Source organism: Biomphalaria glabrata, chromosome 3 (genome assembly GCF_947242115.1).
Source record: "Biomphalaria glabrata chromosome 3, xgBioGlab47.1, whole genome shotgun sequence".
NCBI classification, from domain to species: Eukaryota; Metazoa; Mollusca; class Gastropoda; family Planorbidae; genus Biomphalaria; species Biomphalaria glabrata.
The window spans coordinates 8508959-8571015 of record NC_074713.1 but is presented as its reverse complement, the minus strand read 5'-3'; the positions used below and the strand labels follow the sequence as shown (position 1 = coordinate 8571015).

The 62057-nt window shown below is 35.6% G+C and overlaps 3 protein-coding genes and 1 long non-coding RNA gene across 7 annotated transcripts; 2 read left to right on the top strand and 2 right to left on the bottom strand.

Moving 5' to 3' along the window:
• Window positions 1–2626: 2626 nt before the first annotated feature.
• Window positions 2627–28869, bottom strand: LOC129925310 (uncharacterized). 3 transcript variants are annotated; one of them, XM_056024904.1, is made up of 4 exons: window positions 28688–28869; window positions 16630–16791; window positions 13978–14160; window positions 2627–2902 (listed from the first exon to the last, which is right to left on the bottom strand). In XM_056024904.1, the coding sequence occupies exons 1-4, from the start codon at window positions 28764–28766 to the stop codon at window positions 2715–2717; spliced, it is 612 nt and encodes a 203-aa protein (XP_055880879.1). In that variant the 5' UTR covers window positions 28767–28869; the 3' UTR covers window positions 2627–2714. The 3 variants fall into 3 exon arrangements, with proteins under 3 accessions (XP_055880879.1, XP_055880880.1, XP_055880881.1); XM_056024905.1 differs by having other exon boundaries at window positions 2627–2877; XM_056024906.1 differs by having other exon boundaries at window positions 14084–14160.
• Window positions 28870–30061: 1192 nt separating this feature from the next.
• On the top strand, window positions 30062–31126 carry LOC129925000 (uncharacterized). Its single transcript, XM_056022800.1, has one exon. The coding sequence runs from the start codon at window positions 30062–30064 to the stop codon at window positions 31124–31126; it is 1065 nt and encodes a 354-aa protein (XP_055878775.1).
• A 4787-nt stretch (window positions 31127–35913) lies between these two features.
• Window positions 35914–38645, top strand: LOC129924906 (uncharacterized). Its single transcript, XR_008776782.1, has 3 exons — window positions 35914–35970; window positions 37926–37991; window positions 38394–38645. It is a non-coding gene; the product is annotated as an uncharacterized LOC129924906 (long non-coding RNA).
• Window positions 38646–39264: 619 nt separating this feature from the next.
• LOC106078306 (uncharacterized) lies at window positions 39265–56447 on the bottom strand. Of its 2 annotated transcripts, XM_056022467.1 has the most exons (5): window positions 56293–56447; window positions 52819–52927; window positions 46099–46260; window positions 40901–41083; window positions 39265–39523 (listed from the first exon to the last, which is right to left on the bottom strand). In XM_056022467.1, the coding sequence occupies exons 2-5, from the start codon at window positions 52895–52897 to the stop codon at window positions 39336–39338; spliced, it is 612 nt and encodes a 203-aa protein (XP_055878442.1). In that variant the 5' UTR covers window positions 52898–52927; window positions 56293–56447; the 3' UTR covers window positions 39265–39335. The 2 variants fall into 2 exon arrangements, with proteins under 2 accessions (XP_055878442.1, XP_055878443.1); XM_056022468.1 differs by lacking the exons at window positions 46099–46260; window positions 56293–56447 and having other exon boundaries at window positions 52819–52984.
• Between the last annotated feature and the right edge of the window lie 5610 nt (window positions 56448–62057).

Here is a 62057-nt window from a genome sequence, read left to right as displayed (position 1 = left end):
GCCTGCTGAATTCCTAATGTATCAGACAAAATCAGCTTGTTACCTAGAAATGAACGATTTTCTGTCCCTAAGGAAGTCAAACAAGCATTCCAGGACCTAAAGGATGAGCTTGAGAAATCCGCTGTTTACACCATAGATCACAATCGCCAGCAAGCAGTTGAGACAGATGCTTCTGACATAGGTATAGCAGCTACACTTAACCAAGATGGCCTGCCTGTGGCCTTCTTTTCCCGGTGTTATTGTACGATTAGGAATTAATTATTTGTTTCAGAAATAGAGGGAAGGTTTTACCTAGCGACGGTGACGTGATATTTTAAAAAGTAAGAACGAAATAGAGGATTTGAATTAGAGATTGACCATAGACATATATACTATATCTAGACTGAACATGGAGACTTTTTAACACTACAAAAAATGTCGTGAAAAATGTTTTAAAAGTTGGATCAAGGCGTTGTTTTGTAAAGTAGTTAAAGGAAGTAATGTTGTTGTTTTTTTCAACCCTAACCTATGTAACATATAATTTAATTTTTAGATCTAGATCTAGTAATTGAACATCAAAAATAAGAGTACTCTCGTCTCATAATTATTATTTTGCAATTTTTAGATACATAATCTAGAAAGATCTGGGTAACCAATCTATTAAAATGTACATAAGATGATTTAAATCAACATGAATTATTTCCATCTAGGATTTTTTAAACATTATCTCAATGGAAACAAACAGGAAATGGCTTTGTTTCATATATTTGCCTGAATATCCGAGAAATGATTTTGCATTATTTCTAAACTTTGAAACTAAAGATCATTACTTTTCTAAGGCAGAAAAGATTGACTGGGGCGACTGGAGCCTGAAAAAAAGAGTTTATGTACATAAAAATCTATATATAGATTGGTCTGTGAATCGATCAGTCGCGGATAATTGAACTATTGCTTTTGGACCAGCTTTATAAGCATCTCGATATACCCAAAACATATGCACGAGTCCTCTTCGTAGATTTCTCCTCTGCTTTCAATACCATACAGCCACATCTAATGATAAACAAACTGAGTAAATTAAATGTAAGCCCTTACTTACAAGCATGGGTTCTAAACTTTTTAACCCAACGGCCCCAATATGTTAAAGTAAACAACACCAAATCGTCACCTCGAGTACTATGTACGGGTGGTCCACAAGGTTGTAGGTTGTGTACTTTCTCCTGTACTATACACTCTTTACACTAATGACATAAGAAGCATCTATGACTCCGTTAAACTCATTAAATTTGCTGATGATCCTGCCATTGTCGGTCTTATTTCAGGAGACGAAACTCAGTATCGAAGCTCGATAGAAGAGTTTACAAACTGGTGCACCGACAACTTTCTAGAACTGAATGTTACAAAAACTAAAGAACTTATAATAGATTTCAGAAAGAAAAAACAAACTATACGTGAACTGCAAATAAACACTACATCTATAGAACTAGTAAAGGCATATAAATATCTAGGCGTTATCATCAACAACAAGCTTTCATGTGAAGACCACCTTGAAACTCTAACAAAGAAAACAGCCCAGCGACTCTTTTTTCTATACAAACTCAATAGCTTTAAACTAAACAAGAAGATCCTTGAGACTTTTCACGGCGCAACTATACAAAACCTGCTAACATACGGAATAACTTGTTGGCAAGGCAACGTCTCATCTAAACTGTTGCGACGTCTAGAAAACATCATTAAAAAAGCATAAAAAATAACACTCACAACATTACCACATTTAAAGGAGCTTTTTGAACAAAAGTGCCTAAGAAAAGTCAAAAAAATCTTGGAAGATAACGGCCACCCGCTCAATCAAAACTACGTCAGGTCGTCGCGAAGTGGGGGACTGCTGTCAATCAAAACAAGAACGGAGCGGTACAAAAACTCGTTCGTACCTCACTCGGTCAGACTCTATCACCGCCACTCATTGATCAGGGAACATGAAATGCACCAAGATACCTGTGTGTAGTCGCTGAATGAACTCTTTAAGTTGTGTCTGTTGTATTTATGTGTATTTTTCTGCTGTGTTGTCTTTATATGAGAAAAGAGTCCTTGTAATCACAACAAATTTCCGTAAGGATCAATAAAGCAGTCTTAGTCTTAGTCTTAATAATTTATTTCTGGTTTCCAGTCTAGATATAATTTATGTCTATGAGATTGACTATTTACAAAATAATCAATTAGATATTAATTATAAGACATCAGTTAGGCTAGGTTCACATTTAACTTCACATTCACTTTCACCTATCCTTTGGTCTGCTGGGCCGCTGGGCACCACACAATATCTGTCAACCTTCTTTCTCCATTCTTCTCTATCTTCTCTATAGAATTTAATTCTGATGTTCTTTCTGAAAATATTAAAACCTGCCTTTTTACCTGCATGGGTGGAACACTTCGGGGGCCAATTTTGAGTTTGTGTTTCCACACAAACTATCTTTATAACTTTGTTTAGGATAGAGATTGTTCGTTTGGCTTGCATCAAGCCGTTTTAAAGTTAGGTTTCGGTTTAGGTTCGATCGTAAATGAGGTCCAGTCAAACTAAACATTAAATAAGAGCATGTACGAGTAACAAATATCTAATTAAAACGTTCGAGTGCATTAAAAAAACACTTGATTATCGTGAAACTGATTTTAATCTTTTTCAGGATTAAAACGCAAACATAAAAGGGTCTTTTTATTTTATTTTTGAAAGTTGAATTTTCTTAAAGATTGTCTCTTATATATTCCCACTGTTCACAGACAACACCGAAAGCACAAGTTGGTTCGTATAAACCAGGGTGAAGACAGTTGTCCATTGAAAGCAGCCTGTAACTAGGATGGTAAAGACCACAACCAGCTCCTTTTGAACGCATGTCAGCCAATTTACTGTAGAGAGGGTGATTCGGATAATCTGTTAAAAATATTGTTATTTATTTAAAAAATCAAGAACAACTTATTTTTATCACAAATTTCAGGAGGTTTAAACAAGAAAATTAATGTAATATAGGTTAGAAGAGCAATACCAAACATTCGTTGGAATTAATTTACCTTTTACAAAAACACCCGAAACAACCTATTATAGATACTAAATTTATTGCAATGCTTTTGACTTTTTTTTTGGCGATCCAAACGTTACCGACGGATTAAAACGCACAACAGTTATCAGCTTTTACCCTGACGGAGACACTAAAAAAATAATAAAATCTTAATTATTTAAAAATTTTTGAGGGCATTAATTCAAGTACTAGTCAGCTGCCGTCACGCTTACTGTACGAGCATTGCTGAATAAAAGAATTAATTAAAAAAAAATGTGTGTGATATTTACATACAAAATGCATACTTAGCCTTTTTAAACAAATATAAATGTTTAATTTTAATTTTAGCAGCTATTCGACCAGGAAAAAACACAGTTAACTAATACTTTTATTTGTTGTGAACATTTCTTGTACAACATATAAATATATTTGACTTAGTGATACTGAAAATACAAAAAAAAAAATCTTTCTTTATTAATATATTGTAATATATCTCCATGACACATATGCATTGTTTTAGAAATGGTGAATTTTTATGAAAAAATCGGTTGAATAATTAATTTTCAAAACAAAACGGTTTGCTTTTTTTTTTTTTAAAAAGTAACCGTTGTACCTAAACTTTGCAAGCCATAACGCATGGTTAGTTTTAGAGATCTGAGTGTAACAGACATTTTGCCCAAACCTAATAACGGCTTTTCCCCTCACGGGGGCCACTAAAAAAGGGAGAAACAGATTCTGCAGTGAAGGATAAGTTATGTTGTATAAAAATAAATGTCCGGCATGGAGTTCCATGCGTTATTTTTTTGCTTGAATGATCGAAATATTTTTCTAGATAAAACGTTACAATATCGAATTATCTTTAACTTTATGTTTCGACATTTAAGAAAAACTACTTCCTAATACCAAAGTATGGTTCGAAAATCTTTTCACAAGGCTTTGGTACATCTAATTTTCATATGATACCATCCCAAAAATTTAATCAACGGTATTAGAATTGTCTAGAATTCTCTTAGTAAAGATATGTATATATGTAGTGGAGTGGATACTTTTTCAGGCCACACCGGCCACCCCGATATCCACGTGACCCTTGCCCCTAGATGGCGCCTTGTGTCCGCGCGTAAAAAGGCAGAACAACGTAGGCATTGTCCATTCTACCGGCATCTCTTGTCACTGTAGTGTCTGTACGTTACTGGACCTACTTCGTCTCCACCCTCTGTTTGTGCCTGGTTCTACACCATGTGTTTACGTATGGCTGCAGGTCTTGCTGTGCCAAACCCACCACAGAAACTTGGTAGCACTAGTGGGGTCACGAAGGGAGACAACACTTTGGATCAGAAGACATTTAATGCATTTAATGGGAGAGAAGTGGGTCCCACTTGCAGTGGAGGAGAGCCGGAGGGCATGGAGCGTGTCCCTGTTGATCTGTTGACTCAACTACAAGCTGAACTTGAAGCATTAAAACTGGCCTGTCAACGTCCACACTTCATCATAGAACCTGCTAAGAAAATGAGACAGTTCAGTGGGGATGGCAGGAATAATGAGGTTTCAATTGAAGATTTCGTCAAAGAAATAAGAGATCTATGGGAGCTCCGGCCTTACCTCTCGCTTCAAGTGAAGACAACAACCATTCTTGCGAACATAAGTGGTCCAGCAAAGGTGGAGGTAGATCTTCAGCCACCTCAAATAAGAAGTAATCCAGAAGCTATGCTCAATGCACTTACATCTGCGTTTGAAGTAATCATACCGGTGCGAGAGGCAGAGATTACATTTCTGATGTCGCAGCAAAGAAGAAGTGAGTCACTGCTTGAATTTTCTCACCGACTATTTAAGGAATTCACAACGGCCATGACAAGAAAAAAGAGAAGGAATAGATTGCTTCAAGGAGGAAAGATTGAGGGACCAATATGCCTATGGAGTCAGAGATCCAGAACTTCGCAGAGAGCTGTTTAGGTTCATAGCGCAACATCCCCAGATAAATTTTCAAAGTCTACGAAACTATGCATTCAAGTTGGAGAACAAGAACAAAGATGCAGGCTGGGTAGACAATAAACAGATCTAGATAACATCAGATAAAAGTCACAACAATACACCTTAGATCTAGGTTAATGAGCCGGCTTATGCCAGCCGCCATCTTGTACATAAAAGTACAACAAAATTAAAAATAATATTATCTGCCAACTACGCTTCAGAAACTACCAAAAAAATCACTAATAAAAATAAACATACATAAGAATATAATATAATATCTACAAATAAAATAAAGAAATAAAGAAAAAATGTATATGTATTAATTCAAGATGGCTGCAGGTTAAGCCACCCCGGTTAATGAGTTTCCGGCACAGTCTAGAAAATGGCCAATGAAATTAGACAGAACTGGGGTGCGGCCCCAATCCATCCTAATCTAGATTATAACAATTAATCTAGAAATAATCAATATAAATCTAAGCTAATAAAATAAAAAGAAAAAGAAATAAAAACATTTTTCAACTTACAGGCGGTCCCAGCTGAAATTACACTACACACAATTAGCTCTACACCGGCACCACTGTCAGCACTGACCACTGGTCAAGACAAAAAAGAGCTCAACGTGGTTCCGGAGCTAGCTATAACTGGTCAGCGCGAACATATCGGAGAGCATGACGTCACGCTAATTATCTAAAACTAAACTGGACTACTGATTTCCCTAATTTGTACCTAGCCGTACGCTATAATAAAATCTAGAAAATTACTAAAGACACAGACTACACCACATTATATACCAAATTAAACAGCATAAAAAGAGAATCTTAAAAATTAAATCTTACAAAAAAATAAAAAGGAAGAAGAAAGATATTTCTATTCTAAACTCATACAGGGACCCTATACAGCTTCTAGACTTACACTTAGACTGAAATTAGAAAATAACTACTAACCTAACCTAAGCGCTAAAGACAAAAATACATAGAACTAATCAGGGACAAAGAAATGGAAACAATGCCAACAACTTTAAGGCTAGTTAACTATTTTTAAAACTACTTTTCCTCTACGAGTAAAACACAAATAACAGAAAAAGACTAAAACTAGCAGAAGTTATAAATAGCGGAAACTACAAACACACAGCACTGACCTATGCAAGAAGAAAAGACACTAAATTAAATTATTCTAGCCTGGCCTATATAAAGTAAACAGATCGAAATACAGATAAAAATAGATAACAAATAGACCTGGGGTCGCACGCTCACATAGTGTTTTCTTGAGTTAACGTGTCGTTTTTTCGGCTGATTTCTCTTATCAGCCGTTGTGACACAGTGGACCAAAATAATGCTAAGCTTATAAATATACAAAAATCGCATGTGAATATATACATGAACTTTTTATAGATGTCAGTATAGATCTATTTCTTGAATATATACTAGATTTAAGCCTATTATACTATATAAACCTATACGCTACCTTTGTGAACCTCACAAAGGTTTTCGACACGGACATCTGGGATGTTTTATTTAGGATTTTGCCAGGCTCGGATGCCAACCTACGTTCCTATCCATTTTCAAGCAGTTTCATGTGGGACAAAAAGGCCAGATTAGACACAATGGTGACCTGTCGATCATTTCCAAATAGAAAAGGGCGTTAATCAGGGCTGTGTACTTGCTCCTACTCTATTCGCTATCTTCTTTTTCGTAATGCTGGGTCAAATGAGGGGGTGATTGCACAGAGGCATCGACATCAGGTTTCGTTCGGACGGCAATGTGTTCAATCTTCAACGCCTACTATCCCATACAAAAACAAAAGAAATAGTCATAACGGAGCTTCTCTATGCCGATGATTGCGCCCTGCTAGCCAACAATGATCATGATCTCCAGATCGCGGTCAACGAATGCAGCCTCTTTATCTATAAACCTCAGGAAAGCAGATGTCATGTTCTAGAAGTGATTCAATAAAGCCTACACAGTTCAAAAGATCCCCGTAAATGGACGTCCCCTTAACGTTGTAGACTACTTCACATATCTAGGAAGCATAGTATTGAATGGCACCTCGCTTTCAAGGAAGTTGATAAGCGTCTGGCCATGGCCAGTAGTGCTTTTGGACGCCTCCAGGATTGAGTTGGCGTAATAGGTCGCTCCGCCTGTGTGTTTACCAAGCAGTGGTTCTCTAAACCTTCTATATGGATTCGAGAGATGGGTATTATGCAGAAAACAAAAAGACTACTTAAACGCTTTCACCAAAAATGCTTGAGCTCCATCATGGACATACGGTAGCATGACAGCACTAAAAACAGCGATGTCCTAGCGAACGCCGGTATGGACTGTATAGACTAGTATAGATGGACTTCTTATGGTCCGACAGTTACGCTGGGCTTGGCACTTATCTCGTATGGGGGACGAGCGTATACCAAAACCAGTCTTTTTTGGTGAGCTAAAAAGTGGTCGACGTAACAGAGGTGCCCAACGGAAACGCTTTAAAGACCAGCTTAGGCGCTTACTTGCCATAGCAGACATAGAAGAGAGCACCTAGTTGCATGCGGTCTCAGAACGAGACAGACAGCTAGAGGTCACTCACAAAGGCCGTGGGATGCAAATTTGAGATCAAAAGGAAATCTGCTACCGAGGACAGACGCAGACAGCGAAAAGAAAATCTTAATCGACCATAGGCGGACAATGCTTGCCCTTGTTGTCGGAAAATATGTAGATCACAGCTGGGGCTGCGTATCGACGGGAAATATTTCATTTCTCATTAATCTTTGGATTCGATGACAAACCTTATTATTATTATATTGGTATATTGGGTCTTGGCGTTGAAAAGTAGATCTATAAGTAGAATTATATTCAATATTGTATAGATAGTAGATCTACTGAGTCTGATATAGACTAGCTATAGAATTGTTCTAGATCTAGATGTAGATTCTATATAGCATAATCTAGATAGTAGATGTAGGCATATCATAATTAATAAACTTTAGTCAGAGCTAGATCAAGACTAGCGATAATCTAGTCTCAAGATAGAATCTAGATTTTTAAACTTAATTCGATCTGATATGTAGATCTAGATATAAAGTCTACTTAAAGACAATATAATTGATTCCGAAGATTAATGATGATTGCAGTGTTTACTATTTATTTGAATGTTTTACGAATCACATGTGCCCATGTGGTGATATGACTACGCCTACGGTATACGCAGAACCGTGAATGGCATGAAAGGTATACGCAGAACCTAATTAATTAACATAAATCTACTAATCTCATTTATAATATGTAGCTCTAGATCTATAAAATTACCAACGCATTCATACAGAAATTATGTATTGTATTAGATTTTAATATAAATATATTTCATTATACCAACCTAGAGATGAAATTTAGATTTATACGGCGTTAGCGAATAGTTTTACACAAGAAACGAACCTGGGTTTTCTAAATTCTGATATTAGGTGTGTAATAGTAAAACAGCACCAACCTAAATAAATCGTAAATAGAGCGCAAATACCTATATTTATTGTTGTATATATAAGTTTTTGGCATAGACTTATAAACTCTATACTAAGCTAGACTGGACATGGAGATTTGTGGTGAAATTTGTTTTTAAAAAGTTGGATCAAGGAGTTCTTTTGTAAAGTAGTTATAAGAAGTAAAGTTTTTTTTTTAACCATAACCTATGTAAAATATAATTTAATTTTTAGATCTAGATCTAGTAATTGAACATAAAAAATAACAATACTCTCGTCTCATAATTATTATTTTGCAATTTTTAGATACATAATCTAGAAAGATCTGGGTAATCAATATATTTAAATGCACATATGATGATTTAAATCAACATGAGTTATTTTGATCTCAATGGAAACAAACAGGAAATGGCTTTGATTCATATATTTGCGTGAATATCCAAGAAATGATTTTGTATTATTTCTAAACTTTGAAAACTAAAGATCATTACTTTTCTAAGACAGAAAATATTGATTGGGGCGACTCCCCTTAGAGCTGAAAAAAAGAGTTTACATACATAAAATATTTTTTAATATATATATATATATATATATATAGGTCTGTGACTTGATCAGTCGCGTTTAAGAATTTATTTCCGGTTTCCAGTTTAATATAATCATACACATAAATATATAGACTGACTGATAAAAGAGTTTTATGAAACGAAAATGTGTGACTGGCAATTTTGTGTATTTTATTATATTGCATTTATGAGTAGTATAAAAGTAAAGTATTCATACTTATTTAAGCCATAACCTATATAAGTATTACAATCTTTTCTCTATTTTTTAAAATCACTAAGCGAGCCTATAATTTAATCAAACCATAATGTTCATTTTTTGTTCAAAAACTGTTTTCATTTTAGCCTATTCGGACATTCTGCTGATGAAACACTTAATTTCACTAATTCAATGTTGAGGACTGAATCTTTTTTATGACATCGTACTTCTGTTTCATAAAAAAAGGCCATGGAGGCTACTTAAAATTAACAAGATTATAATAACAAGGTGACTAACACACAATTTATTAGGCATACTCTGGATGAGACAGTAGAATATGTCACCAACATCTGTTCAGACATTATTAGCAGAAGGGACATTGTGCTTTGAACCTTTGCTATCTAAGAATATAGGCTTATTTGTAGTATGTCTCTCACAATATTTTTTATTATTTTGTATTTTAGTGATTTGCAGGTATTCAAGTTTTATCTTAACAATTATTTAGTGCAAAAAATTTGTTAAATATTTTTTCGAGCTATAAGCAAATGTAATGCATTTTTTTAGAATATAATGTAACAGCTCTTCTTTATGGGACCTTCATATAAAATATTTTTCTAGCATAGTAAATGCATTTCCTCCATGACAATTAAGATTATTATTATTATTACTGGTATTATGAAATAAAAAGGAAAGAATCATATTAAGACATATTTATTTGGAAGCTCTTTAATATCATTCAATAAATGACATAATATACTGGAAGAAATGATAAAAGAGTGCAGTATATTTACTTCACAGATAGACCTTAAATTACAAAATAACTTTTTTTAAACAATATAATACAATGATTTCTAAATTTTAACGTTACATAGCATTATTGCCACTTGTACCTAAAAGTAATTTAACAATTATTTAATACAACAAACTTGACCACCATTTTATTAACTCACACTTCCACGCCTTTCTTAAGCATAAATTAACACTATCAACTATTCATAATGCTTTAGTCTTTATATTGAAATGTTCTCCCATAATGAAGAATAGGCAATTATTTTATTGTATGTCGCAAGGCTAGCAAGTGATAAGGCAGAAGAAAGTTGAATATCTTCCACCTGCAAATATGTTACATTTGAAGATATTTTAGCTATTCTATCTTGTACTGTTTTAGCGGATAGTGGCATATCTTTGACTTTTTTTTTTCAAGGTTTCTGTTTTGACATACCAACTGAAAATGGTTTGTCTTTTTGTGCAATTTCTATTGGTACCGCAAAGCTTGCCAGATTAGTATTACTTGTAGATTGCTTCTAACTTTGAGAAGATCATTGGCTTCTAACTCATTTACATGAAAGAACAAATTATACGTCACAGCCAAAGGACGTAGTGAAAATGCCATTTCGTCTTGCGTCGAAAGTGAATTAAAACCTACAAAGAAACACCCGACGACGGCGTCATTTGAGAGTTTCCGAAGACTGACGACGCGTGTAATGGAGGGGGGTGGGGGTATAAGGCTGAGAGATAGTATCGGTGCTTATTCTTCGTTAAACGATTCAGAACTATTCTGAAAAATGTTTCGATAAAATAAATAATATTTGCGTATGGAACTAAAGAGCCGCAGCTTCACATCCAAAGAGCCGCATGTGGCTCGAGCGCCGCACGTTGCCGAGCCCGGTGCTAGGCTACATAGTAAATGTTAACATTAACTTAGTTAAACATTAAAAATTAAACATAGACTAGATAATCACTAGATCTATATACTAGTAGCCTACTAAGTAGGCTATATATCTTTATCTAGTAATCTAGTAAATGATAGATCTAGCATTAGTATGCAGCAGTATGCCATCTAGTCTCTAGATTATAAATATTATAAATATAAAAAATAATCTAGATCTTGTTTGTAAAATGTTTTACATATTTCGGATGTTCCTTCAGAGTTGAAGATAGTTTACTTCCTAGTGCAAACCTCCCGCAGGACGACGGGGGATGGGAGCGGGCAGGATTTGAACCCTCGACCATCGATAAATCCGAACGACAGTCCAGCGCGCAAACCTCACGACCAGGAAGCCATCTTGTTATACTACTCTAGATCTAAATATAATAGAATATGTAGAAAGAATCTAAATTAGCCTACCTCTAGACTAGAAAGCCTAGTCCAAGACTTAGAGGTCTAGAAATCTAGTCATGATTGGATCTATTGAAAATCATTTAATTAATTGAAAATAAAATCTATTAATTTATATATTATCAAGGAGATATAATGTATATATTATTATGAACACGAAATAAAAGGCACAGTATAAGTTGCCCATTTTGTCAGGTATATGGCTTCTCAATGTCCAAAAGAAGATCTTCCAGGATTGCTACTCTCATGACAAACTAGAGGGGAAGATAAAGAATGCGGTGCAAAAATGCCTTGAAGACAATAAGATCGAGTTAAATAAAATCGTTTAAACAGCTAGAAGCTAGAGCTAGAAGTATGACAGGAAAAAATAAAGGAGCAACAACAATTCTTGGAGCCAAATAAACCACCGAATTTCTTACATTTCACATACTCCAAGAAGCGCTTGAAACATTAATGGCCGAAATAGTTAAGGTTATACATTTGATAATCAAGATTGTAAACATCATCTTATCAAAAACACTTGACCATCTTCAGTTTAAAGAACTCTTTAACGAGATGGAGACACAGTATACCAACATCCTTCTTTACTATAAAGTGCGATGGCTTGAAACGTTTTGCTTTGTGCTGGAATGAAATAAATACATTCCTAAATGAATAAAGCATTAATCACCCTGAATAAGAGAACGACAAATGGTTGCAAAAATTGTACTTTATGGTGGATATAACAGCGAAAGGAAATGAGCTGAATCTAAAACTGCAAGGAACGTAAAACCCATCCTGTTTTACTAGAAGAATTAGTTTATTTTGAAGAAAAATTAATTCTTTTGGCAGAAGATATCACTTACTTCAATTTAAATGTCTATAACAGTATCGCGATAAAAATCAGTGCAACTTTTGACACAAATTACTTCGGCACAGTTTTAAAAAAATCAAATATGAATTTCTTGATAGATTTGAGCAGTTCAACAAAACTATTCTAACATTCATAATAAATCCTCTCAACACAAAATCGAAATCCACAATGAGCCATTTGAAATTGATACTGGATCTCTAGAAATTCAATTGATCGATTTAAAAAGTAAAGCTTTTTGGATTGCAAAATTTACAGAGTCAAAAAGCAAGTTGAAAAAGTTGGAGGTCCAGAAATGTATGTATTTTACGCAACAAATGTGACAACTTTAAAAGAAATGTCTCGAGCTGAGGCACTTAGCCTTTATTCGACGCATGGAATAGTCTTCCAGAATGCTACAGTGAGGTGAAGTTGGCATTTGAAGTACTGGCTATCTTTGGATCGACATATTCGTGCAAGCACGTGTTATATTCATATATAAATAAAAGTACAGTAAGAAGTCAACTAACAAATGAAAATTTAGACTCGTGTTTGAAACTAAAAACAAGTTATGAGCCTAATGTACCCAAACTTTCTAAATCCATGCAAAGCCAACCTGCCATTGAATGTTCTCAATTGTTTGTTATTGAAGTACAAGTTAGTGTTGTAAGTAAATGTTTAACGGCTTTTGTTGTTACCGAAAGAAAAAATAATTATCTAATAAAACCATATATATATTATCTAATTTGGTGTGAAAAACACGTATATATGAATTAATATATTCCTTTTTTTTACTTTAATTAATTGTGTGAGTACTATTTATTGTTGGCAAGAAAGAAAATGTGTCTCTTTAAAAACTTTAAAATTAGGTAAATTTTAATTTGTGGCTCTTTTGACTCAAAAAGTTGCCGACCCCAGGGCCCTAGCATACCGTAGACTAGACTAGACCTCTATATACGGACTACTGTAGTATTGTCACTTCAATACTTGTATAATATTATAAGGTTATATCTATCTACTAAGTCTCAAGAGTCAATCTACGACTAGATCTACTAGAATCTAGATAGACTCTATTGTCACTCTATAGATCTATATAGATCTAACTTCTTAAGAGTTAAGTTTTTATACATTTAAATTTAAGTCTTAGTCCACTACTCAGAACTCTCGACCGTGATCTAGTGAGGTGATTATAATTAATCTAGATATAAATGATTATTAACCTAATATGTCCCTTTGGCGCCTTGGACTACGTGAGTTAGAACGCGCTCTGCTCATTTTCTTCGACGTTATAGGCTTAGAACTAAAACTAAACATTTGAAGCGATGAGATGACAGCCATTAATAAGGTTATGGAAACCGTTAACAACAAAGGAAATAGGTTTAGTCTGTTTTTAATTTTCAAAACTGAAGATCATGCGACTTTCCAGAATTTATAAATGCGACAGCATCAGATATACCCGTTTTCAAATTGTATGAAATTATTTCCTTTTTCCAGTCTATATATTTATGTCTATGAGTATAATATACAAGTCTATGGTTTGTAGTTATAATTAACTTTCGTAACTTCTTCCATAAAGAAATGACTTTTGTAATTTCTTTTACTAAAAATTTGAGCTATTTGCATCTGACACAAATATAATTTTTACGTTCTGCGACATAGCCGATTTTCATTAACTTTTCTAGCTTTAGCGATCTAAACGTGACGAGTTGACAGACGAATATAGAGATTACACAAAACTAACACCGACACCTTTTCGGGCTGCCGCTTACAATTTCTGGATTTATTTTAAAAAATTTTGTCAACGTTTAAAACTGCCTACCTTTGTAAAAAAGAAATTTATGCTTTTCGTCTGTGTATTTTTCGAAAAACTCACGATATCCGAAAAAAAATAGCCTAGTAGCTATTTGTTTTAATACAAAATTCACCCAAACACATCTTGTTTGTTGTTGCAGAATTTCCAGCTTCTCTTTTAGTTCAAAGACTCCTACGGTTCCTGACTCCTCTAAATAAAATGAAATATATTTTTGTGACATATAAATTACATATAATCATATAATTAAAACTTTCCATTCTCTCATTATACTGTTATATCCTTGCCATGCACACCGCCATCCAAGCTAGTGCAGAAGGTGCGCACTGTTAGAGACTAGACTGGGAAGGTGTGCACTGTTATAGACTAAGACTGAGAAGGTACGCACTGTTATAGACTAAGACTGAGAAGGTGCGCACTGTTATAGACTAAGACAGAGAAGGTGCGCACTGTTATAGACTAAGACTGAGAAGGTGCGCACTGTTATAGACTAAGACTGAGAAGGTGCGCACTGTTATAGACTAAGACTGAGAAGGTGCGCACTGTTATAGACTAAGACTGAGAAGGTACGCACTGTTATAGACTAAGACTGAGAAGGTGCGCACTGTTATAGACTAAGACTGAGAAGATGCGCACTGTTATAGACTAAGACTGAGAAGGTACGCACTGTTATAGACTAAGATTGAGAAGGTACGCACTGTTAAAGACTAAGACTGAGAAGGTGCGCACTGTTATAGACTAAGATTGAGAAGGTACGCACTGTTAAAGACTAAGATTGAGAAGGTACGCACTGTTATAGACTAAGATTGAGAAGGTACGCACTGTTAAAGACTAAGATTGAGAAGGTACGCACTGTTAAAGACTAAGACTGAGAAGGTGCGCACTGTTATAGACTAAGACTGAGAAGGTGCGCACTGTTATAGACTAAGACTGAGAAGGTACGCACTGCTATAGACTAAGACTGAGAAGGTGCGCACTGTTATAGACTAAGACTGAGAAGGTGCGCACTGTTATAGACTAAGACTGAGAAGGTGCGCACTGTTATAGACTAAGACTGAGAAGATGCGCACTGTTATAGACTAAGACTGAGAAGGTGTGCACTGTTATAGACTAAGACTGAGAACGTGCGCACTGTTAGAGACTAAGACTGAGAAGGTGCGCACTGTTATAGACTAAGACTGAGAAGGTACGCACTATTAAAGACTAAGACTGAGAAGGTGCGCACTGTTATAGACTAATACTGACAAGGTGCGCACTGTTATAGACTAAGACTGAGAAGGAGCGCACTGTTATAGACTAAGACTGAGAAGGTGCGCACTGTTATAGACTAAGACTGAGAAGGTGCGCACTGTTATAGACTAAGACTGAGAAGATGCGCACTGTTATAGACTAAGACTGAGAAGATGCGCACTGTTATAGACTAAGACTGAGAAGGTACGCACTGTTATAGACTAAGACTGAGAAGGTACGCACTGTTATAGACTAAGACTGAGAAGGTACGCACTGTTATAGACTAAGACTTAGAAGGTACGCAATGTTATAGACTAAGACTGAGAAGGTGCGCACTGTTATAGACTAAGACTGAGAAGGTGCGCACTGTTATAGACAAAGACTGAGAAGGTGCGCACTGTTATAGACAAAGACTGAGAAGGATGTCAACATTAGGAAGAAGAGAACGAGTTTAGCCCAAGTCAGAGCTGTTAAAGATGCTGTGCTCAAGGCAGAAGAGGCCCTATTTGTTTGTCATGTCTCCTTGGTTAAATCCTTCTACATTTACTAATATATTAATATTTTATATGGGTGTGGGATAAGCTCTCATCCTCACCCCCCAAATATTTTATATGGGTGTGGGATAAGCTCCCATCTTCACCCCCCCCCCAATATTTTATATGGGTGTGGGATAAACTCTCATCCTCACCCCCCAAATATTTTATATGGGTGTGGGATAAGTTCTCATCCTCACCCACAAATATTTTATATGGGTGTGGGATAAACTCACATCCTCACCCCCCCCCCCAATATTTTATATGGGTGTGGGATAAACTCTTATCCTCATCCCCCAATATTTTATATGGGTGTGGGATAAACTCTCATCCTCACCCCAGCCCCCAATATTTTACGCTCGTGTATATTAGTAGTTTTTACTTTTTTTTTTTGGAAGGGCTGAACTTCAACTACTCTCCCTCTCTACATTTTTAAGGGTTAGTATATGTCGTTTTGCTTAAGTTTTTTTTTTTATTGATGTCGATTTTAACCTTAACACCCAACTTGAATTTAATGTAGTTTGCTTTAGTACTTTTCAGCCCATTGCTTGACCTCAAAGATCCACTTGATTAACGTCGAGCGTCTTTGATTGAGAAGAGGTTTTAAAACCAACCTCTTCAATTGCAACATAAATGGAGTTTCATGCTGTCATTTTATTTTACCTTCTTTTTTTCTTGGGAGGGGATTGAGTCTTGCATATTTAATTTAAATTTATTATTATTAAAGAAAAAAGTAACCGTTGCGTCAGAACTTTGAATGATCCGAATTTCATTCTCTCTTCTAGTTTCTAAGATTTAAACGGGATGAAAGAACGGAGGGACGGACAAACCATACAAAACTAAAATCGGCTAGTCCCATTTCGAAGGCTGCTAAAAATTAACAAAGAAACACATTTACTTTTACAATAATTTTCAGCTGTTTCGAATGAAACAGGAGCGCCAAACATATGAAACTTCAAACACAACTGTACATTCTTGTTGCGATATAGTTGATAGCCAGAAAAGTTTCGGCAGGTTTCAGGAATTGGCTTCGGGTCAGGATAGTTGTTTACATTAAAGGCTGAAAATAGTATGTAAGTTCTTTTGAAATACAAATATAATTTTTGCTCCATCTCTCTCTCTCTCTCTCTCTCTCTCTTTATATATATATATATATATGTATATATATATATATATATCATGGGTATAGCCAGGATTTTTTTACGGGGTTGGGGTTTCTCCCCCCCCCCCCACGCGATATATATATGTATGTATGTGTGTGTGTGTATAATTAATCTTTATTACATTCTGACTCTTCATTCTTTCTTATATCGTTTATTATACCCTAGAATAGGTTCTTCCTGGAGTTAGTGAAAAATTTGTAGACTCCCCGCCTTCGATAGTAATGGGGTCTGGGGGAGCGTAGACTCGCGAAGCCCCGCCGCCAAGCACTATTCCCGGTATTGAAAGCCTAAAAAATGCATATTCTGAGGTATTTAGAGTGCATTATTTTGCTATTAAAAGTTTTATTTCAAAACCAGTGCTATTCTTACTGAATTAGATCCCCCCTCGCCGTTCGGCTCATTGGGAGGCAAGCTGCTTCCACAAAATATGGCAATTTCTGAAGCCTCTTCCCACCTGCTCTGAGAACCTCTATGAAAGTGTGGCGTTAAGTTGTACTAGGATGTTCCTGTTTGCGATTTCCTTGTAATAGCCTCCATGTCATTGCAACTCTTATTATGCGTAATTCATTTTGTCGGAATACATGTCCCGCAAACCTCATGCGACGCTCTGTCACTATAGGGTCGACTCCCTGTTCGGCATAGCATTTCCTTGATTGAGACTCGATCTCTATAATTGACTCCTAAATTCAGCCTAAGCAATCTTTGTTGAGCTACATTTAGTCTTTTTCAATTTCGGCAGATGGCTATCCACTGCACTTTATTAATGGAGTCCAGTCACTGGTAGAAATTGTGCAACCTCTCTTGGCTACGCCCTTGGAATTAGGTGACTGTAGTTTGCTTTAGATTTTATATCGAAAAGGGAAGTTTTATCGTCAAAATCATGTGTTGTGTAGTTTTATACTAAAAGAATCTCTGGAGTTTTTTTTTAACAAATTCAAAACCCCATTTAGCTACGCTCATATAATTTGGTGAGTGTAGTTTTGCTTTAGAATAATATTGAAGATTGGTTTTTAACCTCAAAACTCTCTGTAGGGGGATTTAAACTAAAAAAAAGCCATTTGGAGGAGGGGGTTTTTAACTCAAAACTCCCCTTTGGCTTGGCTAAGCTCAAAGAATGTTAGTGTGTATTTTTATAGAAGAGGTATTTTTTCGCTTCAAACCTCGCTAAAGGGGTGTTTACACTTAAAACCCCTTAGGCTACTCTCAAAGATTTTTTAGTGTGTAATTTACTTTTTTTTATATTGCAACACCTCTTGCCGAGGTGTTGCAAGAAATCCATAATAATTCTAGTGGGTCACATTTAGGTGTCAACAAGACCTTTGAAAAAGTACGCCAGTGGTTTTACTGGTTCGGCTACCGGGATGATGTAGAAGAATGGTGCCGAAGGTGCGACGCTTGTGCTGCAGCGAAGGGCTCGCACAGGAGAACGAGGGGACGTATGCAGCAATACAACGTCGGTAATCCCTTCGAAAGAATAGCGATCGATGTAGCCGGACCGTTTTCTGAGTCCCAGAGAGGAAACAAGTACGTTCTAGTGGCGATCGACTATTTTACTAAGTGGCCTGAGGCGTATGCGATACCAAACCAAGAAGCTACCACCATAGAGGAAACACTTGTAGAAAATTGGATTAGCCGATTCGGTGCTTCCATAGAGTTACACTCCGACCAGGGCCGAAACTTCGAATCCAAGATCTTCCAAGAGATGTGCCAGGTACTCGGCATCGAGAAGACACGCACAATCCATCTTCACCCCCAGTCAGACGGGATGGTAGAACGATTTAACCGAACACTGGAACAACACCTGTCGAAAGTCGTCGATGATCGTCAAGATGACTGGGACACCTATATACCAATGTTCTTTATGGCATATAGAGGATAGATTCACAGCACCAATGGTTACACTCCAGCAAAGATGTTGTTCGGCCGAGAGCTGCAACTACCATGTGATTTGCTATTCGGGATTCCGGGAGATGTGCCAGCCTCTTCAAAAGTCTATGTCGCAAATCTCCGAAAACGGATGGAGAAAACACACGCTCTTGCCCGAATGAACATCAAGATCAACAGTGACCAGGTGAAGACAAGGTACGAAAAACGGGCCAATGCCGCTGGGTTTCAGGAGAACGATCTGGTGTGGCTTTACAATCCACAAAGACGAAAAGGCAAGTCCCCAAAGCTTCAAAAAGACTGGGAAGGACCCTACCGAGTGATAAAAAGAATAAACAATGTTGTGTATCGAATACAGAAGAGCCCAAGGTCGAAACTGAAGGTCGTCCACCGACAGACTCAACAAGTACTATGGTGAAGCTGGATCTGCCCGGGACGGACAGATCTAAGGAGGGGGCAGTGTTATAAACCTGGTGGTGGCACAGATGGGGGTAGTGGTGTGTGTGTGTAGTCAGCCGACGCCAATCGCCCGAGCGGTCAACCGTGACGAGTTACGACGATCGGCCGAGACGAGTGTCAACATGATGGTTCGGGAAGGATCGACGTCGTGAATAGAGCTCAGGAGTGTCACGAGGGATGTAGTCATCTGACCACCCAGAATGTTCGAGCGACGTTCTGTCCGGTTCTAGAAGGCCAGCAGTGACCCTATATAAGGAGCGAAGGTATCAGAGACCAGTCAGTCACAACTTCCCGATCTACAGTTCGTTACAACGGCTAGTACAAGTCCGAGACGAGACAGAGAGACCAGTGCAAGAGTTGATACGGCGGAGAGATATTTGTACAGTCTTGTGTTACGTGCTGCCAATTGTACAGTATTGGCTGTTATTTATTGACATTAAACTATTACGTTATTTTCAAGCCCCGAGTTGTCAAGTTCTTTAAGTTGGTGGTGTCGTTTGGTGCAATTTGCAGCGAGACTGGATAGGGAGATTCGTAACAATATATATATATATATATATATATATATAATGTTATGACTCTGCCATGCGCACACCACCATCTAGGCTAGTGCAAAGGTGCGCACCTCTAGAAACCAGTTATTCTTGTGCAGTCAAATTATAGTCAGTCACATCGATCAGTTATTACACTTATTTACAAAAAAAAAGTTGTTTACAGATGTATGTGTACCAAAATAATGTGAACATTTAGCAGCAAATTATTTTTTGAAGTGTGGAAATACAGATTCGGGCAGTTTTGCACCAATAAAATGTCCCTGGAAGAACTGACTTCAACTTCTCTTTCAGATCATAATTTGATTTGAATTATGACCTCTAGAGCTGAATTGGCTTCTATACTAAATGGTGAGCTAAGGGTCTGGAAAACTGGTTCTTAACGTCTTAAAATTTGCTGTTAAATTCCACAATCAAGGAATCCAAATATGTCTTTTTCTTTTAATAATTTTCTTGGAATAGTTTCACCTTTCAGCAGAGGAAAATGACAAAAACATGTTTCACTTCCTTGCCTGGAGAAATTGAAAAGCTTCTTATCTTATCTTATATAATACAGACGTTACTTCAAAAAAGAAGATGATTACGTCCTACGCGTCATGCATTTAGTCATGCATATTAACCAATGACTTAAATTCTGCCAAGTCACTGGTTTTCCTGGCTAGCTCAGGCAACCCATTCCATGCTCTAATAGCACTAGGGAAGAAGGAGTATTTGTACTAATTTGTCCTAGCATATGGGATGAGGAATGTGCCTTTATCTTTGTGTCTTTCAGAGTATTTTATTAAATTTTGTTTTTGTATTTGAAGATTATGGTTCAGTGTTTTATGTATGATTGCTACTTTACTTTTGAGCCTTCTGTCCTGAAGGCTTTCTAAATTTAGTGATTTTACTAAAGGTGTTACTCTAGTCAAATGTGAATATTCGTTTGTTATGAATCGCACTGCTCTATTTTGTGTCTGTTCTAGTTTCTTAATGTTTTCTTGAGTTGAGGGGTCCCAAACAGAGGATGCATATTCTATTATTGGCCTAACCAAGGTTAAATAACATTTTAGTTTTATGTTCTTATTTGATTTATAGAAATTTCTTTTAATAAATCCTAATGCTTTGTTTGATTTTTTGTAGTTTCATCAATATGTGGATTCCATGACAGTTTTTCATTTATTATAACACCTAGGTATTTTGCGTTTTTAGTCTGTGTTACTGGTTTGCCATGAATAAGATAAGTGGAATTAATTTGTTTTAGTTTTTTTGTTACTCTTAACAACTGACATTTTCCTGGGTGGAAAGACATGCTCCTATTTGATTCCCATTTCTGTAATTCATCTAATTCTCTTTGTAAAATATCTGTGTCTTGTGTTGTTTTTATTGTTCTATATATTATGCAATCGTCTGCAACTAATCTGACTTTTGTTCCTGAAGTAATGCAATTTGGTAAATCATTTATGTAAATTAAAAATAGTAGTGGACCCAAGACTGTTCCTTGAGGTACACCTGAGTTTACTGTTATCGGTGTTGATTTAGAGACATTTATTATTACAGTTTGTTCTCTCCCTATCAGAAAGTCTTTAATCCACTGATACAGTGGACCATTACTGCCGAAATATTTTAATTTAATTAATTTTTTAAGCAAACTATGGTGGTGAACTTTATCAATAGCCTTAGAAAAATCTAGTAAGATAGCATCTATTTGTTCACTATTATCTAAACCTTTTGAGAAATCATCAATTAGTCCTATTAGTTGTGTTTCACATGATCTATATTTCCTAAAGCCATGTTGGTATGGTGTGAGGACATTATGTTTGTCTAAGTGGTTTATGATGTTGCTACATATTATGTGTTCTAGGATTTTACATGTGATGCTGGTAAGTGATACTGGTCTGTAGTTTCCTGGGTCAGATTTTTCTCCTTTTTTAAATAGGGGGGTGACATTAGCTTCTTTCCAGTCCTTTGGTACTCTGCCCTGGTTAAGCGAAGCCTGAAAGAGTATTTTGAACACTGGGGCTAGCTCATTACTTAGTTCTTTGAGTAATCTAGCTGGAATACCATCAGGTCCAGAAGCTTTATTTGGTTTGGTGTTGGCTAATAGTTTTTGAATTCCATTTTCTTGTACTACTATTTCTTCTATGTTGTCTACTTGGTTCAAATTCAGTAATATGTCTTTGTCTCCTGGGGCTGAGAATGCTGATGCAAAGTATTTGTTTAGGATGTTTGCTTTAGTTTCATTATCATTATGTATTACAGTGATGCCCAAAATACGGCCCGCGGGCCACATCCGGCCCGTTACGTGATTCCATCCGGCCCGCCGACACGTCGACACAAAGTGTAAAAAATCCTCTGTTCACAAAAAAAAATAATCTTTCCTTACGTTAGGGTAAATGGATGGGTAGTGACACTAAGCCATCATAGTTTTCATATCAAGAAAGAGTGGCTCTTTTTAAACACTATAACATTAAACACCTTTAGGAAACCAACACATAAATAAATAAGGCGGCATTCTTGGTTTGAGACGCAACTATTAGATTACACCTAGACTGAAGGACAGATGACAATGTTTACCAAAAACAAACAATAAAATAAGTCGGCTGTAAGGTTAGCTACAGAGCTATACACATTGTAAGTAGAGAAATAAAGGCATGTTCCGACGGCAATTGCATAAAAATAGTGCTTGCTAACAATGATGGGAGAAATCAGTCCTGAAAAGAAGAATGCTGTTGAAGCCGTCAGCCTTTCTCATAATAATTAAAAAGCTAGTGAAAGATATCTCCATTCAAAACTAACAGACAAATCGGATTTCGAAATGTTTTCTTTTGCCGCTGACAAGTCTACCTACATATCTGATGCCGCTCAAAATATTGGTAATTGTTTTCGGTTCAAACAGCAGTTTTGAAATCAGAGAAATTATTAGCTATGAGGGGCATGCATGAGACCTCCACTAGCGAAGTCCTGTCAAAGAAGTTTCAACCATCACAGAGGATCTTTCTCTTGCTTGGGAGAAATTACTTGGAGTGACTACTGATGGTGCCACAAGTATAGCTGACAGTAAGTGTTATTAGAAATATTGTCGTGTCAAATGCTACCAAGTCTCTGTGGCTTCATTAAATTATTCACCAACAAAATTTATGTGGCAAGCTGTTCAGTCTGTTCAGTCAATGTGATGGTGATCGTGTTCAGATCGAACAAAGTTCGTGGTTTCAAAAATCCATTCGCGGCTAATGTGCCAAGTGCCCAGACAGAGCTGCAACTTATAAAAGCTAGACAACCCATCTTAACAAATTTTAAGTGATGCAGACAATTGATTTGTAATCTTTGTTCCTTGAAGAAACTTTTCTAAATCTCCGACAACAAGCGTTAATGATGATCACACTAATGAACAGCACCTGTTTGTGAGGACACAACGTTTTCAGTGATGAATCTTTTGAAACCCATGTTATGTAATTCGTCTCAAGGACGAACATCTAGAGTTCTAGATTCAGTGCACATCTCATGCAGCCGGATATTTAAAAGTTGGTGTAAGATAAACTTCACATGAACAAATGTAAGTACTAGGTTCACGGGTTTCCTAATAAAAATGGTTTATTGTCAATTTCCTTTTTTTTTAACATTTTTTGTTGACGTGGCCCGCGACACAAGTGTCGGAAATTAAAATGGCCCGCCGGCCGAATACGGTTGAGCATCACTGATGTATTATGTTATGTTCATCTTTTAATGGCGCTACGCCTGTTGTTTCCATTTTCTTAGACTTAATGTATGACCATAGGTTTTTGTTGTTATCTTTAGATATTACATTGTTTATGTATTTACTCTGCAGCTGTCTGCTTACTTTTTGGGTTAAGTGTTTAATTTTTATATACTTTTTGTAAACTCTTTCTGCATTAGTTTCTTTAAATTTTCTATATAGGTTTTCCTTCTGTTTACAAAGCTTCTATAGTCTATTATTAAACCAGCATTTATTTATTTTGTTTGATGTGTATTTAGTTGGTATATGATTTTCTATAATGCTTTTAAGATGGTTTTTAATGAAATTCCAGAGGTCATCGACTGGTTGGTTAATGTCTTTTTCTAATAAGAATGTTTGTTGAAAGTTTAATGCAGCTTGGTGTAGTTGTGTTAGGTTACATTTATTCCAGAGTAAGATTTTTCTTTTGGGTTTTGTATTGGCTACTGCTTTTATCTGACTGTGTATTTTTATGATCTCATGGTCTGATAGACCAGGGATAATATCATAATCAACTACTAATCCAGGTCTGTTGGTTAAGAAGAGATCTAATGTGTTGTTTAATCTAGTTGGCTTTTTAATGATTTGATCTAAACTTAGGTTGTGTAAAGTTTCTATGAAAAGCTCATTTATGTCCTTAAGTTTTTGGTGTTTATCTATGGTTAGTGTTTTCCAATTTATATCAGGTAGGTTGAAATCACCCATAATCCAAAAAAACTGCATTTTTATTTGTCTCTTTAAGTGTAGTAATCTGATTACATAGTTCCTGCATGTATTCTAAACTAGAATTTGGTGGTCTGTAAATGCTGCCTATTATTAGGGATTATTAATTTTACAAAATGTTGATTCTATATTTTTTGAGTTAGGTAAGGTAATTTCTTCTGCTATAAGAGTGTTTTTTATTGCTAAAAAGAACTCCTCCATGATTATCAGCCCTATCTTTTCTAAAAATTTCATAATTACTATTGAAAATTTCTGCATTATAAATTTCAGGATGTAGCCAAGTTTCTGTGCCTGCAATTATGTCTGGTTTCTCACATTCTAATAAAATTTCTAAGTCTGCTGTTTTGTTCCTAATGCTTTGAAAATTTATTACTATGGTTTTAAGGTATTTTGGTGTTACTTCTTTAGCTTTGTTTGAAAAGATTTAACATGCACATACATTTCATATGCAAAAACCCAATTGTATAACTTCCCACTACAAAAAAATTAAACAAAGTCTGTTAACCACTCATCATTTGAAATAATGGTAATTAAGTCAATTCAATGTCCCTCAAGGAAAATAATTGCATATTCTTTTAAATACTTTGCCCATGCTATTTCAGCAGATACTACTATGGTGCCGAACATGGGAATATTTTGTTTCCAAATCTTCAAGTACTTTTCGGAACTTCCTGTGTTCAAGACTTCTATTTCCGTTTGATCACTAAGATATTAATGTCAATATTATGTATGACATTTAACGCATCTTTACACAAACTTTCCCGTTTAGAGTTTATGGTTGGGATATTGTTCTTTATTTAAATAAAAAAATCAAAGCGAACATAAGTGGTCCAGCAAAGGTAGAGGTAGATCTTCAGCCACCTCAAATTAGAAGTAATCCAGAAACTATGCTCGATGCACTTACATCTGCGTTTGAAGTAATCATACCGGTGCGAAAGGCAGAGTTTACATTTCTTCATCAGTTGTTAGCAACACTTGACAACTTGTTCCAAACCTACACAACAATTTCAACATAGCTCATCGTAGCACTGAATAAATACGATGCGAAGTTGTGTCTTTGACTGAAAGTATCGAAATATTGCTAATTAGAATAATCTTCGTTAACTATATATATATATAGTTCGTCCATCGTGGTTCGATGATGACCACTTTGTCATCGATAGGGCTGAGGGCTTTGCACTGGGGTTTTATGCCTCCTCATGTGGCTGGTGAGACCTATGTGATCCCGGAATGTTCGGCCGCACACTAGGCAGGTTAATGCTCTTCGAAGGACTTCTGTATCTGGTATTTTGTCTTGCCCTTTGACATTTAGTATTTTTCTCAGACTTGTCATGTGGAAGTGGTTTAGTTTCTTTGCATGTTTACTGTACACTGTCCATGTTTCTGAGGCATAGAGCAATGTAGGGAGGATGACGGCTCTATAGACCCCTAGCTTGGTGTTTGTGGTGATACCACGTCTGTTCCAGACATTTGTAGACAGTCTGTCGTAGGATGCACTGGCCTTGGCAATACGCAGGTCGATTTCACTATCGAATTTTCCATTTCTGGAGAGTGTGCTGCCAAGATATGTGAATTTGTCCACTGCGTTTATATCCTGTCCATTTATAGTGATGCTTGGATCCGAGTAGGCGTTCCCAGGAGCAGGTAGATATAAGACTTCAGTCTTGTTTGTATTAATGGTAAGGCCAAAGTCTGAGCATGCTCTTGAGAAGTCACTGACAATGCTCTGCAGATTGTTTTCAGAGCAGGCATTTAGGGCACAGTCGTCAGCAAATAGCAAGTCTCTGATTACTGCTGCGTTTGTTTTTGTTTTTGCTTTAAGCCGCCTCGGATTGAATAGGCCACCATCAAATCTGTATGATATATTTATCCCGTTGTTTTCTCTATTTGTGAATGCATCTGTCAGCATAGCGGAGAACATGATACTGAACAATGTAGGTGCTAGGACACAGCCTTGTTTTACTCCGTTTGATACTTCGAAGGGCTCTGATGGTTATCCACTTTCTTGGACACGAGCCTTCATGCCATCATGAAATAGTCTCACCATGGTTATTGTCACAGTCCAGTTTTAGAACCTCTGTGACATGAAGTGACACTCAGTCACCTATCGTAATATTCCGTTCTGGTAAGCACGAGAATGAGTTTAAGGACTCTAAAATAAGGGGCAATGTTAATCAGTTAGTGAAGAACTCCAGCAGAGAGTGGCTGTAATATGATTTTCTCTGTCTGTAATATGTACGGTGGCAAATTTGAGCAAGTGTTAACTTGAAAGATTTCTTCGGACTTATATTGTGAATATTTTATTAATGTGATTACTTTGTCTTCATGGCATGAGCAGCCAGTATTTATTGGTTTATATTTTGTGATGGCTGAAGTCGCCAATATCTTTTGTGATCTATATTTTATATGTAATAAAATTCTTGTCTGCTATAAGAGCGTTTATTAATAATTCGGAACGTTTGTGCTTGGAGAGTTCAGTACGTTAGTGTTCTCACGCACCTGCAAATCTAGTGCGTATGAGAAAGTATTTAATTAAAGGACATTACTGCAATACCAGAAGAGGTATCTACAACACTCAGAGGCATTCGCGTCATCACGCCTACAACTAGAAACAGGCAGTGACAGTTATGAATTTTTGTGGACAGCCATACTTTGACATGATCTTCCAGAGTCCTTCTCTTCTAACAGTGTCGAATGCCTTTGTTAAGTCGACATATATTGAGAACAGGTCAGCATTTTGTTCTTGGCATTTTTCTGGAGCTGCCTTGCTGCAAAGATCATGTCAATGGTTCCACGCTCTTTTCTGAAGCCGCACTGGCTTTCTGGTAGTAGACCATATTCTATGTGTTGCATGAGCCGATTTAGTAGGATGAGTGCAAGGATTTTCCCAGCAATAGAGAGAAGAGATATTCCTCTGTGGTTGTCGCAGATCTGGCGGTTTCCTTTTCGCTTGTATAAATGAATAATTGTGGCATCTTTAAAGTCTTGTGGTATTGACTCTTTTTCCCACATAATTAAGAAGAGCTTATGAAGTCTTTCAATCAGGGCTAATCCACCTTTTTTGTAGACCTCTGCGGGAATGGAGTCAGCTCCTGGGGCTTTTCCGCTTGCGAGCTGTTGAATGGCAAGATCGGTTTCCTTTAGCGTAGGGGGGTCATCCATTTTTTCATTTATTGGTACTTGCTGTAGCCTGTCTATGGCCGCTTCATTTATGATGGAAGGTGTATTGAGAACCTTTTCGAAGTGCTCTGCCCAGCGTTTTAGGATTTCTTCCTTATCTGACAATAGGATTGTCCCATCAGCATTTAATAGAGGGGATGAGCCTGACTTTGTGGGTCCATAGATTTCGTTTATAAATAATTAACTATACCCTTTATAATGGCCTTTAGAAACGATGTTTCTTTAGCCTCTTAATTAAAAGTGATAAGGATCAGATGTTTCAATAATGTATATATATATATATTTTAACTCTTTTGTAATATATTTACATTTTTATATGTGCGTATTGTGGATACGCCTGATTTGAGGTGTCCGCCGGCCGCATAAAACACTACGACGGACCGGATGTGGCCCGCGAATCGTAATTTGCGCACCCCTGATCTAGACTCTTTTTTTTTTTGAGCGATAGAGAGAGAGAGAGAGAAAACAAGTAATGGTACTTTTTAACACTGTCAAATAAAATCCTAATACAATTAAAAAGATATATCTAGATCTATTGTCATTTCGCTACGTTCAAAAGGGGGAAAGATAACAATTACAATTTCTTTTTTATTTCAAAAACAAAAAAAAAAAACATGTTAAATGTAGAAAGGGAACGGGACTATTGCTTTTGATTGCATATTTTCTAAAGGCCTGAAAATGGTAGTATGAAGAAATGTATTCGCTTTCTTATACAGGACTAAAAAAGTAAAACTAACTTTTAAAAAATGGCATGGCAGGTCACGGTCGAAATATAATATAGTTTGAATTGAGATACGAAATATTCATAGAGTTTATGAAAGCCTAATTTTTGTTTTAGCTCGGGGGGGGGGGGGGGTAGATAAGTGAATGTGCTACTAAATTTAAGGGCCCAAAATTCGTATGCGTGTATGCGTCGGTGGCGACTTATGAGCGAATCTTTCCAAATAGTCATGTCGTAATTATTACGATGCGGAGGTTAAAAGAAAACAAAATGAGGGTTCCAGAGAGAGAGAGAGAGAGAAAGAGAGAGAGAAAATAAAAAGGTTTGTTAAAACGGCCGTAAAATTTTATTCGAACAGATACCCTAATTTACAGGCTAAAAACGTATGTTAGGATGATAGTTAAAATGTGGTCCGTTTATTGCAATTTAAAAAAATGGGAAAAGAATAGAGTTCTGGCCATCATTACCAGCATTAAGTCTGATAACAAATGAACAGGCGTAGAAGGTGTTTACTGCTACTATTTATATATGAACTTAAAAAAGAAGAAAAATAGAAATACCAGGATGACCGTAAACGTAAAGTCCTAAAGTTGTCCTCATCAAACAAAGTAAATGAAGAAAGAAGATGAAGATATTCATGATGAATGTTAAGAACTGTTTCTTTCAAGTGTGACGAAAATAATGGAATTCAAGACTTTATGATTACACACGTATACCAGAAGATGGCGATGTAAACGTGGACACTTGGTCATATTACACGAGGTCTTATTTTTTTTTTTACAGATTTAATTATATTTCGTATTGATTTTTTTCTACTAGACGCCCTAGCAATGAAAAAAAGAAGATATAATTATTTTGTCATTTAAATTTGAGAGGGAAAAAAACAGGATTGCAAACAGAGATTGTTATATCACACAAACTCGGAGACGTCTTTCAGCGTTTTTGCCACGGAGAAGAAATATTCAAGCCATGTTCTTGTCCTTTTTTTAAAATGTAGTAATGCAATACCAACAGATATAGTCTTAGATCCTTAATAACTTGAGCTAAATTTAGTTTTAAAAAATGTCCAGATTTAATTATGAGAACATAAAGAACATTAATCCTAATGGTCAAGAACTATTATGTTTTATCGGAGTAGTCTCCCTTGTGTCTTATAGTTTCGTTATGATTCCATGCAATATGGCGGTTGCTAGGAAAGCAGTGTTTTACTATTACTATTACTTTTTGTTAGTTGTTCACTCAACTATTTATTAACATGGTGGCAGCGAAGTATCAAAACACACAGTTTTAGAAACAAAAATGAGTTATTACGGAATAACTAGAGAATAAAAATATAATCTGTTAATCAGGTCGAAATCTAGATCGAAGGTAACAAAAAGATGAAGAATTTGCTCAAACCCCCAACCTACCTGAATATAACTGAGGGCAACATCTCAGAAAACTTTAGAAAATGGAAACGGCTTATGGAAGTTTACATGACCCAAAACCAAAGTCTGGCCTAAGAGCTATTGAGATTCACGACCATTTCATGTATGAGCAAGATGAAAAACCCAACGACCCTAGGACTGTACTTAAAAAATTAGAAGAGTACTGCAACCCCAGAAACAACGAGGTGTTGATTCTGGAATCTAAAAGAAAGCTTCCCCTTCGACAGTTTCCTGACACAAGCAGAGAAATGCAATTTCAAGGACAAAGATAGATTGTTGAGAGACAAAATAGTGTTCTCAATGAATAGACAAATTTAAGAAAGATTATTACGGTGTGAGGAACTGACACTGAAGAAAACCATAGGTATTTGCCAAGCTTTCGAACAATCCAACAACAGCTTGAACGAACTAAACAATGCCGAAGCACCCATTCTTGTCGACAAAGTAAGACCTAAAGACCCCAGAACAAAACCTTGATTATAGACTGCCGGTATTGCGGGAAAACCCATGAACATAGGAAATGTCCAGCATGGGGACAAGATTGTGCTAAATGGAAAAAAAAAAAGAAACCATTTTGCAGCTAAGTGCATAAACACAATAAGGATACAAGATCCCGCTGAGAGTGACAACGAAGATTACCTCAACACCCTTAATGCACTGAATGCACCAAGTGACAAAATGACAGCGGTATTCTTGATCAACGACCAGAATGTAAGATTTCAACTGAACACGGGAGCAGACGTAAACATCATTTGCAAGAGATTCGTAAGGAAAAGCCAAGTCAGAAAAACATCCCAAACTCTTACCATGTGGAATCAGTCAAAACTGAAGCCATCGGGCATGACTGATATCATTATGACGAATCCGAAAAAAGGCAAGCAAGAAAAGGTGCTATTCACCGTTGTGGACAACGGGTTGCAATGTTTATTGGGTTTACAGACTTGCAAATGCTTGGGACTAATAACTGTCAATAATGAAAATTTCATTGCACCAGTCCACTGTGAAGAAAGCAATCTGGGAGATTTAGGCAAAGCTCACCTCACTGTTGACGAAACAGTGGCACCAGTGGTCTCCCAGTGTCGGAAGAGCCCCCATACTATGAGAGAAAAAGTCAAGAAAGAAATCGAGCTTTTGGTGAGTCGGAAAATACTTGTCCCTGTTGACAAACCCACTGACTGGGTCAGTCAAATGGCTTTGGTCAAGAAACCAAATGGAAACCTCAGGATCTGCATTGACCCACAACACTTGAACAAAGCCCTCAAGCTAGAACACTATAAACTTCCAACTCTAGAAGATATCTTACCACAATTCAAAAATGCCAAGATATTCTCCAAGCTAGACATAAAAGAAGCCTATTGGCATATCCGATTGGATGAATCCTCAAGTTGGCTAACGACAATGATCACAGCTTTCGGTCGTTTTCGATGGGCTCGACTTCCATTTGGCCTAAATGTAAGCGGGGAAATGTTCCAAGAGAAGTTATCCCAAGCCCTTGAGAGACTAGACGGATGCATCAACGTGACAAATTGCATAGTCCTAGCTAGAACGGCGCGGGAAGGTCTAAGTCAGTAAAAATAGCACATTAGGTGTCAGGACTTTGTATGATAATATTACTAAATTATTATTAGATATTCATGTGTCTATGTATTGCAGTAATTTTGAATTACAAATGTGTCTATTTATTAAATCAATGCAAATTACAATGTGTGCATGTATTGTAATTATTTTAAAACTTGTAATATTTTAGGCCCAAGTTCATCCCGACAGTCACACCATACGCACTCTGTTATACATAAATATACGAGGTGTATGATGATTTAAATAAAAATAATGAATTTAATCTAATGTCTCTGAAAGACACAAAGATAAAGGCACATTCCTCGTCCCATATGCTAGGACAAATTTGTACAAATACTCCTTCTTCCCTAGTGCTATTAGAGCATGGAATGGGTTGCCTGAGCTAGCCAGGAAAACCAGTGACTTGGCAGAATTTAAGTCATTGGTTAATATGCATGACTAAATGCATGACGCGTAGGACGTAATCATCTTCTTTTTTGAAGTAACGTCTGTATTATATAAGATAAGATAAGATATATTTACGAATGAACTGATATATGAATAATAATAATGGTATGAATATTAATAGATATATATATAATAAGATGTAATCTAATATGATTCAGTTGGTCTCTTTTAAACATAAAAATAATTATGAAACACATAATATATTACCTTAGCTATAATATGTAGTACAATGGACCACCTAGACCTTCAATCTCAAACAACAACTGGTAATACATGTAGATCTAGCCTCTAGATCAGATACTGTTCACTGACGACAATTCCAAAGTTCATAGCTCACACTGTAACATCAGGTCTGGACACAGCAACCCGCAGTGTGGAATCTGGAACCTCAGACTCATGTAAACAAACTTGAACGTCAGATAGAACAACTGAGATGAAGATCTCAGTCCTGTAGACTAAAGCTGAAATCTCAATATTGAAAACTGAGACTTGACACTGAGTCTAACACTGAGACTTGACACTGAGACTTGACACCTAGACTTGACACTGAGTTCAACACTGAGACTTGAAAACAAGACTAAGACCAAGACTTAGACTTGACGCTAAAACCCTATAGAAAGATAAAAGAAAAGATTCTTCTAATCTTCTAGTCTACTTATAGAATTACAAATACGATCGAATCCAAATAGTAATAAATATACAATAAGAAAGTACAACTCACCCTAGACAGGGGTTAAAATAATCCTTTAGAATATATCCAAGGCAAATGATAAGGCTATCCAGTAACATAAGCACAAGGAGAAATTCAAGAACTCTCTGACATGTATTTACTCTACACAGTACAAAATGGAGAGACTGCAGCAGCCGATCTATGACGAAAGTAAAACACACACCTCTACGTCACAACACAGACAAAAAAAAGTGACAAGCAACTAGGGGAGATCATTCCCCTAGCCTACACAGGAAAATAAAAAGTCACTCAGATGACGTCATCAAATAGTGATGAACGCAGCACTATTAATTAGATAGAGAAATAATTCCACTATACAACTACATAGATAACTGCGACATGCCATCTCCTCTTCCTCATCGGACTAAGCAATACTTTTTCTTTTTGCATTAGAGTTAAGAAATTACAAAATTTTTAAAAAAATCTGTCACTAATATAATTTATATAGGCCATAAATTAAATTCTTATATCGAGTCGTAGCACCCCTATTCTTTAATGCCAAATGCAATCATTAGCAGAAATTATAAAAAGGAGAAAGGATTAATCATTTTCATTCTACCGCCCCTCCCCTTTCCAGACAGAGTTTATGTAATTTCACATGAATTTATCATAATTATTTTAAGAAAGACTGCTTTGGAAAAGTTAGAATTCAAACGAAAATTTTTAGTATAAGAGTCAAGATTGAGAAGAGTTTTAAACCCAAATAATATTTTCCTAGTCGCCTTTTTCCAACCTTTACACAATGTGATATTTTTCTAGTTAAATTTGGGACTATAACTAACAATTTATGCTTGAATTTTATAAAATATTGTTTATCGATTTTTTTTTCGGCGGCGATCCTCAAAGCCTTAATCTAAATATGTGGGGTATCTGATCTTTTCATGGAACAAATTGGTTTTATTTACAATGTATTAAGGGCCTATAAATTCATATTATAATATTTTTCAAGTACATTATTCAAAAAGTCCTTTTTTAATAGGATGAATAATGCGCTTTAGGTAAGGAGAATGCGTTTCTTCAATGAAGAATGCAAGAAAACTCTTTTAGCGTCGGGGCTTAGCCACGAACTCCACTGATGGATAATGAGCTGTAGATGTCAGGAGAATGCGTTTCTGCAGTGAGAATGCAAGAAAACGCTTTTGGCGTCGGGGCTTCGCCCTGAACTCCACTGATGGATAAAGAGCTGTAGATGTCAGACCTCTAAGCTTGCAAGAGAAAGGCCTCAACATGACTGTTTTTTTTTCGCCGAAGACTGAGAAATATTGCTTTTTATTCTCATATATATGTATATATATATATATATATATATATATATATATATATATATATATATATATATATATATATGCTGTAAGCACGTTTAAGAATAGGGTTAGGGCTTACTGGGCGATAGGGTTAGGGTTTGGAAAAAAATCGCGCCCCCCCAGTCCAAAGTTCTGAATCTGCTAGTGGGTTTAGCAAACACAAACATGAAATATAAACAATAGTTATATATTGTTTCTAACTCTACAATCTTCAATGTTCATAGACCTTTGCTAACAGAGTGGTTACCGCATTGACCTGAGAAGGCTTTAGCCCACAAGTTCGAATTCAGGTCGTTCCTATTTTAAAAAATACTTAAAAAAAGCGATCACCCAGATACCCCGTTCATTCTGCCCAACCCCTTTGTTTATTCAAAAATTCATGGCTCTATGATGATCACTTTTGTCATCCAGGTGGCTGAGGGCTTAGCACTGGAGTTTTGTGCCTCCTCATGTGGCTGGTGAGACCTGTGTGAGTCCGAAATGCTCGTCTGCTCACTAGCCAGGTTATTCGAGCTGGAGCAAGAGTCATTGTCCTTGCTTTTCTCCTCTGACGCTTTTCTTCTTCCAGCGCTGTTCTCTTATCCTCTGCAGTTTGTGCGCCAGTTTTCGCAATGTGAAGCCATGTTGCCTTCCCAGGTGGCAGGGTGAATGCTGAAGGCTCTCAGAGAAGCTTTGAGAGTGTCCTTAAAGCATTTTCTTTGCCCTAAATGCCTGCTCTGAAAATGATCTGCAGAGCATCGTGAGTGATATTTCAAAGATATATTACGTAAAGACACAACAAACTGTAATAATATATATGGCTCCCAATCAACACCAATAATAACAAACTCAAATGTATCTCAATGAATAGTCTTAGGGCTTCCATTTCTAATTTACATACATTATTTACCAAATTGCGATAGTTCAGGAACGAAAGTCAAATTATCGGCCGACGATTGTATAATTATATAGAACAATAAAAACAAAACAAGATACTGAAATTTTAATATAATTACAGAAATGTGAATCAAATTGGAGCATCTCTTTCCATCCAGAAAAATGTCAGTTATTAAGGGAAACAAAAAAAAAAACAACTAAAGCTAAAAACTAGTTGCACAGACTAAAAGCTCAAAATATTTAGGTGCAAAAATAAAGGAACAGTTATCCATATTATTATTAAATATCTAACTAAAGGAAATTTTTACAAATCAACTAGGAATACAAAACTTAAATGTTATCTTACGTTAGGACATTATTATCTCATCTTATCTTAACTTACATAATACAGATATCACTTCAAAAAAGAAGATAATTTTGTCCTACGTGTCATGCATTTAGTCATGCATATTAACCAATGACTTAAATTCTGCCAAGTCACTGGTTTTCCTGGCTCCAGGCAACCCATTCCATGCTCTAATAGCCCTTAGGAAGAAGGAGTATTTGTACAAATTTGTCCTAGCATATGGAACGAGGAATGTGCCTTTCATTTGATAATCCTCTGTTTGGGCCCCCCTGATCTCAAGAAAAAATTAAGAAACTGACACAAAATAGAGCATTGAGAGTCATAACAAACGAATATTCCCCTTTTGATTAGAATAACACCTTTAATAAAATAATTAAATTTATAGACCCTTCAGGATAGAAAATTATAAGTAAAGATGCGATAAACAATAATACACAAAACACTGAACTATAATCTTCAAATACAAAAAAAAAAAACCTAATAAAAATACTCAGAAAGACACCTAGTTAGAGGCATATTTCTTATTCAATATCCTAGGACAAATTCGTACAACTCTTCCTCTTTCCATAGTGCCATTAGAGAATGGAATGGGTCTCCTGAATCAGCCAGAACAACTTAGCAGAGCTTAAGTCACTGTTTAAATGCATGACTAGATTGACATATTATCTTCTTTTTTTGAAGTGACGTCTGTTTCTATAAGATGAGAAGATAAGATAGCAAATATTTTTTTTTTCACTGTTTGAGTTTTCAAATGTAGTAAATACCGCTGTTTAAATAATTTAGGCTAATTCTACTGCTATACTACTTTCAAGAAGAATATTAAGACCTCTCTGTTTAAAACTTTTTTTTTTAGATGAGTTTGTCATTTTAGCTCTCGTGTTTATGTTTGTAATTTTATCACAGCGCCTTGAGCCTATATTTTGTTTGTTAACAGCGCTATATAAATAAAATTATTATTATGATTAATATAAATCAAATTATATTTCCATTTCCTACTACATTTAGTTTGCAGTATTAATCAATTATTACTTATTCATTTGCAATGCTAGTGATAAATATAATTTTAAAATACTTTTACAGAGAAGTTTCCTTCGAGACTAAGCTCTCATCAATTGATCTGCAGGATTCCAATGTGGTAAATATTTCATTAAAATTTCAAACAAAAAGGCATGTTTCGTTAATAAATAAATAATACTCTTTTTTTTATATTGCATGATTAGAGTAAACGATTTGTACGTAGCACACAAAATATTCATTTATACTCCTATTTTCTTTAAACATTACATATGAAATAAGTGTTAATTTCCTAAATCTATTAAGAATATATTATGGCTAGTTGATGCCTGTGCTTTGCTACGGTTGAATGAGTAGGGTATATTACAATATATTACGACAAGCTGATGTCTGTGCTTCGCTAAATGAATCGACTTGATATAGACTAACAGTTTACAACAAAGTTGATGCTATTTTTATAGTATTTCCCGTGTCTACGAAGCTCCATATTTTTTCAACACCTAGTGCAGGCATAGCCATTGTCCGCCGTTGGTTGATTGAGATTTTCTTATCGCCGACTTCATCTGTCCTCGGCAGCGGATTTTCTTTTGGTCTCAAATGTGTATCCTTTGTAAGTGACCTCCAGCTGTCTCGTTATGAAGCCGCACGCAACCAGGTGCTGTCTTCTATGCCAGTTAAAGCAAGTTGGCTGGTCTTTCCTTGGTCACCTCTGTTACGTCGCCTAGCTTTCAGCTCACCAAAAAGGACTGCCTTTGGCATACCTTCGTCCTCAATACGGGATACATGCCCTGCCCAGCGAAGCTGTTGGACCATGCTTGGACCATGCTTAAAATGGTTATGTCTGCGCTGGGGTAAGCGATGGTTTAACATTATAACCTCACCCTAAAATAAAGTTAAAGCAAGCAAGATTACAAAGAGAGTTTGTGTTGTTTCACAAACTCAGAGGCGGCCCACGTCGGAGTCGGATCTCTATCGGCTCCGCATATTCACAAGGCAGTGCAGTTAACTTAATAACAAGCTAAAAGCCTATTATTGATAAAGAGATATATTACACATTACGACATGACAACTACCAGATATGTACAATATGTCAGACGAGCGATTTTAGATAATCTTTTGATATTGATTTGTACTTGAAAAAAAAACAACGAAAAGAACAAGGCATCTAGCTTGTACTTCGGCAACGTCTGCTCTATGTCCCAGCTCCAAAAGAGCTATTGCCATTTTTATTTAAATGGAACTAGAATGAGGATGTAGATATACCTAAATTAAACTACAGATTTAGCACTCTCAAGATCTATATCTACTAGATCTAGATCTAAAATATAAATTTGGAATAATGTAGATGTAATTAAAAAAAGACTTATGTTAAAACAAAAGCCTAGATAATCTATTTTAGACTGAATGCAATATTGAATTTAAAAATAGTAGATTTGTTTTAGTACTTTATAACATTGTAATATTGATCTAGACATTTGGAAATAAACATCTACACTTTAATTCTAGAAATTGAAATTATAGATATTGATCTAGTCTAAATCATGGCTGTCTGGTCGTGCGGTTTGCGCGCTGGACTGTCATTTGGATTTATCGATGGTTAAAGGTTCAAACCCTGCCCGCTCCCATCCCCCGTCGTCCTGCGGGAGGTTTGGACTTCAACTCTGAAGGAACATCCAAAACATGTAAAACAACAAACATTCTAAACTAGACCAAGAAATTCTAGATCTAGAATCTACAATGATTTTAATTAGAATATAAATCTAAATCTAGTTTTAAAAATCTAGATCTAGTGTAAAAAATCTAGCTCTAGTGTTATAAAAAACTAGATCTAGATCTAAATCTAGCTATTATGTCTCTTTAAAATACGAGTCATTTTACGAGGTTTAATAAACATTAATATATCGAGTTGTTTTAGTATTTTAGCATTAGATCCACAAGAGAATGTAAAAATCTAGATCTAAATCGAAACGAATACGACGTAGTACATGTAATATGCAAAATATGAAAACTTTTGTTTTCAATAAGAAACTGTAAATAAGAAGCCGTCAAAACAAAAAAATTGTTAAAATGTTACAGACAATCACAAGAGTATTTTACGAATCAAGTGCCTATGAGTTGACCCAAGCAGTTCTCGTAATGGATGTAAGTTAATTCAATGTTAAACTTTTCTTTTAGCAAATTTGTTAAAAGTAAATATCACTCTTAACAAACAGTTATTTGTTTTATTATAAGGCTTATCAACATTGCTGGAAAATAAAATGAAATCAGCAATTACTTTAATGTTATCTTAGCTGTTTGACAGATTTAATTTATCGTTTTAATTTTAACGCTTTTTAAGCCTTTTACCATCTTTTGTCTAATACTACAAGTCTACTCACAAAAAGTCTTGAAAACTGAAAAATCGTTCAAGTTCCTCCTTTAGGAGGTTGAAGCTAACAAAACTTATCAGTAAAATGACAATGTTAGATATTAGTATAGTTACACATTTTTTTTTGGGTAAAATTTCTAATTAAAAACAAAACAATGTTTTTCACTTTATTACAGAATTTAAGTCTTGTGGATAGAATCCTGGGTTTTATAACTGATTTCACAGGACTGTCTGGTCTACCTATTGTGGAGTTGATCATTTCTCCTTTAGTGATATTGATTATAGCAATCGTTAAATTTAATCTTGTCATGTCTAGAAGCAGACGCTTAAATACAATCATGACCAGACTTTAAAATAAAAAAAAAATTAAATCTAGATGTTATGAAACGTAAAAAATTTCATGCATCTCTCATAGAAGTCTCATTTCTTTCTTTTGGTGATTTCATTGATGTAATATATATAATGTAATTAAATTTATAAACTGTTATTTTAAATGATAATCCACATTGTTGGCTACTCTATGTAAGACTGTGTATGAATGGTGTACTCGTCAAGCTGAGACAATCCTTTCGCTCTACTATTGTGCAGTGAAATGAAATATGCGTGCATATCAATAATTAAAATATTAAACCAGAAAAACTTGATAGTTGACAATAGGGGGTCAAAGATGATTTGAAAATAAAAAAAATATATTTCAGAATGTGTCTAGATGTGGGGAGAAAGTAATTTAGGAAATCGCTTATTGAGTCAAACTTAACAATAAACAAGAGCAAATACTAGTTACAACTGAGTTAACTCTTTCTCTCCGTAATTATTTACCACATTCTGGTGGAATCAACGTTGGTAACGTCAGTTAGGAGACAAAGAGTTAAACCATCTGAGTGCAGTTAATACAACACATTCTTCTCCTTCTTCTTCTAACCAACTTTTGGCTGCTGAGCTCTTTTTTAGCCGACTGTGCCAAAGAAAAATAGTGTGATGTTTTCTTCAGTTGCTCAGCACTACCGTATAAACATTATAAAAAAACAACAACAACAAAATACGTGATGATTATCATCATGCTAATTTTAATCTATTTTTAGAATTGAACAGCAAACATAAGACGTTAAAAGTTGAATTTAAAGATTGTCTCTTGTAAAGAAGTAATCCTCACAGACAACACCGAAAGCACAATTCGGTTCGTATAAACCAGGGAAAAAACAGTTGTCCATTGCAAGCAGCCTGTAACTAGGATGGTAAATACCACATGTAGCTAATTTTCTAATTGCATCATCCCGGTATTCGTATTTAGTTTGCTGTGAATAATCTGTAAATAACATAATGTTTAAAAATAACATAGACAATAAATACCTGTATTCAAGTCAGAACTTCATGGTGGAACCTGAAAGGTTGGAACCTTGGTGGACACGGATATAAAAATAGCTTTAACGATTTTTATATTAATTTTATAGTTGATGCATATTGTCGGGAGATACTTACTCTTTAACCATAAAAGAAAAATTTTTTTTTTTTATTTTTATTAGTTTTTCAAGTTCTCAAATAAATAAAGTTTTCTTTTTAACTAGATCTAAATCTAGTTTCATCGGTTTTGAAAGGACTACTACGTTCTTGAAAAAAACTATCACAAAACGTAAGTGTTTCAAGGTCCTAGTTAATAAATAAAAAAGGTTTGTATGGTTTATTTCTAGAAGGTATTGTGATTGCGTAGTTGACAATGCACTTCATTCACCAATCGTAAACAAACAACATTTAGCCACGTTAGTCTCTATCTCTTCTAAACAAATTACGTAATACACAAAGGCTATCACGTGATACGTTTTTTTTCATTGTTTTATCAAACACGTGGCTAGATGTTGTTTGGGATCTTTGGGCGCCTCTGAGTCCGCCCACCTCTAATGGGTAATTGACATTAGTTGGGGAAAAGTAAAGGCGGCTGGTCGTTGTGCTGGCCACATTACACCCTCTTTAACCGTAGGCCACAGAAACACAGGATTTTTACATCATCTGCCCTATAAACTATAAAGTCTGAAAGGGGAACTGTATATATATATATATATATATATATATATATATATATATATATATATATATATATATATATATATATATATATATATATATATACTTACTATAATGTTATAACAGCCTATAATCGATAATAAACTTGTCAAATTCAAAGGCCATATAAAAGTCTTCACAGAGATTTCGAGCAAACATGTACGTTACTTTGTTTTTAGGTTCTTGATTTTTTTAAATATTTGTTTTCCTCTTTAAAAATGGAACAAGCCAAATCTTTAGTGAGATTTCAAAACGTTTTGTCAAGAAAAGTTCAATAAAATAAATCGAAAGTGCAATATCAAGAAATCATTTTGGAATGTGTTTTTAATTTAAAACAAAGTCTGGAACAATGGCCTATCAGTAATGAAACTCTGGTAAGAAAGTTAAATGTCAGAACAGTGAAATATAATGCAGCTGGTGTATCTAAACATTCTTAGCCTCAATCTATGAGTAAATCAAATTTTCAACATCTTTCCCAGTTTTTATGATCTGAACGTGACGAACGAACGGATAGCCTGTTAGACAGACTCCACAAAATTAACAGCACCTTTCCTCCTTTCGGGGTGCCTCTAAAAATAATTGGATTTATTTTTATTTACATTTGAAAACGTTTAAAATGGCCTACCTTTGTAAAAAAGATTCCTATGCTTTTCATGACTGTATGCTTCTTTAAAAATACGATATGAGAAAACAAAGTTCATAATATCAAATCGATCTAATTTGAAATTCACCCAAACACATCTTGTTTGTTGTTGCAGAATTTCCAGTTTCTCTTTTAGATCAAAGACTCCTATGATAGCTAACCGATCTAAATAAAATTAAATATAATTGTGTGATATAGGCTATAAATTACATATTATTTATAAAATATTAATATATATAATCCTCTTCTTACACTAAAGATTATCTATTACTGGACATGAAATAAAGGTAATTGTCAGCGCTATTTGTATACCTTGCAAGCGCTTTTCAAGGTTCACTTGACTATATTAGTACATGTATATGAGATGGTTTGCAGATCGGACAACTCCCCATAATATTTTGACTTGTAATGTGGTGTTTCGTGACAAATGTCTTGAACAATGCATTTTTAAAGAACATGGTTTGCATTTCTATTATACTCCACAAAGTTAATTTCCCTAGAACAAATTTACAGCTTCAGAAACATGTGCTGTCTCATTCTGTTCTGCCTTGGTTCTTCTCAAGATTGCTTGTAATAACTTAAAATCGGCTTGAACTTTGTTTTTGTAATTTGAATGAGAGCTTGTCCATCTTTAAAAATCACTTTATCTGTCTGTCTGTCTAGTGATTTCTCCTAAACCCATCTCGAATCAAGCTGAAATTTCGTACAGCTATTTCTTTTACCCGACAAATGAAGAATCAGTAAAATTCTGGCACAGTGGTTTTAGGAGGAATGCTTAAGGAGGCTTGAGCCCTATAGTATCAATTTAGGTCTTTCAACTTTATTTGTATGCATTTAAAAAGCGATCACGACAACATCTATACAGGCACCACTTTTCTTCATCCCGCTCTCCCAACTGGTCCAGTACAGGCACCACTCTTCTTCGTCCCGCTCTCCCAACTGGTCCAGTACAGGCACCACTCTTCTTCGTCCCGCTCTCCCAACTGGTCCAGTACAGGCACCACTCTTCTTCGTCCCGCTCTCCCAACTGGTCCAGTACAGGCACCACTCTTCTTCGTCCCGCTCTCCCAACTGGTCTAGACAAATAAAAACAACATGAAATTACGCTAAACAAAACCAATTGGTAAAATATTTCTAATTGCACATATGTATTATTGTTAGTCTAGATTTATTCTAGATTTATTACTTTTTTTTTTTACATTACTGATCCAAACTAATTGATACAAATTTGCTTAATATTTGATTTTTCTTTTTAATTTTTTTTTTTTTAATTTTATTTTGTACTTTTAATAAAACACAGACTTTTACTTGGGTAGATTTATTAAGGAACCATGGGAGGAAAAACAATTGCCAATACAGACTCGTTATTGTGTTTTGAGTGTTTTATAAATTGTTAACACTTTAATTGCAGAGAGTCGTGTAGGTGGCTTTTACTTTGTTGAAAACATTAATAGAGCCTACAATAACATCTCTTAAGGAACTAAGCAATGAGCTAGCCCCAGTGTTCAAAATACTTTTTCAGGCATCTCTAAACCAGGACAGAGTACTAAAAGACTGGAAAGAAGTCACTGCCTTATTTAAAAAAGGAGAAAAATCGGACACAGGAAACTAAAGATTAGTTTAACTAACCAGCATCACATGTAAATCCTAGAACACATAATACAGGGGCGTAGTTAGGGATTTAGGGGCCCTGGTGGATTGACCTCTTTGGGAGCCCCTTGCATTTTGACATTTGACATCATAACGTGAGATAATTTAATTAATAAATATATAACCGTACATTCAAATTGGTACAGTATAACAGTAAAATTAACAAGAAATAATCATTAAGACTTTAAATGAATAATATCGTTGTACTGGCAAAATAATGCAAATTGACAAATCTCAATTCATATCGCTTCAAGTCGTGCTTTTTTGTGCAGCAAAGGCATCTATAACATCATCTGCATCGATAGTGTTTAGTATTTGTGACTCCATTGACATTAAAGCCATACTAAGCCTTTTTTTGCGTCATTGTGCTCCTGAGATAGTTTTTGATTAGCTTGAGCTAATGATCCCTCACATGACGCAATGGAAGTGGCCTGAGCTAGCGGTATTGGAATGGATGTTGCAAGGTTCGAGCACCAGGGGCAGCCTTAGCAGTGCGCATGGTCCTGGGCAATTGTCTTGTGTGGGGCCCTGAGCTGTAAGGGTAGACTATATATTTAGCTTACCACATCACGCTAACGGGATAATCCGTCTCTAACATTATAACAATAACAATTCAATATGTCCGCGTTTAACGCTGTGAGCCTTATTTTTGTTACAAAACATAGAACATGACGTAGGTACTGTCGGCCTACCATTGGCCGCTTAAGTGCACTATGTACTGTGTTGTAATTTTTCTGCATAAAATATTTTTCTTTTAGGTTAAAAACGTATTTAAAAAAATACTTTCATGGCTGCACGATGTCTATGCACGGTAGCTTATAAAACACGTAGGCAGAAGAAGGCAATCCAAAGAGTTTGTATTGTATATAAACATCGACACCAATCGGATTTTATTAGGAAAATGTGTTGTGACAATAAAATCTCCGATCGCGTGGCCCCTCTCATGCGCGCTGCCTGGGGCGGTTGCCCCACTTACCACCCCCTAAGGCCGCTACTCTTAAGCATACATCAATACCAAAGTGCTCGTGCATGAATGATATCAATGAACAAGCGATTTTCCTGTATTTAATCGAACAGGAAAAAAGTAACACAGTTCTTCATCAGCGTGTCATCATCCATAGACTCCAAGAGGTGTCTTAGTTCAAGAAGAAACCCAAAGGTGTCCACATGGTTTTTCAGCCTTTGGAATATGTCCTTCATCTCCATATGAAGTCTATCCAGCACTTCTGTCGCAACATGTTTGAATTGCAATTTTATTGACAGCCTTACATCAGAACTCAACTCCCCATCAAGTCTTTTCTTTTTTTCTGGTTGTTTTGATGACAGAAAATCCATAGCATTCACTACCTTCTTTTGCTCTTTCGATGGATTGGATGATCAGTTTTGTCAGATTCTCACCATTTTGCAGAAAGCATGAAAGGGTTTTAATCTCTTCAGCAGCTTCCCATATGTGCAGTCCATACTTTTGTAGTTTCTTCAGAACTATATTGATCTGGCGCAGGAGATTTGACCAGAATTCCAGAAAAGCAAAAACATTAATAAATGTCCACTGCATGAGGAAGATTCTGTGCACTGCTTTTAGTGTCCATTCTTTCAGTTGTTGATTCAGAAAGTTTCTCTAACAGCTTGATGATTTTGGTGAGATGCAAGGGAACTACTGACTTAGCTACTTCTCTTGCGGACCACCTTGTATTGCTCTCCTTTTTTAAACTCCAGGCTCCAGCTTCTTATAATTCGGCCGTCTCTAGGGTGAATTGGAAAACAAGTTGAACAAGTTGTACAGTTCCCCCCAAAAAGGTAACAATTGCTAGATATATCTCAGTAGCATGAAGAGCTTCAAGTTTGAGAGAGTGATTATCACAGTTCAGAAATGTTGCCTATGGATTTTTGTCTAAGAGACAGACGGCCACTCATTGTGGCTGCGTTATCATAGGTTTTACCTCTGCACAGATCAAAGTCCAGTCCAATATCAAGTTCTTCACAATATTGTTCATCAGGTTTCAAAATTTCAAAGTAACCAATGAATGACTCTTTTATTTCGAAATTATCAACATCCAAGTAACGAACTATTAGAGATAACTGTTCTTGATGAGAAACATCTGGGGTGGAATCAAGCATCAGAGAAAAGTAACAAACTTGCTTGACTTTCCCAAGAGTTGATTTATTGCCAATCAAGTTTTTGGTGACAAATAATGTGTCTTCCCTCATTCGATTTTATATAACTGATGTTTCGTAACTTCATCAAATTCTGCAAAAAATGTAAAAGATGCTAGGAAGTTCAATGTGTGGGTGAATTCAGTTTTTCGTTGTGACCACGTAAGCTTGAGTTTGTTTTTGCTAAGTACTTAATAGCTGCTGCTACACGCTTCGGAATATCACTACAATACTGCTGATTTTTCAAAATTTGAGCATGAAACATATGTGAGAGTTCATCTGGTTCTGCCTTAAGCTTTTCTTCTTCTAACTTCCTCTTCAAAAAAGCTTTTCTGTGCCGAACACCTTATTCATGTTCTTTCAGTCTCTCAGGTTTCTTCCATTTGGTGAAACCAACTCCTGGCTTGCTCAATGCACTAGATGTCTTTTCTGATGCCTCAGAAAACAGTGCGCATGCAAAACAAAATGGACATCCCAAGTGTGGAGAGAAGAGTAGCCTAGATCGGTTGCAAATTTCTCATGTTGGAAGCTCAATTACAGCTTCTTTTACTTCTGGAGAAAATGATTTTGAAAGGCCATCTCATGACTCCTCATCATCTGCAGCACTTACTTAAGATGTTTTCTCTGACTGTGGTAAAAGGTATTCCCCTGGCTGAACTTCAACCACTATCCCAGTAAAATTTATAAAGTTTGGATTCTATCGTTTTGCTTCAGTTTTTTTTTTTTGAAGGTGAGTGAAATCTCAAAACCCTACTTGAATCTAATGAGTGAAGCTTGCTTTCGTTCTTTTAATCCTATTGCTTGACGTCAAAGATTCACTCTAGTAACGTAGTCAATAGTATTTTATTGAAAAGGGGATTTAAAACCCAACTCTTTACCAGCTACATAAATGGAAATGCGTAACTGTAACTTTGCTTACCTTTTTTTTATTACTTGAACCTAAAAACCTCTCCTTGGCTACGTTCATAGATATTTTTAGCTCTACTTACGGTTTTATGTATGTATCATATTCGTAATAAGACTGAATGACTCCAACATATAACTCTGCTTAAGTTTTTTATTTGAGGGTTTGGGTTTTAAATCTCAAAGCCAGTTCCTAGAAATTGATAAGAATTTTGCTTACTTCTTCATAAAAAGTTACTTGAATTGGTAGGTAAATAAATGAGTAAGTTAATCGATTCCGATGGATATTTTACTTAAAGGGTGCTGAACTCAACTCCAAATCTACGCTCATTGTATTTATAAATTAAGAAGACATAAGAATAATTAATTTTAACTATAATAATTAATATAATTTGGGCTCGTAAGTAAATAAATACGGATAAAACTATTTAGCTGAGGGCTTTAAAAATATAAAAAAAAAATAACAAAGAAACCGTCACAATATCTTTGAACTTGATTGTAGGTAAGAGGAGTGTCAAACATTTGAAACTTCAAACACATTTGTACATTCTTGTGTCGATATATTTGAAAGCCAGGATTTTGTCGGCACTTTTCAGGATCTGGTTTCGGGTCAGGATAGTTGTTTAAATTATATCCTTGTAAGAAAAACATACAAATACTGTTTATAAAAACAAAACAAAGCTTACAGTAGGGGTAATTCAATTAATTATTTTGGTTCATTTAGGAAATTAAATTTGTAATAGATCTAGACTAAAAATAAGAAATCTGCGGGATTAAAATAATTTTTTTACAATTGATTTTATTTAGCGCAATTTTATGCTATTATCCTTAACTTAATCACATTTTCCGTTGACCTTTACCTATCCCATAGTCTGTTGGACCTTTGGGGCACCATGCAAAGATTCGTCGACCATCTTTCTCCATTCCTCCGTCTTTTGCCTTAGACAGAACCTCTTTCAATGACAGGCTCTCATCCATTCTTTTATGTTGTCCTCCCATCACTTTCTCTTTCTGATTCTTCTTCTTTTCCTGGCACTGTTCTCTGAAGAAAGGTCTTTGCGAGCCCCGAAGATCTTGTAATATTGCTATAGATTTTAGCTTACGTTTTTTACGAAAGTTAGCAGGTCATCATGGGGTACAAACGCTGTCTTTGAATGTGATACCTAGGATCCTTCTATAGCATCTCAATTCCATTGCTAGGATCCTCCTCTCTAGCTCTGCAGTCAGCGTCCAAGACTCACAAGCATATAAAAATGTGGCCATGACCAGGGAGCGCACTAGTCTGATTTTGGTACCGAGGGCTAAGCCTCTGTCATACCATCAATGTCATCTGCAAAACTCAAGTTAGTAATTCTTCTTACTTTAATGCTTACAGTATCTTCATAGCCCTCGACAGCATCTTACATTATCCTTTCAGGAAAATATAAACTGTTGGTGAAAGTTGGCAACCTTGTCTTACGCCAACTGTGGTTTTGAAAAAGACCCAATACACCGCACTGGTGGCATCCTTCTTGAGATTCTGAAGAACTTTAGTTATGTTTTTATTTATGTTGTTCTTTTCAATTGTCGCCCAGAGTGCCCCATACCACACTCAATTAAAAGCTTTCTTCTAATTAATGGAAAAGAATCTCTTGGTTCTGAAGGAACAGAACTAACAAATCCTAAACCTAAGAATACTCTGTGAAAAATACCTTCAACCCAAACACATAATCAAACAATAAAAAAATCTAACAGACTTTTACTAGCCATCATTAAGTCTTCCTACTTGGAAATATTAAAAAATATTAAAACCTGATCTGTTATTACACAAACGAAACGATTGATTTTAAAAGCTCTGCTCTACTGTTAATTGACAAAAAAAAAAAAAGAAAGAAATCCGTTTTTATGTTAACTGAGGGGGTAATGACAACTTACTTCATAGATACTTTCATGGCCCTTAACATTCCAAATTGTAAGACCTGCCACATCAACAGACAATTTCAAAGTGAGTAGAATGAAATTTTGTTGATGCAGCAACTAGATTGACTTTATAGGTGTCGTAGAATTTGGACGAATTTTTCTGGGATGCCGTATTATCTAAATACTTTCCTAATGGCAAGACAAAATACCAGATAATGAGGTCCTTTAAAGAGCGGGTCTGCAAAGCATCCGCACAATCCTGATGGAGTTCCAGCTGCGATGGGCAGGACACGTCTGCAGAATGGAAGACCGCCGATTCCTAAACGACTCTTGTATGGCAAACTAAGGCGGTCAAAGAAAACGCTTGAGTGACACCTTCATAGCTTCTCTAAAGGCGTTTAGCATAGACCCAGCCACCTGGGAGACAGAGGCACATGACAGAGCATCATGGTGACGCACTGTGAAAACTGGTGCAAATTTGCTGAGGAAAAGAGAACAACGATGGCAGAAGAACAACGTCAGAGAAGATAAGCAAGGCCAATATACTAGCTCCAGCTGAAATAACCTGCCCAGTGTGCAGCCGAACATTCCGGGCTCACATAGGTCTCACCAGCCACATGAGGAGGCACAGAACCTCAGTGCAAAGCCCTCAGCCCCCTAAATGACAAAGTGGTCATCATTGAACAACGATGAACGAACTATAAACATTTGCCACTGACTGAGCTAATATCCGCTCCTCTGTGGATCCGCACGTCTAATAGAGTTGACCTCCATCGTTTGGAGATGCAAATGTATTCAAAGCCAGTTCTGTTGGAATTGATGTTGGTGTTAAAGTGTCCCATCAGAATTAGGTCACGGCTAGGTGTTTCATCAAGTGCAGTTTGAGGTTGATTATAAAAATCATCTTTGACGGTATCTTTTGCATCTTCTGTAGGGGCATATACTTGGATGGTAGTAATTTTGATTTGGTTTGCTTGGAGTCGAGGGTAAACATGCGGTCGCTGACTGGTTTCTAAGCAATTAGCGTCGAGGCTGCTATTTTAGACATGATGATGCCTACACCACCAATTAAAACACAAGAAGGAACAACCGAGTTTTTTTTAGCATCAAGGCAGGTGTGCGACAAGTGTGCATCTTATGTCCCTTTCTCTTCCTCCTAGCCATCGACTACATAATGAGATCTTTGTGGAGACAGCTTACCGCCCAATGCGCCGAACAGCGCGGGAGGATCTAAGTCTAGCTCTAACAACAAAGCTCGACATAAGTTAAAGAACCTCTATAAAGTCTAATATAAATGTAGTGGAGTGGATACATTTTCAGGAAACACCGGCCACCCCGATATCCACGTGACCCTTCCGCCTAGATGGCACCTTATCCGCGCAATAAAAGGCAGACCAACGTGGGCACTGTCCATTCGACCGGTATCTCTTGTCGCTGTAGTGTCCGTATGTTACTGGACCTACGTCGTCTCCACTCCCTGTTTGTGTCTGGTTCTACACCATGTGTTTATGTATGGCTGCAGGTAATTGCATTTTACTTTTTTATGTTATATTGTAATTTTATTTAGTAGTCTACATAGAATATCGCTACCCCCGGATTTCGTCCATATTGTTGGATTATCGTTATTTTTAGGAAACCAGTATGTAAATGTTTCCATTTGTTGAATTGTGTACCTTTAGTATACCATACGAATTAGATCATATATATAATGTTAAATGTCCATCTTGTTAATCTAATTCTACAACCAGTGTGTAGATACTGGCTTTGATGAACCAGTTGTTCTATTTAATTGTTATTGTCTTTTATTGTTTATGTTTCGGGTGTTCCATATCTCTCTTGTGTTTGTATAAGAGATGGTTGGTTTACACTATAGGATTTTCTTTTCGTTTTAGTATTTAGACTTTGATGTTGTGTGTACAACTTGGTCTAACCATTTAGGCTTATTAATTATTTTTAGTTAATGCTCATTTGTTATTATGTTTTATGTTTGCCTTTGGCAGGTCTTTAATGTATAATAAACAGTTTTGAATCGCCCTACGAGTCGCCTTGTCCTTTAGTTTGTTCTGTGCCAAACCCACCACATAAAGCACATGTTGATGTTAAACTGTTTCAATTTTAATAAACTTACTATTTATTTACTACAAGATAAATTGTCATAAACAGCTAACTTTCGAAATAAAAGCAACTATCATTGTATTGCTGTCTAACAATCAATGATTGTAGGGAATCAGCTCAATTTATTATGGTTAAACAAAAGATTAAACCAACGAGGACTGGTCGTGTGTATGTGTGTGTGGGGTGACACCTAAGACTAACTGCACTAGGGTGTCATCCGCCCCAGAGACGCCACTGATTATTCCACTATTTAAAATCTAATTACTCCATTAACTTACATTAGAACCTTGCCAATAGACCAAAATGCAGACAAATCTAAGACTGGCGAGCTTCTCTTCCTAGTCCTAGTACAAGATCTCGATATTCTTTCACTGATGTGTACTACTTATGGTTCTCATTTTTTTTTTACGGATTATTTATTATTAAACTTTATTTTAAAATTATATATAAACTGAAAAAAATATTCCTAAAATTGAGTCACAAAGTTGGCATTATCAAACAAAGAAAAACAAAAGTTGTAGGTGTTAAACCCAACTCCGCTATCAGGCCTAAATTTCTGGGCATTACGCAAAGCACTTAAACAACCAGGAAGATAAAGAAAGGCCTCGAAATGACCTAAGCTATTTGAGATAGTAATCAACATATTGTTTTTTGAAAATGTAGCACGGAATGTGCTGTCCGGATCTACAACTATAAAAAGCTCTCATTGAGACCTTTTTATTTGCCACGAGACTTTGGTGTTATTTACATTGTCCTTGTTTATGTTCCGCCTACAGCCAAGACGGAAGTTGCAGCTGCAATCATCACTGACGTAGTGCATTAGTTTCAGACAAGGTCACCAGACGCACTAGTAGTTATACTGGGTGATTTTAATAAATGCACCTTGAAGGTTGAACTACCCACCTTCTACCAACACATCTCATGTCCAACAAGAGATAACAGAACACTGGGCTTATGTTACTGTAACATCAAAGGGGCATTCACATCTCGTGAAAAGCCACCACTAGGATCATCGGACCACAACACAGTACAACTGCTGCCTAACTACCACACGAAACTTAAAGAGGGCAAAATCATTCAAAAAACCGTACAAGAATGAACTCAAGACAACATTCTCAAACTTCAGGGTTGTCTAGACTGCACCGACTGGAATCTGTTTAAAGAGACCACTTCAAATCTGGAAGAATGGGTCAAAGCAGTGACCAATTACATCAAATTCTGTGAAAACATGTGTATCAGTACTAAGAGCATCAAGATATACCCCAACAATAAACCATGGGTCACTGCAAAAATAAAACGGGAAATCATCAAAAAGAAAAGAGCATATATGAGTGGCGATAGGCAGGAAAGGAAAATAGCTCAACGTAATCTGAACGTCGCTCTCGAGGAAGGGAGGAGAAACTACTGCACCAAGCTGGAGGACTTGATTAATACAAGTGACATGAGACAGGCGTGAGGCGTCATGAACAAAATGTCAGGAGCACAAGTCAAAAGTAAAAATAATCTTGCTACGAAAGACGACAAAACATTATCCAACAAGTTAAATGATTTCTATTGTCGTTTTGACACTAACGATTTTAATTATCTAAAACTTAAAGACCTGGAAGATGTCAAAGTTAACAACTTTTTAGAGTTAGCGATTACTAAAGACCGAGTCTGCAACATTTTCAAAAACGTCAACCCATTGAAAGCTGCTGGGCCTGATGGTATAAAAAGGCGAATCTTAAAAGAATATGCTGAACAACTAGCTGAACCTTTCCTAGAGATTTTGTCCACTTCATTACTAAATCATGAGATACCACCTGTGTGGAAGTCGTCCATAATTGTACCTGTGCCAAAGGTTTCCAAACCAAAGGAAATGAATGACTTTAGACCTGTTTCACTTACTTCCATTGTGTCTAAATGTTTAGAAAAACTGGTTAAAAGGTTTCTTCTGAAAGATCTTTGTAGTAAGTTGGACCCTTTACAATTTGCTAACCAAAAGGGTAAAGGTGTAGACGATGCCATCCTAAATATTTTATATTGTATCTGCAAACATCTGAATTTACCTAACACTTACGTCGTAAGATTGTTCTTTATTGATTTCTCATCAGCTTTTAACACTATACAACTTCATTTACTCATTTGAAAAGATGAAAGCGTTGAAGATTAGTCCATACATAATACTATGGGCTAATGAATTTTTGACACAAAGACCTCAGAGGGTTAGGGTAAACAATGTAATATCAAATGCACGCATAGTTAGCACAGGGGCGTCCCAGGGGCCTGTGACATTTTGTTGTGGTTCATAAGGTAGTGCTTTTTGCTCCTTCACAAAATTCGCTGATGATGCGGCTCTTCTTGCCCTGCTCTCAGAGAGCTCAGACGTAAATGAGTATTTCAGAGAAATAGAACACATTGAAAAGTACTGTAAAGATATTTTTTTTTATTAAATGTTAAAAAAACAAAATAAATAATAATTGATTTTCGTAGGGAAAAGAAAGAAAATGATATTGTTTCTGTAGCTGGAGAAACTATTGAAATAGTACAAACTTTTAAATACCTTGGCACTATCCTAGACAATAAACTAAATTTTACTTCAAATACTGATTATATCAGCAAAAAAGGGCAGCAAAGATTACGATTACTGAGAAGACTGTCCTCGTTCAATGTGAGTGAAAAGGATTTGGCTACGTGTTATCACGCTCACATCTGCAATATTTTAAGTTTTAATATGACTGCCCGGTATGGCAATCTGAGCATTAGTAAAAAAACAAACCCCATCTGGGCAGCTGTTTGAGATAAACATCCCTAAAACTGCAAAAAAGATTCTAGAAATAAGAAATCACCCTTTGGGTCAGGATTTTGTGATTTTACCATCACAAAAGAGATACAAGACACCGATAGCAAAGACAAACAGACACAAACACTCTTTTGTACCCCTGGCAATCAAATCATTAAATAGAAACAATTGATATAAAAATTTTTTCTTATGTAAATTATGAGTGAGTCAGATATGAAAGTATATATTTTTTCATAGTTACTATAATCTGTTTGGTGTAATGCACAAATTGTACGACAAATTTCCTCACGGACAATAAAGATTATTATTATTATTATTTTTATAAGCTTTTTTTTATTTGATTGATATTATATTTCATATTATATATGAACTTAAAAAAGAAGAAAAACAGAAATACCTGGAAGACCCAAAAGGTAAAGTCCTAAAGTTGTCCTCATCAAACAAAGTAAATGAAGACAGAAGATGAAGATATTCATGATGAATGTTAAGAACTGTTTCTTTCAAGTCTGACGAAAATAATGGAATTCAAGACTTTATGATTACACACGTATACCAGAAGATGGCGATGTAAACGTGGACAGTTGGCAATATTACACGAGGTCTTATTTTTATTTTTACAGATTTAATTAAATTTCGTATTGATTTTTTTCTACTGGACGCCCTAGCAATAAGAAAATAAAAAGACAAGATTATTATTTTGGCATTAAAGTTTACGAGAAAAAAAAAACAGGATTGCAAACAGAGATAGTTATATCATACAAACTCGGAGACGTCTTTTGGCGTATTAGCCACTGATAAGAAATATTCAGGCCATGTTCTTGTTCTTCTTTTAAAACTTGTAATAAAATAAAATGCCAACAGATATAGTCCTAGATCATAACTTGAGCTACATTTAGTTTCTAAACAATGTCCATGATATGGACATATAATTTGCATTTCTATACTTTATAAGCTAAAATCGATATTAGATATTTTGAATCTTTATTAAATGTTAGATAACTTAGAAGACCAATTTTTAACAATTGTTAGGTGTTAATTTTTTCCCCTCATACTATATAATAGCTGATTCTGTGGTTAAAATAGTTGACATATGTGTATACTGCCCGGAACACTTTTAAACTCATCAATAAAAAGGCCCTAAATAAAATGCTCCCTCAGCCCCAACAAATTGTTTAACCGTCATATTCCTTTTTTTTTTTACAAAGCTTATATCAATTCACTGCAAATGTTACTCCACACCTCGCTTTTATGATTGCTACCTGTGTGTCTGTTTCCAAAACCTTAAAGTGAACTGGTTTATGGCTCACAGCTGTAACAAAAATAAAAGTCTACATAATTAATCTCAACCTCAATAAACTGTTACGTCATTAAATGTCGCGTTCAAAGTCCGTCTAATTAAGTGCGTCTCTAACTAAACTCAGCTAAGTTCTTAACACGGGAAAGGCTTCCAAAATATAGTATTAACTTCTCGTGAATAAGAAATGTTAAAGTTTCCGAAGATGACGATGACAAGGGAATCTTCTATATTTTCTTCTAACTTTTTTGTGTCATTCTTTACTAAGAGATTTATGCCGCGCATACATAGGCTTACATCAGCTTTGAATGGGCGACCTGCATATCTCCAGAAATATCATGTCTATTGTGCAATTATACATTATATATTGTGAACATCGACCCCGTGGCATTCAATAAATTATGCCGAAGCCAGCCAAAGTTAATGCTGAAAAGTGGTTTGAGTCCCAAAAAGTCCGTGGAGTCTGGGAGCGCATGAGGCGCCCTGACCGCACTTCCCCATGGTGGAGGCTGTCCAGGCCTGAGCAAGCTATTATAGCACAGTACAGGACAGGCCACTGTCCTGTTGGCTCATATTTCTCACGTCTATGGCCAAATTTCGATTCACGGTGCCCCCGCTGCGGGGAAGAAGAGGAAACCGTGCCTCATATTCTGTTTGACTGCCCCAGACCTGCTGATCTCCGCATCGACAGGTCTGTGTAAACCAAAAATTCTCGACCTGGATGGTGACGTGTACGCACTACGCAAGACAGCAGGGTTTCTGTCCAGGGCTTTTACAAGAGAGGACTTAAGCCTCTCAAGCCCTCACTCAAATGGAGTTTGATGATGATGATGATAAATGCTGATGATATAACAATGCGGATGCTCTTAGCTGGGGCTTCATCGTTTGTGATTTTATTCTTGACACATTACAGAATCCATCTTAAAAGCAGTTGCAAAGAACAGTTGTTTGGTTTAGTTTGATCTAAGTGCATGCAAGTCTGTCAACTATGGCCTACAGCTGATTCAGCAATAAAAGTTGCGCCGTCCTGTGCCATCAGCGCAGAGGATTAAAATCTTTCTAGCTTTTGTTTTTGCCCTCAATCTGAGAACGTCGAAGAAATTCTTAAGGATCTTTTTTGAAGAAATATACTTCCGTTGATGTCATCGTAATCGTGACGCAGTAGGTAGGAAAACGTTATACACAACAGAGTAGGTGCAAGTACTTATCCCTGTTTGACAGACTTAAACAATTAAACTTATTTCCTTTATTCTTTAAAACATTCAATGAGATCTGGCGTTTTGGGAGGGCATCCTTTTTTCATGGGAGTTACAAAAGGCCACTTTCACTGACCACGTCAACAGCTTTTGACAGATTAACAAATACGATGACGAGCGGTCTGTCTCTCTCTCGAAATGTTTTCATGCATAAGTCATAGAGAAAATATCATGTCTATACTGTAATTTAACAGCTCGCAGCCTTTAGAGCTGACTCCCACAGAGGTCTATAGAAACGGTATAACCCTGATTGAAAGACTAAACTAGATTTTTAGCTTATATTGGAACACTGCAAAATCTGTTTCTTTTTTTTTTTTAAATATAGGCTAAATCTGCATGGGTTAGATCAGCCTGACATTAAAAATTGAAATGAGAAAACACCATATCATATTTATTTTAAACAGTTTTTTGCAGCATAGCTAAAAGACTCGGCAAAGAAAACATGCTTTTAAGAATTACCAACAAATGTTCTACAAGTATTTTCTGAAAAAGAATGTCGACCACATAGATAAAGTGAATGGTCTACACATCCGTTAAAAATAGCTTTTCTGTTTTCTCTTTTAACAGCTTCGTACTCCTCCATAGATTACAGACACAGTGGCTGCATTATCGTATCCCTGAGCTGACGCACCATTAAGTCAAGTACTTCATGATTTAAGATTCTAAATCTGTATGTACTAGGGTAATTTAAAAATAAGTGTGTTTAATTGACTATTTCAATAGACATTGTAATTCAATAACTCTATGTGATATTTATGATCATAATCTTGATTACATACTTCATTCCCTTATCTGCTCAATATTCTACTTTTAATTTCTGTAGATGCAAACTGTTCTGTTAAATATATTCTAATTGATAATTTGTTTTATCTGCATGCTTAAGACTTAGTAGTTATAGATCTACAATCTACATTATCCAAAATAACCCCACAAAAATGCTTACTATTCTTTTCATTATTGCAGAAATGTAGCCAGATTTATTTGTGATTAATATGTGTTATTGGCTACTGTGTCATGTAAGTTACTTGTATTTGTTATTTAAAGAGTATCTAATTGTCGCCCCTAATTTTACTCTGCAACACATCAATGTTTTCTTAACCTACAGCACCTCTCCCTCTTTCTTGTTTACACGATAGGCGTTTTTTTTTTTAAATACAGGGGGAATAAAAACAAAGTGACATCAAACTTCTACACCAATGATGCACTAAATACGACCCGCAGGCCGATCCTCCCGTGATCTCATTCGGCCCTCCAAAGCGTCAGTGTAGAAAATACCCTAGCCCTTATTTTCTTACAGAAAGGTTTTTAAAAAGTTTCTTACCTAAGTTAGGTCCCTGACAATGTCTCTGATGCATTGGTACCGTGACATTTAATATTTGTTTAGTTTACGAAATGGGAGAGCAGAAAAATCTAAAAGTGGTCTCAGAATGTAGAAACTACCTGGAAAAGTGAACGGATCTTTAGTTGTTTGCCGAACCTGATAACAAGCCAACATACTTTTATATAAATGAAGTAAGGCTGCTTTAAAAAAAAAAAAAAACATTTAATATAAACGGCATTCTAAACCAAACATTGATGCATTTTTGGTTTGAGCCGCGAATAAAAATATTGTTAAACTATTCCTAGAGATTGGAGGATCGATGGGAATATTTATCAAAAAGAGACAAGAAAATTAATCACTCAGAAAATCAACTCAGTTACACTACAGGCCTTAATACACTGAATGACTACACAACACACATTTCGTGAACACATTCTCACGGACGAGTTACAAGCACATGTAAACATAAGAACGACAACCGATACAGCATATAATTTTCATAACATTCACCCCCAGTTCAAATTGTGCTTACTAGAATTATTAACAATGAAAGAATTAAGTTAACTCAGAACAATAATAGAGAGTCATGTATACAAAAAGTAAAGCTAGATACGGTGTAACACACATTTTAATTAGAGATATGAAGTAATTTTCCGAGGAGTTCAAAAAAAGATAAACTTCAAATATCCCATTGATTAATGTAAGAGGGGGAGAGAGAGAGAGAGAGAGAGAGAGAGAGAGAGAGAGGGAGAGAGAGAGAGAGACAGTGCGGTACTGATGTGTACTTCCTTTTTGCCAGCTAGAAAGTTGACTTGTAAAAGTAAAATCGCATTTGTCTTCTTTCCTGGTATCAGATACCCAGCATTTTCCTGTAACATTTACTCTCAAAAGCTTGAATTTTTAATTCAGCCTAAGTATTTAGTGTCCTACTTTAAAAGCCATACAATGTTGCTGTTACATGGAAGCTGATGTTACTCTTCCAGATGTTTCACACTTTGCGCATGACAGTGTATGCCAAGACAAAACTTTTTTTTTTATTGAACCTCCATCTATTGTTAAATCATCTGCAAACTTGCGCTTGGAAATGATCCGCAACTTTTTCTAGTTTCCATCACAATATACACTCAAATATGTTGAAGAGAGCTGTAGAGAGAATGCATTTTGTCGCAAGAATGTTCTAAAACTTTCTCCAATTTGGTTGTTCAGAATTACTGTCAATTCGCATTTTTTAGACAGAGCTTTGATAACATCAATATATTTTTATTTTATTTTATATTGAACATTTGTCAATGACGACAGCATGACAAATTCAATCAAAAGTTGTTGTTTTTAATCTATAAGGTTGTGTACATAGACATAAATAAATATAGACTCGAAGTAGGAAGTTATTTTTATTTGGGGGAAGTCAAATATGTTTTATGTACTCTATCTATGTGAAAAAAAAATGGCGGCAATCGAGCTATAAATTCTAGGACTAACATTTCAGCCAATATATAATTATGATCTTTAGTTTTGAAAAGTACAAAACTGCCATATTCCCAATATTTTGCCTTTGTTTCATAATCATAGACATAGGCAAATATATATATAGGTTTGTGATGTGGATCTATGTTTGTTGACATGGCTTCTTTATTAATGTATGGCGGTCGTCTTATCGATTCAAATTGTTAGAATTAGTTTTTAGTCAAAAAAGTCAAAGAAAATGAGCAGAACGTGCTCTAATGTTCGTAGTACGATAGGCCAAGGATAAATTCTAAAGGTTGAAAAAAAAAAAGAATATTATACACATTAACTTTCAGTTTCAGTAAGTCAGAATAATTCAGTATCACTGACACCGTGACTGTCACTAGTTTAATATTGATAGATCTAAATCTAATAAATATGACTAATATTTGTAATAACTAGGTCTAATACTTTTCATACTTTTTACTACTAACTATTAAACTAGTCAGTCTATCATCTATGCATGCAGACTATAGACTAGATCTAGTATAAGTATAGATTATAGATCTAGTGACAATCTTGAATCTAGTCCTAGACTATTTATATACTAACTATAGACTAGACTATACAGATTACAATTATAGTTTATAGTATAGTATAGTAGTATAGTACTAGATCTAGTAGTAAGTAGTATTTTTTTACTATAGTATTTATATAGACTAGATCTAAATCTAGCATTTAAAACTATTTATAATTAGGCACGATTAGAGATATAATAATACAGAAGGGGTTCTATCAATTATATAGATTATGGCTCAAAAACAAACAAACTATAAATACTTTTAATTTTACACTGCTCGTAACTGCTGTATAACTCATACAAACTTATCTTTTCCCAAATGTTTCCTATAATAATTTTTACTTTATCGTCCAGTCTATATATATATGTCTATGGTTGTGTACCAGTTTCGTATGTTGTTGAAAGCATTTTTCATTGAAGAGTCTTATGTTTTTTCGTCCAATATTTTCAGGTCGATTGTCCTAAAACTTAAAGTTCTAATGGGCTCTCATCTCACACGTAATCATATTGTTTTCGCTGTTGCATTTATTACTATAAAAAATTAAACCAAAATCTTAAACCAAAATCCAAATGTAAGCAAAATGAAGCACACTGTTTTAAATTTATTGTAAAAAGAAAACAACAACAAATTGAGTCACAAGACTTTCTTTATAGCATTCAATTTCTTATTGCATTCTAAAAAATTGAAAGCCCCCAAAGATGTAAAATAAAAGTGTCTACTTTAAGCTTAGAAAAAGAAGTTATTTAAAGATTATCTCTTGTAAATTTTTGTTTCTCACAGACAGCACTGAAAGCACAAGATCCTTGTAAAGGGTGGAAGTCTTCCCAAGCATGTTTACTTTTAGTAAAATAGTATAGCTTCCATTTCTCAATATTTTGCAGTATTGTAAAATGTTTTGTATACTTTGATCTATTATTCTGCGGTCGACAATTAGGTCAAGCAGTTCAATTTTACTGTCAAAGCTTTCTGGGTATCTCACATATATCCCAGTAGATAGTTTAATAACAATTAATCGTTCATACCGGTTTGTCTTAAAAGCTTTTGAGTTTAACCTAAAGATCATTTTGAAAAAACTTATTCCAATATAATTACAATCTTATATTTAAGACAGAAGAGAATATTTTCCTATATATCCATGTTTGAACACACTCACTAAGATACATTCAGTCTATAAATACAATCACTCAAGTACGTTCTCTCTCTACTAAGCTACAAAAGTAGCTGTTCGAATAACTAAGTTAATAATCGAATTGTCTCTGGTCTACGCGACAATTGTCCAACCTTCCTGGACTGAAAACAAAGATCACACTAAAGCACACACACACACACACTCTCACACACATACAAGGAAAACTAAAGCATTCAGTTCACATCTCAAATAATTTCTTTTTTAAGGGCTTTTTATGGCTGGAGTGAACTCAGAAGGACTGCTCTTGAACATTCTTTTCTCATAATTCCTTCCTTTATTTCTTTGGTCATCCTGGGTCTATTATATATAATATTGTTGCAATTCTAAGGCAGGCACTCAACAAAGGAAGAGTAACGGTGATAGTGATTTAATAAATAAAATAAATAACACACACACAAACCAACAGGATGCCAAGTTCTCTTAGTTCTTCTTTTCAACTCAGCCGGCATTCACCATGTCTCTATTTCCTGTTCTGTATTTCCATTTCTAATATGGAACAGTGTGCCAGTGCGCACCATATATATCAGCGCGGGAACATAGTTACAACACTAAGTTTTCACAGAACTGGATGCAGTAAGAATCGACGATTGTGGTAAGTTCATCTACATCAGGGCAGTTGTTTACAAACATGTTACAAACTGTCTGCCTTGCGTTTAGAGCTTAATATTGATAGTGGCTACTGAATTAATTTTGGAGAAAGATTTGTAAAATGATTTTAAAAAAAAAAAACTAGATCGAATCCTACAATCCGATAGATTACCGGGTCTAAACCAACGAAACAAACATATGAAGTAAATTTATTACAGCGTAGTTGAAATTTTAAATCTAGTTTAGTTCCCATCAATAGTGAAATATAGTTATATATTCGTGGTTTGTGCAACAAAAGGAAATGAGTTAGGAGTGTGTCGGGTAAAGCAACCATTTAATTGAAATTTATCTCCTAGTAAATAAACTCATGACTTTACTCATAAAATGTGACATCTAGACTAGACAATGTCCACATGTTGTCTTAGTAGGCTAAAATACGCCAATCAATTCTGACTTGATGTGGTCATCTTTCTATCTATAAACTCAATACAATAGACTTAGCAAATAAAGAGTTACGTGTTCAGCTATACCTCTTGAGATAAACCCTCCCCCATAGACAGAGGTCTGGTCAGTATCACATAGTTAAGGAATGTAACATGTTTACTCACCCTCTCAACGGTCGAAACAAACAACAGACAAACAACGTAAAAACAATTCCCATCTTATCTTCTTTTCTTATATAAATACAGACGTTACTTCAAAAATAAAATGATTATGGCTACTTCCTATGGGTCATGCATTTAGTCATGCATATTAACCAATGACTTAAATTCTGCCAAGTCACTGGTTTTCCTGGCTAGCTCAGGCAACCCATTCCATGTTCTAATAGCACTAGGGAAGAAGGAGTATTTGTACAAATTTGTCCTAGCATATGGAACAAGGAATGTGCCTTTATCTTTGTGTCTGAGTATTTTATAAAATTTTGTTTTACCTATTTGTGTAATGCATATTTTTAGTGATGATCATAAGCGGGAAAAGCCTTTATTAAGTTTATGCTAAATGTCTGTCTGTCTGTCTGTCACTCCGTTTCCGTTTCTAGAATATTTACTTCCCACTAGGAATAAACTTAGAAGAAAAAGTATAAAAAGAGTCAAAACGAAATAAAAACGTTTCGTTTAAGAAACACATGTCTTGGGGATACGCGTATCACAGTTTAGAAACTCCTGTCTATGGTACACAGAGGACCCTGTTAGAAGCATTTCCAGCGTGATCTTAAATATTAAAATGTAAGTAAATAGAAGATTTTATTAAAATGTACTGCGGAATTCCCCCCCCACCCCAATGTTTTAAACAGGATGAATTTTTCCTATTATAAATATTATTTTAATATTTAAAAACAACAACAACAATAGCAATCATAGTATTCAAGTTGAAGTTAATTTAAAGATTATCTCTCGTAAATTGTTCTATCTCACAGACCGCACCGAAATCACAAGATGTTTGATATCTTCCTGGCATGTCGCATGCTTCCATAACCAACAGTCTGTGGTTAGGTTCATACACACCGCATGCTTTTGCTATCAACATAAGCCCGAATCTTCGAAAATTAAACCTTGGATAATCTGTCAAAAAAAAAAGAGTTAATTAAAAAAAAATAAACTATAAATAATTATTTATGATAATCTCTGTCAAGAGGTCAAAATATGCTTTAGACTTGACCTGATTATTAACAGGCAAATCTACAGCAGTCTGTATTATAAGTGAATAATACAATTCACTGAATGACGGATTGATAAAGAGATCTCAGCAACTGTTGGACGGATTCACAGAAAAATTAGTACCAGAGGCGTAACTAGAAATTTTCTATCGTTTAGTGGGCTTGACCTCTCTGGGGGCCCTGCATTTTGCCTAATATCTAATTCTTAATGTAAAAAAGATATTTCCCCCCCCCCTCTCAAGAGGGGGCCACGGGGGTATTTTCAAATTCTCCTCCTCCTACCCCCACTCTAACCACGCCATTGTTT

Coding starts and splice junctions, on each gene's coding strand:
- LOC129925310 (XM_056024904.1), bottom strand. CDS start 28,766: ATGAATATCTTCATCTTCTTTCTTCATTTACTTTGTTTGATGAGGACA. Junction 16,792..28,687: donor TTACGTTTACGGTCATCCTG/GTATTTCTATTT, acceptor TACTATTTTCAG/CCTTTAATGTAAACAACTAT. Junction 14,161..16,629: donor AGCTGAAAATTATTGTAAAA/GTAAATGTGTTT, acceptor CATTTTATTTAG/AGGAGTCAGGAACCGTAGGA.
- LOC129925000 (XM_056022800.1), top strand. CDS start 30,062: ATGAACATAGGAAATGTCCAGCATGGGGACAAGATTGTGCTAAATGGA.
- LOC106078306 (XM_056022467.1), bottom strand. CDS start 52,897: ATGAATATCTTCATCTTCTGTCTTCATTTACTTTGTTTGATGAGGACA. Junction 46,261..52,818: donor TTACCTTTTGGGTCTTCCAG/GTATTTCTGTTT, acceptor TTTTCTTACAAG/GATATAATTTAAACAACTAT. Junction 39,524..40,900: donor TAGGAATCTTTTTTACAAAG/GTAGGCCATTTT, acceptor TGTTATTTACAG/ATTATTCACAGCAAACTAAA.